The 72,089-nt window shown below is 46.8% G+C and overlaps 1 protein-coding gene across 2 annotated transcripts; it reads left to right on the top strand.

Annotated features, from left to right (window-relative positions):
- Positions 1 to 12,947: 12,947 nt before the first annotated feature.
- Positions 12,948 to 69,084, top strand: LOC138641581 (zinc finger protein 665-like). Of its 2 annotated transcripts, none has more exons than XM_069729064.1 (2): positions 12,948 to 13,676; positions 66,329 to 69,084. In XM_069729064.1, exon 2 carries the CDS (start codon positions 66,337 to 66,339, stop codon positions 68,485 to 68,487), a length of 2,151 nt encoding a protein of 716 aa, XP_069585165.1. In that variant the 5' UTR covers positions 12,948 to 13,676; positions 66,329 to 66,336; the 3' UTR covers positions 68,488 to 69,084. The 2 variants fall into 2 exon arrangements, with proteins under 2 accessions (XP_069585165.1, XP_069585164.1); XM_069729063.1 differs by having other exon boundaries at positions 12,954 to 12,974.
- The last annotated feature ends 3,005 nt before the right edge of the window (positions 69,085 to 72,089 follow it).

Raw genomic sequence — 72,089 nt, 5'->3', positions numbered from 1 at the left:
CTAATTGGTTGCTGGAAGCTCTGGGACGCAAAGGGTGTACCTCCGTGCCGTTAATTCGGTACGGAGGGTCTTTTTGCCCCCTTTGTGTGGTTTTCTTTAGGGTTTTGTGTAGACCGCAAAGTTACCTTTTCTATCCTCGATCTGTTAAGAAAGTCGGGCCTCACTTTGCTGAATCTATTTCATCTCTACGTTTGTCTTTTCATCTTAACTCACAGTCATTATATGTGGGGGGCTGCCTTTTCCTTTGGGGTATTTCTCTGAGGCAAGGTAGGCTTATTTTCTATCTTCAGGCTAGTTAGTTTCTCAGGCTGTGCCGAGTTGCATAGGCAGAGTTAGGCGCAATCCACGGCTGCCTCTAGTGTTGTTTGGAGAGGATTAGGGATTGCGGTCTGCAGAGTTCCCACGTCTCAGAGCTCGTCCTATGATTTAGGGTTATTGTCAGATCACTGTATGTGCTCTGACCGCTATGTCCATTGTAGTACTGAATTGCCTTTCATAACACATGTCTCTCTATCTCCTGCATGTCTCTCTGTCTCCTGCTCTCTCCTGCATGTCTCTCTATCTCCTGCTCTCTCCTGCATGTCTGTCTCCTGCTCTCTCCTGCATGTCTCTCTATCTCCTGCATGTCTCTCTGTCTCCTGCTCTCTCCTGCATGTCTCTCTATCTCCTGCTCTCTGCTGCATGTCTCTCTGTCTCCTGCTCTCTCCTGCATGTCTCTCTATCTCCTGCTCTCTCCTGCATGTCTCTCTATCTCCAGCTCTCTCCTGAATGTCTCTATCTCCTGGTCTCTCCTGCATGTCTCTCTGTCTCTTGCTCTCTCCCGAGTGTCTCTCTGTCTCCTGCTCTCTCCTGCATGTCTCTCTGTCTCCTGCTCTCTCCTGCATGTCTCTGTCTTCTGCTCTCTCCTGCATGTCTCTCTGTCTCCTGCTCTCTCCTGCATCTCTCTATCTCCTGCTCTCTCCTGAATGTCTCTATCTCCTGCTCTCTCCTCCATGTCTCTCTATATCCTACTCTCTCCTGCATGTTGTCAGGGTTCACACCATGCTGCCAACAATATGTCACGGATCCTAACAATTTGTCAGGGATCCAGGGGAGGATATCTGTATTGTCCCCACTACTCACTCCAATTTGTCACGAACCGAGGTTGCTTTAGTTGCCCCTGGTTCCTTTTGAAGGGGATTTATCTATAGCCCACTTCCGGTTTGGAACTTGCCGCTCTCTGGCACCCTTTTTACTCTCAGGTCAGATTAGGTACTGCACCTAGGAAAAATTAGTCGCCAGAAAGTCTGCCTGCTATGCACTGGCTATTGGGCACACTGCAGCGAGGGCGATATAACTACTCCCACACAGGTGGGAACAATAATTATCAACGCCGCCGTCGCTACAAAGACTCCCAATCGCACAGAACAAAGTATGCTGTCACCAGCTCCGATTCCACCAAAGGTTACTGGGTCCGGAGCCAACCCAAATCAGTAGCGTAATTCACTTCAGAGGACGCACAGTTCGCTCATAGAGCAGGAAGAGACAGCTAGTAAATTATATAGTTTACTCCATAAAAAGTTAGGCAGTGTTTACAAAGTATAAAAGATATTATAAAGAAAACAAAATCATGTGTACATTGCAATTACAAATAAAAAGAGAGTAACAGAAGAAAAAAACACTTACAGTTCCTTATATCATTTCAGCTCATGGCAGACCATGTGGCTCGGGGGATGGGCAGACATCAGAATGCATTACAGAGCATCTCTCAGCTAGCTTCCTGGTCAAAGGCTGGTGATAACTGATCTCCCAGGGTCTTATACCCCTTGGTCGTGACATTGCTAAATGGGCGGTGCTATGGAATGCACTCCTACTTCTTCAGAGGGACTCAGAGGTATGGAACATTCATATCCACCGTGCTCCAGGATGCAACCTCATGTAGCGATGACGGAATTATATTTGATCTTATTTTGTGACTAGCATTCTATTGAGACCAAACATGATCTCCCTAGGCACAGCAAGTAAGCAGTAATTCATTTCTCCATATCCGCTAGGGGCTGCGCCTAGAAAACGCACTATGTGATGGCCCGGTCGAAGCACATACCAAATATAAAACTGCCATATCTCTGTCACTAATTGTGGTCAAGATATGCCTTACTATTAAAGTTGTACATGAACAAGACAGCACATGGTATTTCAGACAAAAGGATTTGGACACACTCCTATCTTTGAGAAGGAGGAGGGGGACAGAGTCCCACACTGGAGTTTCAAGTTACACAGTGTATCTGCCATAGGGCTTTGTTTTAATCAGGGGGAGGGAGATGCCTGCAGGGTGTCTGTGCTCAGCTTTAAGGGACATAGCAGAACTCAGTGTGCGTGATCATAGACAGACAAATACTTTATGTTCCTGACACCAACAATATGTCAGGGATCCCAGGGAGGATATCTTTATCGTCCCCACTGCTCACACCAATTTGTCACGAGCTGTAGTTGTTTGGTTGCCCCTGGTTCCTTCTGAAGGGAATTTATCTATATCCCACTTTCCAGTTCCGGGTTGGAACTTACAGCTCTCTGACACCCCCTTTACCCTTAGGTCAGATTAGGTACTGCACTAGGGTAATTAGTCACCAGAAAGGCTGCCTGCTGTGTACTGGCTATTGGGCACACTGCATTGAGGGCAATACAACTACTCCCACACAGGCGGGAACAATAATTATCAACGATGCCATCATTACAAAGATTCCCAATTGCACAGAACAAAGGATGCTGCCACCAGCCCTATTCCACCAAAGGTTAACGTGTCCGGAGCCAACCCAAATCAGTAGCGTGATTCACTTCATAGGAAGCGACAGTTCGTTCATAGAGCAGGAAGAGACAGCTAGTAAATTATATATTTTACTCCACAAAAAGTTAGGGAGTGTTTACAAAGTAGAAAAGATATTACAAAGATAATAAAATCATGTGTACATTGCAGATCATAAAATAAAATAGGATGAAGATTCAAAAGCGAACACTTACATACTGCTCAGATCATTTCATAATCATCATGTGCTCAGGAGATACATCCAGATGCAAGAGCACAGCTTTGCAGAGCTGGTGTTAGCTCGCTTCCTGGACCAACTCTAACTCCCAACTAGGCAGGGGTGAAGTTATGCCCTCTGTCGTGACATCACTGAGTGGGCTGAGTAATGATATGCACTCTTTTCCCAATTATTTACGTTTTTGGAAGCCCCCAGACAAAGACATTCCTTGGTCAAGAGGAGTGGGGAACTAGTGGCTTTACAGGATTGGTCACTGCAGTTTAAAAGCCACACCCTGCTCACACATTAGTATCAAGTTGCACAGTGTCTCTGCCATAGGCTTTGTTTGTGGTATGAGCAAAGGCAGGGGGGAGAAAGGGCTGGGGGTCGAAGCTTCAGTGTGTGTGTGGAAAGCCATGTAACCTCCTGAAACTAAACTCACAATATGACATTTTTGGCATTATCATGGCACATGTCTCTCTATGTCCTGCTCTCTCCTGCATGTCTCTCTATATCCTGCTCTCTCCTGCATGTCTCTCTATATCCTGCTCTCTCCTGCATGTCTCTCTGTCTGCTGCTCTCTCCTGCATGTCTCTGCTGCTCTCTTCTGCATGTCTATCTCCTGCTTTCTCCTGAATGTCTCTCTATCTCCTGTATGTCTCTCTATATCATGCTCTCCTGCATGTCACTCTATATCCTTTTCTCTCCTGCATGTCTCTCTATATCCTGCTGTCTCCTGCGTGCTTCTCCATCTCCTGTATGTCTCTATCTCCTGCTCTCTCCTGCATGTCTCTCTATATCCTGCTGTCTGCTGCATGTCTCTCTATCTCCTGCTCTCTACATGTCTCTCTATATCCTGCTGTCTCTTGCATGTCTCTCTACCTCCTGCATGTCTCTCTATATCCTGCTCTCTTGCATGTCTCTCTATCTCCTGCTGTCTCCTGCATGTCTATCTCCTGCTCTCATCAGCATGTCTCTCTATATCCTGCTCTCTCCTGAATGTCTCTATATCCTGCTGTCTGGTGCATGTCTCTCTATTTCCTGCATGTCTCTCTATATCCTGCATGTCTATCTCCTGCATGTCTCTCTTTCAACTGCTCTCTCCTGCATGTCTCTCCATCTCCTGCATGTCTCTCTCTCTCCTGCTCTCTCCTGCATGTCTCTGCCTTCTGCTGTCTCCTGCATGTCTCTCCGTCTCCTGCACTCTCCTGCATGTCTCTCCGTCTCCTGCACGCTCCTGCATGTCTCTCCGTCTCCTGCTATCTCCTGCATGTCTCTCTCTCCTGCTCTCTCCTGCATGTCTCTCTATCTCCTGCATGTCTCTCTGTCTCCTGCTCTGTCCTGCATGTCTCTGCCTTCTGCTGTCTCCTGCATGTCTCTCCGTCTCCTGAACTCTCCTGCATGTCTCTCCGTCTCCTGCACTCTCCTGCATGTCTCTCCGTCTCCTGCACTCTCCTGCATGTCTCTCCGTCTCCTGCTCTCTCCTGCATGTCTCTCTGCCTCCTGCTCTCTCCTGCATGTCTCTCTCTCTCCTGCTCTCTCCTGCATGTCTCTCTCTCTCCTGCTCTCTCCTGCATGTCTCTCCGTCTCCTGCTCTCTCCTGCATGTCTCTCCATCTCCTGCTCTCTCCTGCATGTCTCTCTATCTCCTGCTCTCTCCTGCATGTCTCTCTATCTCCTGCATGTCTCTCTATCTCCTGCTCTCTCCTGCATGTCTCTCTGTCTCCTGCTCTCTCCTGCATGTCTGTCTCCTGCTCTCTCCTGCATGTCTCTCTCTCCTGCATGTCTCTCTGTCTCCTGCTCTCTCCTGCATGTCTCTCTATCTCCTGCTCTCTCCTGCATGTCTCTCTATCTCCTGCATGTCTCTCTATCTCCTGCTCTCTCCTGCATGCCTCTCTATCTCCTGCATGTCTCTCTATCTCCTGCTCTCTCCTGCATGTCTCTCCGTCTCCTGCTCTCTCTTGCATGTCTCTCTATCTCCTGCATGTCTCTATCTCCTGCTCTCTCTTGCATGTCTCTCTATCTCCTGCATGTCTCTCCGTCTCCTGCTCTCTCCTGCATGTCTCTCTATCTCCTGCATGTCTCTGTCTCCTGCTCTCTCCTCCATGTCTCTCTATCTCCTGCTCTCTCCTGCATGTCTCTTTATCTCCTGCTCTCTCCTGCATGTCTCTCCGTCTCCTGCTCTCTCTTGCATGTCTCTCTATCTCCTGCTCTCTCTTGCATGTCTCTCTATCTCCTGCTCTCTCCTGCATGTCTCTATCTCCTGCATGTCTCTCTATCTCCTGCTCTCTCCTCCATGTCTCTCTATCTCCTGCTCTCTCCTGCATGTCTCTCTATCTCCTGCTCTCTCCTGCATGTCTCCTGCTCTCTCCTGCATGTCTGTCTCCTGCTCTCTCCTGCATGTCTCTCTCTCCTGCATGTCTCTCTGTCTCCTGCTCTCTCCTGCATGTCTCTCCGTCTCCTGCTCTCTCTTGCATGCCTCTCTATCTCCTGCATGTCTCTATCTCCTGCTCTCTCTTGCATGTCTCTCTATCTCCTGCATGTCTCTCCGTCTCCTGCTCTCTCCTGCATGTCTCTCTATCTCCTGCATGTCTCTGTCTCCTGCTCTCTCCTCCATGTCTCTCTATCTCCTGCTCTCTCCTGCATGTCTCTCTATCTCCTGCTCTCTCCTGCATGTCTCTCTATCTCCTGCTCTCTCCTGCATGTCTCTCTATCTCCTGCATGTCTCTCTGTCTCCTGCTCTCTCCTGCATGTCTCTCTATCTCCTGCATGTCTCTCTCTCCTGCTCTCTCCTGCATGTCTCTCCGTCTCCTGCTCTCTCTTGCATGTCTCTCTATCTCCTGCTCTCTCTTGCATGTCTCTCTATCTCCTGCTCTCCTGCATGTCTCTCCGTCTCCTGCTCTCTCCTGCATGTCTCTCTATCTCCTGCATGTCTCTCTGTCTCCTGCTCTCTCCTGCATGTCTCTCTATCTCCTGCTCTCTCCTGCATGTCTCTCTATCTCCTGCATGTCTCTCTGTCTCCTGCTCTCTCCTGCATGTCTCTCTATCTCCTGCATGTCTCTCTCTCCTGCTCTCTCCTGCATGTCTCTCTATCTCCTGCTCTCTCCTACATGTCTCTATCTCCTGCTCTCTCCTGCATGTCTGTCTCCTGCTCTCTCCTGCATGTCTCTCTGTCTCCTGCTCCCTCCTGCGTGTCTCTCTGCCTCCTGCTCTCTCCTGCATGTCTCTCTGTCTCCTGCTCTCTCCTGCATGTCTCTCTCTCCTGCATGTCTCTCTGTCTCCTGCTCTCTCCTGCATGTCTCTCTATCTCCTGCTCTCTCCTGCATGTCTCTCTATCTCCTGCTCTCTCCTGCGTGTCTCTCTGCCTCCTGCTCTCTCCTGCATGTCTCTCTGTCTCCTGCTCTCTCCTGCATGTCTCTCTGTCTCCTGCTCTCTCCTGCATGTCTCTCTGTCTCCTGCTCTCTCCTGCATGTCTCTCTGTCTCCTGCTCTCTCCTGCATGTCTCTCTCTCCTGCATGTCTCTCTGTCTCCTGCTCTCTCCTGCATGTCTCTCTATCTCCTGCTCTCTCCTGCATGTCTCTCTATCTCCTGCATGTCTCTCTGTCTCCTGCTCTCTCCTGCATGTCTCTCTATCTCCTGCATGTCTCTCTCTCCTGCTCTCTCCTGCATGTCTCTCTATCTCCTGCTCTCTCCTACATGTCTCTATCTCCTGCTCTCTCCTGCATGTCTGTCTCCTGCTCTCTCCTGCGTGTCTCTCTGCCTCCTGCTCTCTCCTGCATGTCTCTCTGTCTCCTGCTCTCTCCTGCATGTCTCTCTCTCCTGCATGTCTCTCTGTCTCCTGCTCTCTCCTGCATGTCTCTCTATCTCCTGCTCTCTCCTGCATGTCTCTCTCTCCTGCATGTCTCTCTGTCTCCTGCTCTCTCCTGCATGCCTCTCTGCCTCCTGCTCTCTCCTGCATGTCTCTCTATCTCCTGCTCGCTCCTGCATGTCTCTCTATCTCCTGCTCTCTCCTGCATGTCTCTCTCTCCTGCATGTCTCTCTATCTCCTGCTCTCTCCTGCATGTCTCTCTCTCCTGCTCTCTCCTGCATGTCTCTTTGCCTCCTGCTCTCTCCTGCATGTCTCTCTGCCTCCTGCTCTCTCCTGCATGTCTCTCTGTCTCCTGCTCTCTCCTGCATGTCTCTCTCTCTCCTGCTCTCTCCTGCATGTCTCTCTGCCTCCTGCTCTCTCCTGCATGTCTCTCTCTCTCCTGCTCTCTCCTGCATGTCTCTCTATCTCCTGCTCTCTCCTGCATGTCTCTCTCTCCTGCTCTCTCCTGCATGTCTCTCTATCTCCTGCTCTCTCCTACATGTCTCTCTGCCTCCTGCTCTCTCCTGCATGTCTCTCTGTCTCCTGCTCTCTCCTGCATGTCTCTCTCTCTCCTGCTCTCTCCTGCATGTCTCTCTGCCTCCTGCTCTCTCCTGCATGTCTCTCTCTCTCCTGCTCTCTCCTGCATGTCTCTCTATCTCCTGCTCTCTCCTGCATGTCTCTCTATCTCCTGCTCTCTCCTGCATGTCTCTCTCTCCTGCATGTCTCTCTGTCTCCTGCTCTCTCCTGCATGTCTCTCTGCCTCCTGCTCTCTCCTGCATGTCTCGATCTCCTGCTCTCTCCTGCATGTCTCTCTGTCTCCTGCTCTCTCCTGCATGTCTCTCTATCTCCTGCTCTCTCCTGCATGTCTCTCTCTCCTGCATGTCTCTCTGTCTCCTGCTCTCTCCTGCATGTCTCTCTCTCCTGCTCTCTCCTGCATGTCTCTCTCTCCTGCTCTCTCCTGCATGTCTCTCTATCTCCTGCTCTCTCCTACATGTCTCTCTATCTCCTGCTCTCTCCTACATGTCTCTCGATCTCCTGCTCTCTCCTGCATGTCTCTCTCTCCTGCTCTCTCCTGCATGTCTCTCTGTCTCCTGCTCTCTCCTGCATGTCTCTCTCTCCTGCTCTCTCCTGCATGTCTCTCTCTCCTGCTCTCTCCTGCATGTCTCTCTATCTCCTGCTCTCTCCTACATGTCTCTCTATCTCCTGCTCTCTCCTACATGTCTCTCGATCTCCTGCTCTCTCCTGCATGTCTCTCTATCTCCTGCTCTCTCCTACATGTCTCTCTGCCTCCTGCTCTCTCCTGCATGTCTCTCTATCTCCTGCTCTCTCCTGCATGTCTCTCTATCTCCTGCTCTCTCCTGCATGTCTCTCTCTCCTGCTCTCTCCTGCATGTCTCTCTATCTCCTGCTCTCTCCTGCATGTCTCTCTATCTCCTGCTCTCTCCTGCATGTCTCTCTATCTCCTGCTCTCTCCTGCATGTCTCTCTGCCTCCTGCTCTCTCCTGCATGTCTCTCTATCTCCTGCTCTCTCCTACATGTCTCTCTATCTCCTGCATGTCTCTCTATCTCCTGCTCTCTCCTGCATGTCTCTCTATCTCCTGCTCTCTCCTGCATGTCTCTCTATCTCCTGCATGTCTCTCTATCTCCTGCTCTCTCCTGCATGTCTCTCTATCTCCTGCTCTCTCCTGCATGTCTCTCTATCTCCTGCATGTCTCTCTGCCTCCTGCTCTCTCCTGCATGTCTCTCTCTCCTGCATGTCTCTCTATCTCCTGCACTCTCCTGCATGTCTCTCTATCTCCTGCTCTCTCCTGCATGTCTCTCTATCTCCTGCATGTCTCTCTATCTCCTGCTCTCTCCTGCATGTCTCTCTGTCTCCTGCATGTCTCTCTGTGCTGTCTCTTTCCTGCATGTCTCTCTGTGCTCTCTTTCCTGCATGTCTCTCTGCCTCCTGCTCTCTCCTGCATGTCTCTCTATCTCCTGCTCTCTCCTACATGTCTCTCTGCCTCCTGCTCTCTCCTGCATGTCTCTCTATCTCCTGCTCTCTCCTGCATGTCTCTCTGCCTCCTGCTCTCTCCTGCATGTCTCTCTATCTCCTGCATGTCTCTCTATCTCCTGCTCTCTCCTGCATGTCTCTCTGTCTCCTGCTCTCTCCTGCATGTCTCTCTCTCCTGCATGTCTCTCTGTCTCCTGCTCTCTCCTGCATGTCTCTCTATCTCCTGCTCTCTCCTGCATGTCTCTCTATCTCCTGCTCTCTCCTGCATGTCTCTCTCTCCTGCATGTCTCTCTGTCTCCTGCTCTCTCCTGCATGTCTCTCTCTCCTGCATGTCTCTCTCTCCTGCTCTCTCCTGCATGTCTCTCTATCTCCTGCTCTCTCCTACATGTCTCTCTATCTCCTGCTCTCTCCTACATGTCTCTCGATCTCCTGCTCTCTCCTGCATGTCTCTCTATCTCCTGCTCTCTCCTGCATGTCTCTCTGCCTCCTGCTCTCTCCTGCATGTCTCTCTCTCCTGCTCTCTCCTGCATGTCTCTCTATCTCCTGCTCTCTCCTACATGTCTCTCTATCTCCTGCTCTCTCCTACATGTCTCTCTATCTCCTGCTCTCTCCTGCATGTCTCTCTATCTCCTGCTCTCTCCTGCATGTCTCTCTCTCCTGCTCTCTCCTGCATGTCTCTCTATCTCCTGCTCTCTCCTGCATGTCTCTCTATCTCCTGCTCTCTCCTGCATGTCTCTCTGCCTCCTGCTCTCTCCTGCATGTCTCTCTATCTCCTGCTCTCTCCTACATGTCTCTCTATCTCCTGCATGTCTCTCTATCTCCTGCTCTCTCCTGCATGTCTCTCTATCTCCTGCTCTTTCCTGCATGTCTCTCTATCTCCTGCATGTCTCTCTATCTCCTGCTCTCTCCTGCATGTCTCTCTATCTCCTGCTCTCTCCTGCATGTCTCTCTATCTCCTGCATGTCTCTCTGCCTCCTGCTCTCTCCTGCATGTCTCTCTCTCCTGCATGTCTCTCTATCTCCTGCTCTCTCCTGCATGTCTCTCTATCTCCTGCTCTCTCCTGCATGTCTCTCTATCTCCTGCATGTCTCTCTATCTCCTGCTCTCTCCTGCATGTCTCTCTGTCTCCTGCATGTCTCTCTGTGCTGTCTCTTTCCTGCATGTCTCTCTGTGCTGTCTCTTTCCTGCATGTCTCTCTGCCTCCTGCTCTCTCCTGCATGTCTCTCTATCTCCTGCTCTCTCCTACATGTCTCTCTATCTCCTGCTCTCTCCTGCATGTCTCTCTCTCCTGCTCTCTCCTGCATGTCTCTCTCTCCTGCTCTCTCCTGCATGTCTCTCTATCTCCTGCTCTCTCCTGCATGTCTCTCTCTCCTGCTCTCTCCTGCATGTCTCTCTATCTCCTGCTCTCTCCTACATGTCTCTCTATCTCCTGCTCTCTCCTACATGTCTCTCTGCCTCCTGCTCTCTCCTGCATGTCTCTCTATCTCCTGCTCTCTCCTGCATGTCTCTCTCTCCTGCTCTCTCCTGCATGTCTCTCTATCTCCTGCTCTCTCCTACATGTCTCTCTGCCTCCTGCTCTCTCCTGCATGTCTCTCTATCTCCTGCTCTCTCCTGCATGTCTCTCTATCTCCTGCTCTCTCCTGCATGTCTCTCTATCTCCTGCATGTCTCTCTATCTCCTGCTCTCTCCTGCATGTCTCTCTGCCTCCTGCTCTCTCCTGCATGTCTCTCTGTCTCCTGCATGTCTCTCTATCTCCTGCTCTCTCCTGCATGTCTCTCTATCTCCTGCTCTCTCCTGCATGTCTCTCTGTCTCCTGCTCTCTCCTGCATGTCTCTCTATCTCCTGCTCTCTCCTGCATGTCTCTCTCTCCTGCTCTCTCCTGCATGTCTCTCTATCTCCTGCTCTCTCCTACATGTCTCTCTGCCTCCTGCTCTCTCCTGCATGTCTCTCTATCTCCTGCTCTCTCCTGCATGTCTCTCTATCTCCTGCTCTCTCCTGCATGTCTCTCTATCTCCTGCATGTCTCTCTATCTCCTGCTCTCTCCTGCATGTCTCTCTGTCTCCTGCTCTCTCCTGCATGTCTCTCTATCTCCTGCTCTCTCCTGCATGTCTCTCTCTCCTGCTCTCTCCTGCATGTCTCTCTGCCTCCTGCTCTCTCCTGCATGTCTCTCTATCTCCTGCTCTCTCCTGCATGTCTCTCTGCCTCCTGCTCTCTCCTGCATGTCTCTCTATCTCCTGCATGTCTCTCTATCTCCTGCTCTCTCCTGCATGTCTCTCTATCTCCTGCATGTCTCTCTATCTCCTGCTCTCTCCTGCATGTCTCTCTGTCTCCTGCTCTCTCCTGCATGTCTCTCTATCTCCTGCTCTCTCCTGCATGTCTCTCTCTCCTGCTCTCTCCTACATGTCTCTCTGCCTCCTGCTCTCTCCTGCATGTCTCTCTATCTCCTGCTCTCTCCTGCATGTCTCTCTGCCTCCTGCTCTCTCCTGCATGTCTCTCTATCTCCTGCATGTCTCTCTATCTCCTGCTCTCTCCTGCATGTCTCTCTATCTCCTGCTCTCTCCTGCATGTCTCTCTGCCTCCTGCTCTCTCCTGCATGTCTCTCTATCTCCTGCATGTCTCTCTGTCTCCTGCTCTCTCCTGCATGTCTCTCTCTCCTGCATGTCTCTCTGTCTCCTGCTCTCTCCTGCATGTCTCTCTATCTCCTGCTCTCTCCTGCATGTCTCTCTGTCTCCTGCTCTCTCCTGCATGTCTCTCTGTCTCCTGCTCTCTCCTGCATGTCTCTCTATCTCTTGCTCTCTCCTGCATGTCTCTCTCTCCTGCATGTCTCTCTATCTCCTGCATGTCTCTCTCTCCTGCATGTCTCTCTGTCTCCTGCTCTCTCCTGCATGCCTCTCTGCCTCCTGCTCTCTCCTGCATGTCTCTCTATCTCCTGCTCTCTCCTGCATGTCTCTCTCTCTCCTGCTCTCTCCTGCATGTCTCTCTCTCCTGCATGTCTCTCTGTCTCCTGCTCTCTCCTGCATGTCTCTCTATCTCCTGCTCTCTCCTGCATGTCTCTCTGTCTCCTGCTCTCTCCTGCATGTCTCTCTGTCTCCTGCTCTCTCCTGCATGTCTCTCTATCTCTTGCTCTCTCCTGCATGTCTCTCTCTCCTGCATGTCTCTCTATCTCCTGCATGTCTCTCTCTCCTGCATGTCTCTCTATCTCCTGCTCTCTCCTGCATGTCTCTCTCTCTCCTGCTCTCTCCTGCATGTCTCTCTCTCCTGCTCTCTCCTGCATGTCTCTCTATCTCCTGCTCTCTCCTGCATGTCTCTCTCTCCTGCATGTCTCTCTGTCTCCTGCTCTCTCCTGCATGTCTCTCTGCCTCCTGCTCTCTCCTGCATGTCTCTCTATCTCCTGCATGTCTCTCTCTCCTGCATGTCTCTCTCTCCTGCTCTCTCCTGCATGTCTCTCGATCTCCTGCTCTCTCCTACATGTCTCTCTGCCTCCTGCTCTCTCCTGCATGTCTCTCTATCTCCTGCATGTCTCTCTATCTCCTGCTCTCTCCTGCATGTCTCTCTATCTCCTGCATGTCTCTCTGCCTCCTGCTCTCTCCTGCATGTCTCTCTATCTCCTGCATGTCTCTCTCTCCTGCATGTCTCTCTCTCCTGCTCTCTCCTGCATGTCTCTCTATCTCCTGCTCTCTCCTGCATGTCTCTCTGCCTCCTGCTCTCTCCTGCATGTCTCTCTATCTCCTGCATGTCTCTCTATCTCCTGCTCTCTCCTGCATGTCTCTCTGCCTCCTGCTCTCTCCTGCATGTCTCTCTGCCTCCTGCTCTCTCCTGCATGTCTCTCTATCTCCTGCTCTCTCCTGCATGTCTCTCTATCTCCTGCTCTCTCCTGCATGTCTCTCTCTCCTGCTCTCTCCTGCATGTCTCTCTGTCTCCTGCATGTCTCTCTGTGCTGTCTCTTTCCTGCATGTCTCTCTGTGCTGTCTCTTTCCTGCATGTCTCTCTGTGCTGTCTCTTTCCTGCATGTCTCTCTGTGCTGTCTCTTTCCTGCATGTCTCTCTGTGCTGTCTCTTTCCTGCATGTCTCTGTCTCCTCCTCCTCTCCCTGCAGATTCTTCCCATCATGCAGTGCAGGGAGGCTGCTGAGCTGCAGGGTGAGTGTTGTCCTACCCAGAGTGCACAGAGACTGCAGACAATGCAGGGAGAGACCGACAGTGAGCAGAGACTGCAGAGAGAGACAGACAGTGAGCAGAGACTGCAGAGAGAGACAGTGAGCAGAGACTGCAGAGAGAGACAGACAGTGAGCAGAGACTGCAGAGACAGACAGTGAGCAGAGACTGCAGGGAGAAACAGCAGAAAGAGACTTGCAGTCTGTAGGGATAGACAGCCAATGAGAAGAGACTGCAGGGAGAGACAGTGAACTGAAATTGCAGTGAGAGACAGCAGGGAGCATCAGCCAGGAACCAGAGATTGCAAGAAGAGAAAGTCAATGATGAGACCCTGCAGGGAGTGACAGCTACTCACCAGATAATTCTGAGAGACAGCTAGTCACCAGAGACTGAAAAGAAAGAAAGGTTGACAACAATTGACAAAGAGACTGCAGGGAAAGACTGCAAGGAGAGAGAGGCAGCCAGTGATAAAAGCCTGCAGGAAGAGACAGTCAGAGACCACACACACAGGGAGTGACAGGCATCAAGTGATTAGAGAGTACGGGGTAAGTCGCCACTTCTCAGAGACTGTAGAAAGAGAACAGTCAGTGACCAGAAAGTGTAGGGAGAGTCAGGCATCAAGCGAGACAGAGTGCACTGCAAAGAGACAGAGTGCACTGCAAAGAGACAGCAGCGGGAAATAAAGCGGTGAGTCTGTAACCTCCCTCATCATCCTCCAGGCATTTAACTCTCTTCCCTTCACTTTTCCATCAATCTCTTATCACTATTGTCTCTCTTTTTTATCACTTTTGCCCTATTACTCTCCTCCATCACTACTTCTGTCATTCTCCTATTACTCTCCTCCATCACTCTCCTCCCATCATTTTCCTTTCATCACTCTCCTCCCATCACTCTCCACATTTTATTTTCCTCAAATCACTCTCCTACCACAAGTCTTCTCCCATCACTGTCCAAATAGAATTCTCCTCCCATCACTCTCCACATACCATTCTTATCTCATCACTCTCCTCCCATCACTGTCCACATAGAATTCTCCTCCCATCACTCTCCTCCCGTCACTCTCCTCCCATCACTGTCCACATATCAATCTTCTCCCATCACTCTCCAAATAGCATTCTCATCCAATCACTCTCCTTCCGTCACTTTCCTCCCGTCACTCTTCTCTCATCGATCTCCAGATAGTATTCTCATCCCATTACTCTCCACATAACATTCTCATCCCATCACTCTCCTCCCATCAATATCGAAATAGCACTCTTCTCCCTTCTCTCCTCCCGTCACTCTCCTCCCGTCACTCTCCTCCTGTCACTCTCCTCCCATCACTGTCCACATATCAATCTTCTCCCATCTCTCTCCAAATAGCATTCTCATCCAATCACTCTCCTTCCGTCACGTTCCTCCCGTCACTCTTCTCTCATCGATCTCCAGATAGTATTCTCATCCCATTACTCTCCACATAACATTCTCATCCCATCACTCTCCTCCCATCAATATCGAAATAGCACTCTTCTCCCTTCTCTCCTTCCTTCACTCTCCACATATCAATTTCTTACCACCACTCCTGTCAATACTCTCCACATATTATTCTCTTCCCATCACTCTCCTCCCGTCACTCTCCTCCCGTCACTCTCCTCCCGTCACTCCTCTCCCGTCACTCCCCTCCCGTCACTCTCCTCCCGTCACTCTCCTCCCGTCACTCTCCTCCCGTCACTGTCCTCCCGTCACTCTCCTCCCGTCACTCTCCTCCCGTCACTCCTCTCCCGTCACTCCCCTCCCGTCACTCTCCTCCCGTCACTCTCCTCCCGTCACTCTCCTCCCGTCACTGTCCTCCCGTCACTCTCCTCCCGTCACTGTCCTCCCGTCACTCTCCTCCCGTCACTCTCTTCCCGTCACTGTCCTCCCGTCAGTCTCCTCCCATCACTCTCCTCCCGTCACTGTCCTCCCGTCACTGTCCTCCCGTCACTCTCCTCCCGTCACTCTCCTCCCGTCACTGTCCTCCCGTCACTCTCCTCCCGTCACTCTCCTCCCGTCACTGTCCTCCCGTCACTGTCCTCCCGTCACTGTCCTCCCGTCACTCTCCTCCCGTCACTCTCCTCCCGTCACTAGTTAAGTAAATAAGGCAGCACACTGCAGCGCTAAAACATGCAAACTTGAAAACACGAAATTTGAACTGCATTACTGCACTAGAAATATGAAAAATGAGAGCGTTTAGCGCATAAAAATGGCCAATTTTATGTGTACCTGGTAGCCACTTTACGGCATCTCTCTTATACCAGGTCCTACGCTTGCCTTACCTCGCTGAGAATAAACGTCTCCATCTGAATGGGTACATATGAAACCTCTTCTTAGACTAAAATTCTCTCTCTCTGTGGAGGGGTATTGGAGCTGCTGTAATTAAAACACCTGAAGCTAGGAGGCGGAGTGCATTATCAAAAGCTCTCATTTTTCATATTTCTAGTGCAGTAATGCAGTTCAAATTTCGTGTTTTCAAGTTTGCATGTTTTGGCGCTGCAGTGTGCTGCCCTTTTTACTTAACTATATACGAGTTGGCTACTCTGGGTTCAGCACCTGTTCACACTTAGTCTATGTTTGGATGTGCAGGTCAGGTTTTTGAAATGTATTCTCTAGCCTTCTGATCGTGCACTCCGCCTCCTAGCTTCAGGTGTGTTAATTACAGCAGGTCCAATACCCCTCCATAGAGAGAGAGAATTTTAGTCTAAGAAGAGGTTTCATATGTACCCATTCAGATGGAGACATTTATTCTCAGCGAGGTAAGGCAAGTTTAGGACCTGGTATAAGAGAGATGCCGTAAAGGGGCTACCAGGTACACATAAAATTGGCCATTTTTATGCGCTAAACGCTCTCATTTTTCATATTTCTAGTGCAGTAATGCAGTTCAAATTTCGTGTTTTCAAGTTTGCATGTTTTAGCGCTGCAGTGTGCTGACTCATTTACTTAAAGGGACACTGTCACCTGAATTTGGAGGGAACAATCTTTAGCCATGGAGGCGGGGTTTTGGGGTTTTTGATTCACCCTTTCCTTACCCGCTGGCTGCATGCTGGCTGCAATATTGGATTGAAGTTCATTCTCTGTCCTCCGTAGTACACGCCTGCACAAGGTGCAATCTTGCCTTACTCAGGCGTGTACTATGAAGGACAGAGAATGAACTTCAATCCAATATTGCAGCCAGCATGCAGCCAGCGGGTAAGGAAAGGGTGAATCAAAAACCCCAAAACCCCGCCTCCATGGCTAAAGATTGTTCCCTCCAAATTCAGGTGACAGTGTCCCTTTAAGTATCTACGAGTTGGCGACTCTAGGTTCAGCACCTGTTCACACTGAGTCTATGTTTGGATGTGCAGGTCAGGTTTTTGAAATGTATCCTCCTGTCACTGTCCTCCCGTCACTCTCCTCCCGTCACTCTCCTCCCGTCACTCTCCTCCCGTCACTGTCCTCCTGTCACTGTCCTCCCGTCACTGTCCTCCCGTCACTCTCCTCCCGTCACTCTCCTCCCGTCACTCTCATCCCGTCACTCTCATCCCGTCACTCTCCTCCCGTCACTGTCCTCCCGTCACTGTCCTCCCGTCACTGTCCTCCCGTCACTATCCACATATCAATCTTCTCCCATCACTCTCCAAATAGCATTCTCATCCAATCACTCTCCTTCCGTCACTGTCCTCCCGTCACTATCCACATATCAATCTTCTCCCATCACTCTCCAAATAGCATTCTCATCCAATCACTCTCCTTCCGTCACTTTCCTCCCGTCACTCTTCTCTCATCGATCTCCAGATAGTATTCTCATCCCATTACTCTCCACATAACATTCTCATCCCATCACTCTCCTCCCATCAATATCGAAATAGCACTCTTCTCCCTTCTCTCCTTCCTTCACTCTCCACATATCAATTTCTTACCACCACTCCTGTCAATACTCTCCACATATTATTCTCTTCCCATCACTCTCCTCCCGTCACTCTCCTCCCGTTACTGTCCTCCCGTCACTCTCCTCCCGTCACTGTCCTCCCGTCACTCTCCTCCCGTCACTCTCCTCCCGTCACTCTCCTCCCGTCACTCTCCTCCCGTCACTCTCCTCCCGTCACTCTCCTCCCGTCACTATCCACATATCAATCTTCTCCCATCACTCTCCAAATAGCATTCTCATCCAATCACTCTCCTTCCGTCACTTTCCTCTCATCACTCTTCTCTCATCGATCTCCAGATAGTATTCTCATCCCATTACTCTCCACATAACATTCTCATCCCATCACTCTCCTCCCATCAATATCGAAATAGCACTCTTCTCCCTTCTCTCCTTCCTTCACTCTCCACATATCAATTTCTTACCACAACTCCTGTCAATACTCTCCACATATTATTCTCCTCCCATCATTCTCCTCACGTCACTCTCCTCCCGTCACTCTCCTCCCGTCACTCTCCTCCCGTCACTCTCCTCCCGTCACTCTCCTCCCGTCACTGTCCTCCCGTCACTGTCCTCCCGTCACTCTCCTCCCGTCACTCTCCTCCCATCACTCTCCTCCCGTCACTCTCTTCCCAGCACTCTCTACATACCATTTTCATCCCATCACTCTCCACATATCTTTCTCCTCCCATCACTTTCCATATTTCATTTTCCTCAAATCACTCTCCTACCACAAGTCTTCTCCCATCACTCTCCACATAGAATTCTCCTCCCATCACTGTCCAAATAGCATTCTCATCCCATCACTCTCCTCCTGTCACTTTCCTCCCATCACTCCTCCCATCACTATCCACATATAATTCTCCTCCCATCACTCTTTACATATCACTCTTCAAATAGCATTCTCTTCCCATCACTCTCCTTCTATCACTCTCCAGATAGTATTCTCTTCCCATTACTCTCCTTCTGTCATTCTCCTCCCATCATTCTCCAAATAACATTCTCATCTCATCACTCTCCTTCTATCACTCTCCTCCCATCACTCTCCAGATAGTATTCTCCTCCCCTCACTCTCCACATAACATTCTCATCCCATCACTCACCTCCCATCACGCTCGAAATAGCACTCTTCTCCCATCACCCCTTCCATCACTCTCCACATATCAATTTCCTACCACCACTCCTGCCGATACTCTCCACATATTATTCTCCTCACATCACTCTCTTCCCATCACTTTTCTCCCGTCACTCTCCTCCCATCACTCTCCAAATAGCATTCTCATCCCATCACTCTCCACATAACATTCTCCTCTCATCACTCTCATTCCATCACTGTCTTCATATCATTCTTGTCATGTATAGGACATGGTTCATGTCCTGTTCTCTCAGGTTTAATGTTGCTGGCCTCTGTTTGGATCTGGGAGGGGTATTTATACTCACTACAGGCTAGGATTCCCTGTCAGCGATACTTTTGTTTAGTCTGTGTGTCTGCCCCCTTGAGTGTGTGCTCGGTTTGCATTTGCTTGTTTGTTCTGCTGGCTTTCTGACCTTTGGATTCCTTTTCTGACTCTCCCTTCTTCTCAGCCATTGGTTACCTTGTTATCTCCTGGTTTGATCTTTCCAGTGTATGCCGTCTCCTCTGCACCCCGGCATCTGGCGGCGTCACATGGTTCAGGTTCTGTTTGCTACCCGGTGAGTTCCCTGATGCTCTGCTCTCCGCTCTCCCCGCAGCAATAAGGCTATGTGCACACGTCAGGATTTGTTGCAGAAATTTTCCTGACAAAAACCGGACATTTCTGCCAGAAATCCGCATGCGTTTTTTTCGCATTTTTTTCATGCGATTTTGATGCTTTTTTGGTGCGTTTTTTGTGCGTTTTTTCCCAAATGCATAGAATAGCAGGAAAAACGCAGAAAATCCGCAAAATTAATGAACATGCTGCTTTTTTTACCGCAATGCGTTTTTTTCACGGAAAAAAGCACATCATGTGCACAAAACATGCAGAATGCATTCTAAATGATAGGATGCATAATGTATTCATTTTTAATGAGTTTTTATAGTGTTTTTTTCGCGAAAAAACGCGATAAAATCCCATCACTCTCCTTATATCATTCTGCTCCCATTACTCTCCACATATCATTTTCCTCCCGTCACTCGCATCCTATCACTCTCCACAAATCATTTGCCTTCTATCACTCTCCACAATTCATTCTCCTCCCATCACTCTCCACATATCATTTTTCTCCCATCACTCTCCTGTCACTCTTCTCCCATGACTCCTTTCATCACTCTCCACATATCAATCGCCTCCCACCACACATTCTTCTCCCATACCTTCTCCCATCACTCTCCTCCCATCAGAGTCGCTCCCCTCCCGTCGCTCCCCTCCCGTCGCTCTCCTCCCTTCACTCTCCTCCCATCACTCTCCACATATCATTCTCCTCCCATCACTCTCCTCCCATCATTCTCCTCCCATCATTCTCCTCCCATCATTCTCCTCCCATCATTCTCCTCCCATCATTCTCCTCCCATCATTCTCCTCCCTTCACTCTCCACATATCATTTTCCTCCCATCACTCTCCTCCCATCATTCTCCCCCATCACTCACATACCATCAGTCTCCTCATATTATTCTCCCGTCGCTCCCCTCCCGTCGCTCTCCTCCCGTCGCTCTCCTCCCGTCGCTCTCCTCCCGTCGCTCTCCTCCCGTCGCTCCCCTCCCGTCGCTCCCCTCCCGTCGCTCTCCTCCCATCACTCTCCACATATCATTCTCCTCCCATCACTCTCCTCCCATCATTCTCCTCCCGTCGCTCCCCTCCCGTCGCTCTCCTCCCTTCACTCTCCTCCCATCACTCTCCACATATCATTCTCCTCCCATCACTCTCCTCCCATCATTCTCCTCCCATCATTCTCCTCCCATCATTCTCCTCCCATCATTCTCCTCCCATCATTCTCCTCCCATCATTCTCCTCCCTTCACTCTCCACATATCATTTTCCTCCCATCACTCTCCTCCCATCATTCTCCCCCATCACTCACATACCATCAGTCTCCTCATATCATTCTCCCGTCGCTCCCCTCCCGTCGCTCTCCTCCCGTCGCTCTCCTCCCGTCGCTCTCCTCCCGTCGCTCTCCTCCCGTCGCTCCCCTCCCGTCGCTCCCCTCCCGTCGCTCTCCTCCCTTCACTCTCCTCCCGTCGCTCTCCTCCCTTCACTCTCCACAATTCATTCTTCTCCCATCACGCTCCTCTCATTTTTTCTTTTTCTGGGTTCATGAATCCTGTGTCTTTGCTGGCAGAGGTTGCCACTGGAGGTGACCAGCCTTCGTTCTGAGGTTCAGTGGCAGCGGCTGCGGGCTCCTATTGTGGGGGACTCTGCGGGCTCCTATTGTGGGGGACTCTGCGGGCTCCTATTGTGGGGGACTCTGCGGGCTCCTATTGTCGGGGACTCTGTGGGCTCCTATTGTCGGGGACTCTGCGGGCTCCTATTGTGGGGGACTCTGCGGGCTCCTATTGTGGGGGACTCTGCGGGCTCCTATTGTGGGGGACTCTGCGGGCTCCTATTGTGGGGGACTCTGCGGGCTCCTATTGTGGGGGACTCTGCGGGCTCCTATTGTGGGGGACTCTGCGGGCTCCTATTGTGGGGGACTCTGCGGGCTCCTATTGTGGGGGACTCTGCGGACTCCTATTGTGGGGGACTCTGCGGACTCCTATTGTGGGGGACTCTGCGGACTCCTATTGTGGGGGACTCTGCGGGCTGGCCGGTCCAGTTTGAACCCAAAGTGCCCTCCTAGACAGGTTTTCTGGGTATAGGGACAAGATTGTTGTATTTAAAGAAGCTTGTAAATTGTACTTTAACCTTTGCCTTACTGCTCTGGAGATGAGGAGCAGCGAGTGGGACTTGTGATTTCACTGTGGCTCGGGGATCCGCAGTCCGGGGCTTTTCCTGTGATTCCAGGTGTCTCCAGTCTGTAGAAGGGTTTGTCAGCAGGACTGTGCACAGTAACCTGCAGACAGTGTCATGTTGGCGCCGTAATACTGATTAAAGTGATACCTTGGTTGATGAAATCCATCTTCTGGTTGATTAATCTTTATTTTCAGTTTTGAGTTAATGATAGGCTCGTGCCCCGGGGCGGCCTGGAGAGGGGTCTTCATAATGCAGACTGCTGAAGACCCTTGCCCCTTAGATTGCAGAATGAATACCTGTACATACTGAAGAAAAAACCCTTCTGCCGGCCGTTGCCCCTGCGCTGTGTAGTTACTACATGTGGTTGAGCATTTCCTGAGGAGTATAAAAATAATAATAAAATGGCGCCTCCGCGTTTGCGCAGTAGCATCTATCGGTGTACATAGCTGTGATCTGATAGGTGCTATTGCGCCAGTGGCAGCATCTTGCTAGAGAAGAAAAAAAATGTCCTCTTCCAAGATGGCACCGCGCGCGCCTGCGCAGTAGCAGCTCATAGTAATTGTATATATTATTAACATATGATAAACTCCAAACTGAAAATATAGATTAAAAAACAACCACAAGACGGATTTCATCACCAGGTATCAGTATAATCAGTATAACGGCGCCGACCTGACACTGCCTGTAGTCACTGAGCACAATCCTGCTGACAGGTATCAGTGTAATCAGTATAACGGCGCCGACCTGACACTGTCTGAAGTCACTGAGCACAATCCTGATCACAGGTATCAGTGTAATCAGTATAACGGCACCGACCTGACACTGTCTGTAGTCGCTGAGCACAATCCTGATCACAGGTATCAGTGTAATCAGCATAACGGCACCGACCTGACACTGTCTGTAGTCACTGAGCACAATCCTGATCACAGGTATCAGTGTAATCAGTATAACGGCGCGGACCTGACACTGTCTGTAGTCACTGAGCACAATCCTGATCACAGATATCAGTGTAATCAGTATAACGGCACCGACCTGACACTGTCTGTAGTCACTGAGCACAATCCTGATCACAGGTATCAGTGTAATCAGCATAACGGCACCGACCTGACACTGTAGTCACTGAGCACAATCCTGATCACAGGTATCAGTGTAATCAGTATAACGGCGCGGACCTGACACTGTCTGTAGTCACTGAGCATAATCCTGATCACAGGTATCAGTGTAATCAGTATAACGGCACCAATCTGATACTGTCTGTAGTCACTGAGCACAATCCTGATCACAGGTATCAGTGTAATCAGTATAACGGCACTGACCTGACACTGTCTGTAGTCACTGAGCACAATCCTGATCACAGGTATCAGTGTAATCAGTATAACGGCACCGACCTGACACTGTAGTCACTGAGCACAATCCTGATCACATGTATCAGTATAACGGCACCGACCTGACACTGTCTGTAGTCACTGAGCACAATCCTGATCACAGGTATCAGTGTAATCAGTATAACGGCACCGATCTGATACTGTCTGTAGTCACTGAGCACAATCCTGATCACAGGTATCTGTGTAATCAATATAACGGCACCGACCTGACACTGTCTGTAGTCAGTGAGCACAATCTTGATCACAGGTATCAGTGTAATCAGTATAACAGCACCGACCTGACACTGTCTGTAGTCACTAAGCACAATCCTGATCACAGGTATCAGTGTAATCAGTATAACGGCAGCGACCTGACACTGTCTGTAGTCACTGAGCACAATCCTGATCACAGGTATCAGTGTAATCAGTATAACGGCACCGACCTGACACTGTCTGTAGTCACTGAGCACAATCCTGATCACAGGTATCAGTGTAATCAGTATAAAGGCACCGACCTGACACTGTCTGTAGTCACTGAGCACAATCTTGATCACAGGTATCGGTGTAATCAGTATAACGGCACCGACCTGACACTGTCTGTAGTTACTGAGCACAATCCTGATCACAGATATCAGTGTAATCAGTATAACGGCACCGACCTGACACTGTAGTCACTGAGCACAATCCTCATCACAGGTATCAGTGTAATCAGTATAATGACACCGACCTGACACTGTAGTCACTGAGTACAATCCTGATCACAGGTATCAGTGTAATCAGTATAACGGCACCGATCTGACACTGTCTGTAGTCACTGAGCACAATCCTGATCACAGGTATCAGTGTAATCAGTATAACGGCACTGACCTGACACTGTCTGTAGATCACTGAGCACAATCCTGATCACAGGTATCAGTGTAATCAGTATAATGGCACCGACCTGACACTGCCTGTAGTCACTGAGCACAATCCTGATCACAGGTATCAGTGTAATCAGTATAACGGCACCGACCTGACACTGTCTGTAGTCACTGAGCACAATCCTGCTGACAGGTTCCCTTTAATGATCCTGACTGTAATTCCTTGCCTGAATCTCCTTCAGCAGCGGAATCGTTTAGTGGAGACCTATAGTTCTGAATTCCGTAGGTGGGCAACCGAAACCAAATTGAACGACCCGGCTCTTAGGAGCCAATTTTGTCAAGGTCTTAACTGAAACGTTAAAAGATGCTTTTGCAGTGTAGGAAACTCCGGAGTCATTGGAGGCTGCCATGTCATTAGCTATTCGGGTGGATAGACGCCCGCAGGATTGATAGGTAAGACCACCTTCTTCTGAGCCCTCTTTCTGGAACAATACCCCTGTGTCGGGGGGACGGTCTGGGGATGAACCTCTACTTGTGGAGTTAGAGGAACCCATGCAGTTGAGGGATACGTCCGCATCGTATGTCTCCCGACATTCGCAAGAAAAAGGCGTCTTTTTTTGTCGGAGGAAGGGGCATTTTTTTGGGGCCTGTCCTTTGATTACCAAACAAAAAGAGAGTCTATTACCCCTTGGGAGCCTGGATAAATAAGGGGTATGTTCTTCTTCAACCTGTAATTCTCAGTTTGTCCTGACAGCAGATGTGGTGCTAGAGAGAAGGATTGAGAGAATTTCTGTGTTTGTAGACAGTGGAGCTGGAGTCAGTATGGTGGATGCTGAGGTTGCTAGACCTCTTGGGGTTGCTTGCTCTACCTTAGCTAAGCACATTCCTCTTTACGCCATCGACTCAGCACCACTTTCCATTATGAGGTAATTTCTTGTTACCCTGGAGGGTCTCCACGCTCCTATTGCTCTTGGGCTACCCTGGTTGGTGAAACATAATCCGATAGTGGATTGGCAATTCAGAGAGATTATGGAGTGGGGAGATTACTGCCATGATAACTGCTTAAACATTTCCCTGTCTGCAGTATCTACGCGGACCTCACCAGCCTATTTGTCTGACATTGAGAAGGTATTTTACTAGAAGAGGTTTCAAAAACCTGACCTGCACATCCAAACATAGACTGAGTGTGAACAGGTGCTGAACCCAGAGTCGCCAACTCGTATATAGTAAAGTAAATAGGGCAGCACACTGCAGCGCCAAAACATGCAAACTTGAAAACACGAAATTTGAACTGCATTACTGCACTAGAAATATGAAAAATGAGAGCTTTTAGCGCATAAAAATGGCCATATTTATGTGTACCTCGTAGCCACTTTACGGCATCTCTCTTATACGAGGTCCTACGCTTGACCTACCTCTCTGAGAATAAACGTCTCCATCTGAATGGGTACATGTGAAACCTCTTCTTGGACTCAAATTCTCTCTTTCTGTGGAGGGGTATTAGACCTGCTATAATTAAAACACCTGTGGCTAGGAGGCGGGGAGTGCACGATCAGAAGGCTAGAGAATACATTTCAAAACCTGACCTGCACATGCAAACATAGACTGAGTGTGAACAGGTGCTGAACCCAGAGTCGCCAACTCGTATATAGTAAAGTAAATAGGGCAGCACACTGCAGCGCCAAAACATGCAAACTTGAAAAAACGAAATTTGAACTGCATTACTGCACTAGAAATATGAACAATGAGAGCTTTTAGCGCATAAAAATGGCCATATTTATGTGTACCTCGTAGCCACTTTACGGCATCTCTCTTTACGGCATCTCTCTTTACTTTACTTTACTAGAAGAGGTGTCAGGATTTGCCCCCTCATCGGTCACATGACTGCGCTATTAACCTGACCCCCGTAACTAAACTACCCAAGTCCAGACTGTACAATCTGTCCAGTGCTGAGAGACAAGCCATGAAGATTTTATTGCTGAGAGTCTTGAGAATGGACATATCAGATCTTAATCTTCGTCCGTGGTGGCATGGTTCTTTTTCGTGAAGAAGAAAGATGGTGGTCTCCGTCTCTGTTTAGATTTCTGGGAATTGAATCAAATTACTATCCGATATCCATATCCTCTTCCTCTGATTCCAGATTTATTCAACCAGGTGGTGGGAGGTGAGGTGTTCTCCAAGTTGGATTTAAGAGGGGCCTACAACCCGGTTAGAATCAGGCAAAGGGATGAATGGAAGACGGCGTTCAGTACCCCTGAGGGACATTTCGAGAGTCTGATTATGCCTTTCGGTCTGACCAATGCATCGGAGGTGTTCCAGCATTTCATTAATTATACTTTCCATCATTTGGTGGGCAGGTTTGTGGTGGTCTGTCTGGATTACAATTTGGTGCTGCAGATATTAAGGGATAACAAGCTTTATGCGAAACTAGAGAAATGTGTCTTTGCCGTCCAGGAGGTGCAGTTTTTGTGATACCTGTTGTCATTTTTGGGTTTTCGGATCGATCCGGAGAAGTGTCGAGCTGTATGCGACTGGGACCGTCCCAAGAATCTGAAGGCATTATACCATTTTCTGGGTTTCACTCATTTGTACCGGAAGTTTATTCAAAATTATTCGGTAATGGTGAAACCCCTTACTGACAGGACAAGGAAGGTGTCTGATTTTTATAAATAATCGGATGCGGCTCAGCAGGCTTTTTCCTCCTTAAATAGTTCTTTTGCCACGGCCTCTATACTCAGTCAACCCGTGCTGTCCTTGATTGGGACTGTCCCGAGAACCTGAAGGTCCTACGTTTCCTGGGCTTTACTAATTTTTACCGGAAATTCATCAGGAATATTTCAGTAATTGTGAAACCCTTTACTGACATGACAAAGAGGTCTGATTTTTCTAAATGGTCAGATGCTGCTCAGCAGGCTTTTTCCTCTAAAGAATTGTTTCACCACGTCTCCTTTACTTAGTCAAACTGAAATTTTGCAGGCCTTTATTGTGTAGGTTGATGCGTTGGAAGGGGGGATTGGGGCTGTGTTGTCTCAGGGTCCGTCCCCTGGTAAATAGCATCTGTGAGGAAACGAGATGTCGACGGGCGCCCAAGTCTGCTAGCTGAAACCACATGGACCAGGGATCTTCCTGCATAACGCCCGCTCTCCCGTTAAACGTGGGCATAACGATACTCAGACAACACAGGGTTAGGGTATAACAGTGTGGCAATACTTTATTGAACCACAACACACAATAGCAAACAGAACAATCTCAGCAATTACCCCAAGATGGTGCACATTACAGGGTCCCACCCTTACGCTGACTCGCTGGGATAATGTTAGATGTTATGTCAGAGTTCCCAGAGTCGCTATTCCACCTGTGATACACACAGAGAAAACATATCGACAAGCGTAGGGAGATGACCGAGAACATTCCATAGAGTCTGTACAAGGTCCAAAGCCAGTTGACACAACGTCAGAGCTCTCAGGGTCGCTATTCCACCTGTGATACAGACACAGAGAAGAGGTAACGACAAGCATAGAGAGATGACCGAGAACAGTCCATAGAGTCCATACAAGGTCCAAAGTCCAAAGCCACACAGAGAAGACATATCGACAAGCATAGGAAGATAACTGAGAACAGTCCATAGAGTCCATACAAGGTCCAAAGCCACACAGAGAAGACATATCGACAAGCATAGGAAGATGACCGAGAACATTCCATAGAGTCCGTACAAGGTCCAAAGCCAGTTGACAACGTCAGAGCTCCAAGGGTCGCTATTCCACCTGTGATACACACACAGAGAAGAGGTAACGACAAGCGTAGGGAGATGACCAAGAACTGTCCATAGAGTCCATACAAGGTCCAAAGCCAGTTGACACGAGAGTCACCACTTGGCTTATCTGACCATGTCCATTGAACCAAGCAACCAGCGGGTCCCAAACCTGGCTTTCTCCAAACATATCCATGGTTCAGAGATGGTCACTGGATCAGATCTGTGTCCTTCCAACCGGAGCCGAAAGCCCCTAGGTTGTTTCCTATAGAATCATAGATCAGTGTCCTGTTGTGAATTCTGTGGCAGAGCTCCCTCCTGTGGTCACAAGTGGTACTTCGGCTGGTTCTCTCTGTGAGCTTCCGTTGGTGGAGGAAAGTGGTACTGCGGCTTCTGAGTTTCCTTCTTCAGGTGCTGTGGTGAAGTCGTTAGGTGCTGCTCTATTTAACTCCACCTAGTGCTTTGATCCTGGCCTCCAGTCAATGTTCTAGTATTGGACCTGTTTCCTCCTGGATCGTTCCTGTGGCCTGCTGCTCAGTATAGCTAAGTTCCTCTTTGCTATTTGTTTGCTGTTTTTTTTCTGTCCAGCTTGTCAATTTGTTTTTTACTGCTTGCTGGAAGCTCTGGGACGCAGAGGGTGTACCTCCGTGCCGTTAGTTCGGTACGGAGGGTCTTTTTGCCCCCTTTGCGTGGTTTTTGTAGGGTTTTGTGTTGACCGCAAAGTTACCTTTCCTATCCTCGCTCTGTTCAGAAAGTTGGGCCTCACTTTGCTAAATCTATTTCATCTCTACGTTTGTCTTTTCATCTTAACTCACAGTCATTATATGTGGGGGCTGCCTTTTCCTTTGGGGTATTTCTCTGAGGCAAGGTAGGCTTATTTTCTATCTTCAGGCTAGCTAGTTTCTCAGGCCATGCCGAGTTGCATAGGGAGCGTTAGGCGCAATCCACGGCTGCCTTTAGTGTGGTTGGAGAGGATTAGGGATTGCGGTCAACAGAGTTCCCACGTCTCAGAGCTCGTTCTTGTTTTTTGGGTTATTGCCAGGTCACTGTATGTGCGCTGACCTCTATGTCCATTGTGGTACTGAATTACCTTTCATAACAGTACTGGAGGTCAAAAGTACTAATGATTCTCAATAGAGGGAAAAAAGAAGTTCTGAGACCATTTTTTTTTCTCTGCACAGTGTTTTGCCTTTTTTTTCCCCTAGACATTTGGGTGGTTCAGTACACAGGTGTAGCAATGGACATTAGAAGTCTGTCTTCATGTGTGGATCAGCTCACGGCAAGAGTACAAAGTATTCAAGACTTTGTGGTTCAGAATTCTATGTTAGAACCGAGAATTCCTATTCCTGATTTGTTTTTTGGAGATAGAACTAAATTTCTGAGTTTCAAAAATAATTGTAAACTTTTTCTGGCTTTGAAACCTCGCTCCTCTGGTGACCCAGTTCAATAAGTTAGGATCGTTATTTCTTTTTTGCGTGGCGACCCTCAGGACTGGGCATTTTCTCTTGCGTCAGGAGATCCTGCATTAAGTAATATCGATGCATTTTTCCTGGCGCTCGGATTGCTGTACGATGAACCTAATTCAGTGGATCAGGCAGAGAAGAATTTGCTGGCTCTGTGTCAGGGTCAGGATGAAATAGAGGTATATTGTCAGAAATTTAGAAAGTGGTCCGTACTCACTCAGTGGAATGAAGGTGCGCTCGCAGCTATTTTCAGAAAAGGTCTCTCTGAAGCCCTTAAGGATGTCATGGTGGGATTTCCTATGCCTGCTGGTCTGAATGAGTCTATGTCTTTGGCCATTCAGATCGGTCGACGCTTGCGCGAGCGTAAATCTGTGCACCATTTGGCGGTATTACCTGAGCTTAAACCTGAGCTTATGCAGTGCGATAGGACTTTGACCAGAGTTGAACGGCAAGAACACAGACGTCTGAATGGTCTGTGTTTCTACTGTGGTGATTCCACTCATGCTATCTCTGATTGTCCTAAGCGCACTAAGCGGTTCGCTAGGTCTGCCACCATTGGTATGGTACAGTCAAAATTTCTTCTGTCTGTTACCTTGATCTGCTCTTTGTCATCGTATTCTGTCATGGCATTTGTGGACTCAGGCGCTGCTCTGAATTTGATGGACTTGGAGTATGCTAGGCGCTGTGGGTTTTTCTTGGAGCCCTTGCAGTGTCCTATTCCATTGAGAGGAATTGATGCTACGCCTTTGGCCAAAAATAAGCCTCAGTACTGGACCCAGCTGACCATGTGCATGGCTCCTGCACATCAGGAGGTTATTCGCTTTCTGGTGTTGCATAATCTGCATGATGTGGTCGTGTTGGGGTTGCCATGGCTACAAGTCCATAATCCAGTATTAGATTGGAAATCCATGTCTGTGTCCAGCTGGGGTTGTCAGGGGGTACATGGTGATGTCCCATTTCTGACTATTTCGTCATCCACCCCTTCTGAGGTTCCTGAGTTCTTGTCTGATTACCGGGATTTATTTGATGAGCCCAAGTCCGATACCCTACCTCCGCATAGGGATTGTGATTGTGCTATCAATTTGATTCCTGGTAGTAAATTCCCAAAAGGTCGACTGTTTAATTTATCTGTGCCTGAGCACGCCGCTATGCGGAGTTATGTGAAGGAGTCTTTGGAGAAGGGGCATATTCGCCCGTCATCGTCGCCATTAGGAGCAGGGTTCTTTTTTGTAGCCAAGAAGGATGGTTCACTGAGACCTTGTATAGATTACCGCCTTCTAAATAAGATCACGGTTAAATTTCAGTACCCCTTGCCATTGTTATCTGATTTGTTTGCTCGGATTAAGGGGGCTAGTTGGTTCACCAAGATAGATCTTCGTGGTGCGTATAATCTTGTGCGTATTAAGCGAGGCGGTGAGTGGAAAACTGCATTTAATACGCCCGAGGGCCATTTTGAGTATCTAGTAATGCCATTCGGACTTGCCAATGCTCCATCAGTGTTTCAGTCCTTTATGCATGACATCTTTCGAGAGTACCTGGATAAATTCCTGATTGTGTACTTAGATGACATTTTGATCTTCTCGGATGATTGGGAGTCTCATGTGAAGCAGGTCAGAACGGTGTTTCAGGTCCTGCGTGCTAATTCTTTGTTTGTGAAGGGATCAAAGTGTCTCTTTGGTGTTCAGAAGGTTTCATTTTTGGGGTTCATCTTTTCCCCTTCTACTATCGAGATGGACCCTGTTAAGGTCCAAGCCATCCATAATTGGACTCAGCCGACATCTCTGAAAAGTCTGCAAAAGTTCCTGGGCTTTGCTAATTTTTATCGTCGCTTCATCTGCAATTTTTCTAGTATTGCTAAACCATTGACCGATTTGACCAAGAAAGGTGCTGATTTGGTCAATTGGTCTTCTGCTGCGGTGGAAGCTTTTCAAGAGTTGAAGCGTCGTTTTTCTTCTGCCCCTGTGTTGTGTCAACCAGATGTTTCGCTTCCGTTCCAGGTCGAGGTTGATGCTTCTGAGATTGGAGCAGGGGCTGTTTTGTCGCAGAGAATTTCTGATTGCTCGGTGATGAAACCATGCGCCTTCTTTTCCAGGAAGTTTTCGCCTGCTGAGCGAAATTATGATGTGGGCAATCGAGAGTTGCTGGCCATGAAGTGGGCATTCGAGGAGTGGCGTCATTGGCGTTAAGGAGCTAAGCATCGCGTGGTGGTATTGACTGATCATAAGAACTTGACTTATCTCGAGTCCGCCAAGCGGTTGAATCCTAGACAAGCTCGTTGGTCGTTGTTTTTTGCCCGTTTTGACTTTGTGATTTCATACCTTCCGGGCTCTAAAAATGTGAAGGCGGATGCTCTGTCTAGGAGTTTTGTGCCCGACTCTCCGGGTGTATCTGAGCCGGCAGGTATCCTCAAAGAGGGAGTAATTGTGTCTGCCATCTCCCCTGATTTGCGGCGGGTGCTGCAAAAATTTCAGGCTAATAAACCTGATCGTTGCCCAGCGGAGAAACTGTTTGTCCCTGATAGGTGGACCAGTAAAGTTATCTCTGAGGTTCATTGTTCGGTGTTGGCTGGTCATCCTGGAATCTTTGGTACCAGAGAGTTAGTGGCTAGATCCTTTTGGTGGCCATCTCTGTCGCGGGATGTGCGTACGTTTGTGCAGTCCTGTGGGATTTGTGCTCGGGCTAAGCCCTGCTGTTTTCGTGCCAGTGGGTTGCTTTTGCCCTTGCCGGTCCCGAAGAGGCCTTGGACACATATCTCTATGGATTTTATTTCAGATCTTCCCGTCTCTCAAAAGATGTCAGTCATTTGGGTGGTCTGTGATCGCTTCTCTAAGATGGTCCATTTGGTACCCTTGTCTAAATTGCCCTCCTCCTTTGATTTGGTGCCATTGTTCTTCCAGCATGTGGTTCGTTTACATGGCATTCCAGAGAATATAGTTTCTGACAGAGGTTCCCAGTTTGTTTCGAGGTTTTGGCGAGCCTTTTGTGGTAGGATGGGCATTGACTTGTCTTTTTCCTCGGCTTTCCATCCTCAGACTAATGGCCAGACCGAACGAACCAATCAGACCATGGAAACATATCTGAGATGCTTTGTTTCTGCTGATCAGGATGACTGGGTGTCCTTTTTGCCTTTTGCTGAGTTCGCCCTTAATAATCGGGCCAGCTCGGCTACCTTGGTTTCACCGTTTTTCTGCAACTCTGGGTTCCATCCTCGTTTCTCTTCAGGGCAGGTTGAGTCTTCGGACTGTCCTGGTGTGGATACTGTGGTGGACAGGTTGCAACAGATTTGGACTCATGTAGTGGACAATTTGACTTTGTCCCAGAAGAAGGCTCAACGTTTCGCTAATCGCAGACGCTGTGTGGGTCCCCGACTTCGGGTTGGGGACTTGGTTTGGTTATCTTCTCGTCATATTCCTATGAAGGTTTCCTCTCCTAAGTTTAAACCTCGTTTTATTGGTCCGTATAGGATTTCTGAGGTTCTTAATCCTGTGTCTTTTTGTCTGACCCTTCCAGATTCTTTTTCCTTACATAACGTATTCCATAGGTCATTGTTGCGGAGATACGTGGCACCTATGGTTCCATCTGTTGATCCTCCTGCCCCGGTTTTGGTGGAGGGGGAGTTGGAGTATATTGTGGAGAAGATTTTGGATTCTCGTGTTTCAAGGCGGAAACTCCAGTATCTGGTTAAGTGGAAGGGTTATGCTCAGGAAGATAATTCCTGGGTCTTTGCCTCTGATGTCCATGCTCCCGATCTTGTTCGTGCCTTTCATATGGCTCATCCTGGTCGCCCTGGGAGCTCTGGTGAGGGTTCAGTGACCCCTCCTCAAGGGGGGGTACTGTTGTGAATTCTGTGGCAGAGCTCCCTCCTGTGGTCACAAGTGGTACTTCGGCTGGTTCTCTCTGTGAGCTTCCGTTGGTGGAGGAAAGTGGTACTGCGGCTTCTGAGTTTCCTTCCTCAGGTGATGTGGTGAAGTCGTTAGGTGCTGCTCTATTTAACTCCACCTAGTGCTTTGATCCTGGCCTCCAGTCAGTGTTCTAGTATTGGACCTGTTTCCTCCTGGATCGTTCCTGTGGCCTGCTGCTCTGTATAGCTAAGTTCCTCTTTGCTATTTGTTTGCTGTTTTTTTTCTGTCCAGCTTGTCAATTTGTTTTTTACTGCTTGCTGGAAGCTCTGGGACGCAGAGGGTGTACCTCTGTGCCGTTAGTTCGGTACGGAGGGTCTTTTTGCCCCCTTTGCGTGGTTTTTGTAGGGTTTTGTGTTGACCGCAAAGTTACCTTTCCTATCCTCGCTCTGTTCAGAAAGTTGGGCCTCACTTTGCTAAATCTATTTCATCTCTACGTTTGTCTTTTAATCTTAACTCACAGTCATTATATGTGGGGGCTGCCTTTTCCTTTGGGGTATTTCTCTGAGGCAAGGTAGGCTTATTTTCTATCTTCAGGCTAGCTAGTTTCTCAGGCCGTGCCGAGTTGCATAGGGAGCGTTAGGCGCAATCCACGGCTGCCTTTAGTGTGGTTGGAGAGGATTAGGGATTGCGGTCAACAGAGTTCCCACGTCTCAGAGCTCGTTCTTGTTTTTTGGGTTATTGCCAGGTCACTGTATGTGCTCTGACCGCTATGTCCATTGTGGTACTGAATTACCTTTCATAACAGTGTCCCTTGTGATGGTGCCATGATGAATTGGCTGCAGTCCTGTATCTTGTCCATTGAGTGGCTTGCAGAATGTCCAGCTGGTAGCTCTGTGTGATGAGATCTGCTCTCTGAGTCTTTTTATACCCGAGGCATGTAAGCTATTTTTAGAATTACCCAGTGTCCAGGGCAGCACGGTGGCACAGTGGTAAGCAAAGATAAACACACCCTATGTACAGTCACTATTACAGATTTACACAGTATGTAAAATAGTATATCAGTTTGCAAGTCTGTCTTCGTGACCCACCAGACATAAGCACTTAAATCCACAAGCCAATATACAGATAAAAAGTCAATTCTTCTTGGTTTGCAAAAACATACCGTATATACTCGAATATAAGCCGACCCCCATAATTTTGCCACAAAAAAATGGGAAAACCTAATGACTCGAGTATAAGCCTAGGGTGGAAAAAGCAGCAGCTACCGGTAAATGTCAAAAATAAAAATAGATACCAATAAAAAATAAAAATAGATACCAATAAAAGTAAAATTAATTGAGACATCAGTAGGTTATCCTACATATTGAATCAGGAGCCTCATATAATGCTCCATACAGTTCATGATGGGCCCCATAAGATGCTCCATACAAAATACGTCCCATATAATGCTCCATAAATGCTGATTATGGCCCCATAAGATACTCCATACAGACATTTGCCCCATGTAATGCTGCACAAATGCTGATTATGGCTCCATAAGATGCTCCATACAGACATTTGCCCCATGTAATGCTGCACAAATGCTGATTATGGCTCCATAAGATGCTCCATACAGACATTTGCCCCATGTAATGCTCCATAAATGCTGATTACGGCCCCATAAGATGCTCCATACAAAATACGTCCCATATAATGCTCCATAAATGCTGATTATGGCCCCATAAGATACTCCATACAGACATTTGCCCCATGTAATGCTGCACAAATGCTGATTATGGCTCCATAAGATGCTCTATACAGTCATTTGCCCCATGTAATGCTCCATAAATGCTGATTATGGCCCCATAAGATACTCCATACAGACATTTGCCCCATGTAATGCTGCACAAATGCTGATTATGGCTCCATAAGATGCTCCATACAGACATTTGCCCCATGTAATGCTGCACAAATGCTGATTATGGCTCCATAAGATGCTCCATACAGACATTTGCCCCATGTAATGCTCCATAAATGCTGATTACGGCCCCATAAGATGCTCTATACAGTCATTTGCCCCATGTAATGCTCCATAAATGCTGATTATGGCCCCATAAGATGCTCCATACAGTCATTTGCCCCATGTAATGCTCCATAAATGCTGATTATGCCCCATAAGATGCTCCATAGAGACATTTGCCCCATGTAATGCTCCATAAATGCTGATTATGGCCCCATAAGATACTCCATACAGTCATTTGCCCCATGTAATGCTCCATAAATGCTGATTATGCCCCATAAGATGCTCCATAGAGACATTTGCCCCATGTAATGCTCCATAAATGCTGATTATGGCCCCATAAGATGCTCCATACAGACACTTGCCCCATATGCTGTTGCTGCGAAAAAAAAAAATCACATACCTCTTGTCGCTCAGGCCCCCGGCACTCTCTATATTCACCTGCTCCGCGTTCCACTGCCGCGAGCTGCCTCTACGTTCCCCGTCCACTGCACTGACTGCTCAGGCAGAGGGCGGCGCGCATTAATCGCATCACCGCGCCCTCTGACCTGATTGTCAGTGCAGAGGATGCAGAAGATGCAGCGGCGGCTGGCAATGGTGGAACGGGGAGCAGGTGAATATCGCACACTGTTTATACTCACCTGCTCTTGGCACGGTCCCTGCTTCCCCGGCGTCGGCAGCTTCCTGTAGTGATCAGTCACATGGTACCGCTCATTACAGTAATGAATATGCGGCTCCACCACTATGGGAGTGGAGTCGGGTCCATATTCATTACTGTAATGAGCGGTACCATGTGACCGCTCACTACAGGAAGAAGCTGCCGGGGAAGCAGGGACCGCGCCAGGAGCAGGTGAGTATGCTTAGACCGCTGCCACTCCACCTCCCCTGCCGACCCCTGAGTATGACTCGAGTATAAGCCGAGAGGGGCAATTTCAGCCTAAAAAAAATGGGCTGAAATTCTCGGCTTATACTCGAGTATATACGGTAGTAGTCTGAATAATTAAGAAACAATCTGATTTCTTCACAGCATCTGTGCACCTTCTTTTCCAAAACATTATCCTCGGCAGAGAGAAATTATGACGTGGGTAATAGGGAACTTTTGGCGATTAAATTGGTGTTTGAGGAATGGCGACATTGGTTGGAGGGGGCTGCCCATCCTATTACTGTTATCACGACCACAAGAACCTGTCATATCTTCAATCGGCTAAATGTCTCAACCCTAGACAAGCTAGGTGTTCCCTGTTCTTTACTAGATTCAATTTTGTGGTCACTTTGCTTCCAGGAGTTAAAAGCACCAAGGTGGATGCTTTGTCCTGGAGCTTCCCAGGTGGTGGTGACCATGAGGACCCTGCCCCAATTTTGCAGAAGGTGGTGGTTGTCTCGTCCTTATACTCTGACCTGGAGGGTGAGGTGTTAGATGCTAAGGGGGACGCCCCTGCCTCCTACCCTTCGGGAATGTTATTTGTACCATTTGATTTTCACCGTAAAGTAATTAGGGAACATAATAACTCTGTGCTAGCTGGTCATCCAGGGGGTGAGACAACCGCAGACCTCCTTTCTCGTTTTTGGTGGCCGGGGTTACATTGGGATGGGGTTGAACAGATGTCTGCTTACAGTGTTTGCGTGCATTCCTAAGTATTGTCCGTCTGGAACTCTTCTTCCGCTACCTATTCATAGTAGGCCATGGACACACTTGTCCATGGATTTTTATTACTGACTTACTGGTGTCTACAGGCAAGACTTTGGTTCTGGTGGCTGTGGATAGGTTCAGTAAAATGGTGCATTTCATCGCTTTATCGGGACTCCCAAATGCCTAGACTCTTGCTCCGGTGTTTATAAATGAGATTGTGATGCTTCATGAGATTCCCTCCGATTTGGTGTCAGATGAGGGGACCCAATTTGTGTCTAAGTTCTGGAAAGCGTTCTGTACTCGACTGGGGATGCAGCTGTCCTTTTCCTCTTCTTTCTATCCTCAGTCAACCAGGAATATTAAGTTGAAGCTTTTCATCTCGAGTTACCTCAAACTCTTAAAATTCTCAATGTGTTCCACAGGTCTCTGCTCAAGAAGAATGTTGAATCTCTTGAGTCCTCTCCCCTGCCGTCCTGCCCAATCATTGTTGATGGTGATTTGGAGTTCCAGATTTCAAGGATTGTTGATTCTTGTCTTCAGCGTCGTTCCCTGCAGTACTTGGTGCACTGGAGGGATTATGTTACCAAAGAGTGGATGTGGGTTTCAGCATTAGAGGTGAATGCCCCTAGACTGGTTCATTCATTCCATGCCTGTCATCCTGAGAAAACGGGTCCTGAGTGTCCAGAGGACACTGATAGAAGGAGGGGTACTGTCACGGGTATGTCAGGTGTAACAGACAGCCATCCTGGATTTGGCTGGAGAAGGTCTTTGTGATTAGCTCAAGCACCTTCTTGATTTTTGTATCTCTGTTGTGGAGCGATATCCTTCTCCCTTTAGGATCCAACGGTTACCTCCACCTCCTGCTGCTAATTAGACACCTGTACTGAAGGTTTATATTCATTCCGTGTCTACAGCATGGTGCAGGTGTTAGCTCTTGTGTGTCTCTGTCTAGCTGGATGTACTAACAGTCAGTTCCCTTTCAGAGGACTCTTGGAGGATTGCTGGCATGACATCTCAGTTGTCTTCTCAAGCTAAGTGTTCCCCTCGTTCGTTTATCCTCTCTATCTTTAGTTGTAGTGGGGACTGACCAGTGCTAACTGCATCCCCTCCCTAACCATGGCCTATCGCTAGGGTCAGGCAGGGATTAGGTTCCTGCTCCTCGATAGCTGAAAAACCTATATAGGGACGTTTAGGGCAGTCAGCATAATTTTAGATCTGCCCAGGGGTCTACGCTCCCTACTTCCATAGAGTTTGGGCTTCCCTCTCCATTTCTCCTTTGTTGTGCACCCAGCTTGACACCACCACTCTCCTGCCATCACTCTCCTCCTGTCAATTTCCTCATATCATTCTCCTCCTATCACTCTCCAAATAACATTCTCTGCCTATTACTCTGCTACCATCATTCCTCCCATCATTCTCCTCACATCATTCTCCTCCCATCACTTTCCACATATCATTCTCCCCCAATCATTCTGCATATATCATTTTCCTACCATCACTCTCCACATATCATTCGCCTCCTGTTATGGACTGACCTGAGTTGGAGTAGTGATATTGCAACCCCTAGGGGCGGCACCAGCGGGTAGCGTTGTCAGGAAATAGCCAGAGGTCGGTACATGGAGCAGCTGTATAATTGGGAGGATAAGCAGGAATCATAGTCAGGATAAAGCCAGAAGTCGGTACACGGAGCAGCAGTAGAATCTTGAAGCTAAGCAGCAGGTGGAAAGAAGGTAAACTAAAGGCTGGGAGCTCAATAATCTCGCAATGAAGGAAGTGCAGTGCGAGATTAAAGTAGGGTGTTCAATCAGGAAATCACAAGGTTGAGCCAATCAGGAACTCGGGGTGGAGACAAACAGGAACTTAGGGTGCAATCAGGAATAACAATAACACAGTTACTAGTATCTGGTTTAGCAAGGAACTGTCCATCAAACTGAATAGCTCAAAGGGAAGAGTTACCGACTGGTGCACAAGAGCTGCTGGGTTCGAGTCCTGACACCTCTCATCACTGTTCACATATCAATCTTCTCCCATCATTCTCTACATATCAATCTCCTCCCGTCACTCTCTTCTCCAATCACTGTCTTCCGATTATTTTCTTCCCATCACTCTCCCCATGTCTCTCCACCCATCATTCTTCTCCCATCAGTCTTCGCCTATCACTCTCCTCAAATTACTCCCCAAAATCTCTCCATCCTTCACTTTCCTACCATTCTTTATACTACGAGCAGAGATTATGGATCTCTCACCCCATGATATTAAAGTGGTTGATTCACTAATAAAATATGAGGAGGCCTGGACACACTCCTCCGATCACTATACTCAGGTATCTCTCCTTCACTTTCCTCTAGTCACTCTCCTCCTGCCACTCTCTTCCCTTCACTCTCCTCCAGTCACTTTCCTCTTGTTGCACTCCTCCCATCAATATTCTCCTCTAACTTGCCTCCCTTCACTCTCCTCCCATCACTCTCCTCTCCTTCTGTCACTTTTCTCCACTAACTCTTCTCCTATTACTTTCTTCTCTTCACTTTTTTCCTCTCTTCCCCGCTCAGTCTTATATTACTCTACTCTTGTCACTGTTCAATCACTCTCCTCCTCTCGCTCTTCTCCTATCACTCTTCTCATTTCACTTTCCACTTGTCACCATTCTTCACTCACTCTTCTCATTTCACTTTCCACTTGTCACCATTCTTCACTCACTCTTCTCCTATCACTTTGCTCTCATTCCTTTTCTCCTCTCACTCTTCTATCATTATCCTGTCTTCACTGTTCATGTCTCACTCTTCTCCTCTCCTGTAACTCTTCTCCTCTCACTCTCCACCCATCACTATCCTCTCAATATTCTTCTTCCATCACCCTCCTCCCATTATTTTCCTCCCCTCACTCCTCCCATTATTCTCCTCCCATCGGTCTTCACTCTCATCTAATTACTTCCAAAAACATTACTCTCCTTCCTTCACTTTCCTCCCATTCTTTATAATATGAGCAGTTGATTATGGACCTCTCAACCCCATGTTGTTAAAGAGGTTGATTCACTAATAAAGTAGAAGGACACAGAACTCCGATCACTATACTCCAATATCTCTCCTCCCATTCTCCTCCCTTCACCTTCCTCCATGACTCTTTTCCAATCTGTCACGGGGATACCGTAACAGAGAGGGACTAGAAGATTGCAGCATTCGGTTTCATGAATTCGTGCACTGGTTAGAACTGCTTCAACATCTTATTAAACAGTGTAGGTTTTTTCCTTGCTGGCAGTGCAAGAATCTAAGCTTCAGTTAAAGCTCCTGGAGCTTTCCTACCTGGAGTATCTCAGCTGTTCTGTGTTGGACACTCCCTTCTCCTATATATGCTATATATGCTCTCCTCTGGCACTTAGAAATTGCCAGTGTTTTTACTGCCTGGTTCTGGAGTTGGAGGTGTGATTCATGATGGGAGCTGATGTTTGGAGATTTGTTCAGGAGATTATTACTTAGTTTTGTTTGTGTGCTCATCCTCTCTAATTTGGTTTCTCCTTCTTTTACTCCACTGTGTTCCACTCTGTGGTTTGGTGTGTGTATTTTGTATGATTTATATTTTCATTTATCCCGGTCTGTCTTCCCTTGTTCGTCTGGTTAATGTTATCCTATATATTACGGCTTCTCATCTCCCTGCGTTGATATAAGAGCATAGCAAGGCACGTTAACATGGTGTCTCTGCCTTCAGGAGTAATCCAAGGGACAGGGATAGACTAGGCATTGCATACAATGGGTATGGAAAGTATTCAGACCCCTTTAAATTTTTCACCCTTTGTTTCATTGCGGCCATTTGGTAAATTCACTAAAGTTCATTTTTTCTCATTAATGTACACTCTGCACCCCATGTTGACTAAAAAAAACAGAAATTAAGACATTTTTGCAAATTAATTAAAAAGGTAAAACTGAGCTTTCACATGGCCATAAGTCTTCAGCCCCTTTGCTCATTATTGAGGAGAAGCAGGTGATGAGCAGTGCCTGTTTTTTTCTCCACACATACCGCTGAGAATTATCACCACAAAGGTCTATCTTCATCTCATCAGATGAGAGAATCTTGTTTCCTATCCTTCATGTGTTTTTTAGCAAACTCTATGAGGGCTTTCATATGTCTTGCACTGAGGAGAGGCTTCTGTTCGGCCACTCTGTCATAAAGGCCCGACTGGTGGAGGCTGCAGTGATCGTTGACTTTGTGGAACTTTCTCCCATCTCCCTCCTGCATCTCTGGAGCTCAGCCACAGTGATCTTGGGGTTCTTCTTTACCTCTCTCACCAAGGCTCTTCTCCCACGATTGCTCAGTTTGGCTGGATGGCCAGGTCTAGGAAGACTTCTGGTGGTCCCAAACTTCTTCCAGTTAAGGATTATGGAGGCTGTTGTGAATTCTGTGGCTGAATTCACTCCTGTGGTCACAAGTGGTATTGCAGCCTCTGGGCTTCCTCCCTCAGGTGTTTTGGTGAGCTCGTTGGCTGCCTTGCTATTTAACTCCACCTGAGTCTGTCTTCCTTGCTCCTTGTCAATGTTCCAGTGTTGGATCTGAGCTACTGCATCTTCCCTGTGGCCTGCTGCTCTGCTAGATAAGTGTTACTTTGTTTTTGTTTCCGTTTTTTCTGTCCAGCTGTGCTATTCTCTTTTGCTGGAAGCTCTGAGACGCAAAGGGTGCACCGCCGTGCCGTTAGTTCGGCACGGTGGGTCTTTTTGCCCCCCTTTGCGTGGTTCTGCTTTAGGGTTTTTTGTAGACTGCATAGTTCTCTTTGCTATCCTCGCTCTGTCTAGAATATCGAGCCTCACTTTGCTGAATCTATTTCATCCCTACGTTTTGTCTTTTCATCTTGCTAACAGTCATTATATGTGGGGGCTGCCTATTCCTTTGGGGTATTTCTCTGAGGTAAGTCAGGCTTGTATTTCTATCTTCAGGCTAGCTAGTTTCTCAGGCAGTGCCGAGTTGCATAGGTAGTGTTAGGCGCAATCCACTCATGCTATTTCTAATTGTCCTAAGCGCACTAGGCAGTTCGATAGCTCTGCCGTCATTGGTACTGTACAGTCCAAATTCCTTCTGACATCCCAGAGTTCTTGTCTGATTATCAGGATGTATTTGAAGAGCCCAAGTCCGATGCTCTACCTCCGCATAGGAATTGTGATTGTGCTATCAATTTGATTCCTGGTAGTAAATTCCCTAAGGGTCGTTTATTTAATTTGTCCGTGCCTGAACACACCGCTATGCGCAGTTATGTGAAGGAGTCCCTGGAGAAGGGACATATTCGCCCATCGTCGTCACCACTGGGAGCAGGGTTCTTCTTTGTAGCCAAGAAGGATGGTTCGCTGAGACCGTGTATTGATTACCGCCTTCTTAATAAGATCACTGTTAAATTTCAGTATCCCTTGCCATTGTTATCTGACTTGTTTGCTCGGATTAAGGGGGCTAGTTGGTTTACTAAGATTGATCTTCGTGGTGCGTATAATCTGGTGAGAATCAGGCAGGGAGATGAATGGAAAACGGCATTTAATACGCCCGAGGGTCATTTTGAGTATCTAGTGATGCCGTTCGGACTTGCCAATGCTCCATCTGTGTTTCAGTCTTTTATGCATGACATTTTCCGTGAGTATCTGGATAAATTCTTGATTGTTTACTTGGATGACATTTTGATCTTCTCTGATGATTGGGAGTCTCATGTGAAGCAAGTCAGAATGGTTTTCCAGGTACTGCGTGCTAATTCCTTGTTCGTGAAGGGATCAAAGTGTCTCTTCGGTGTGCAGAAAGTTTCATTTTTGGGGTTCATCTTTTCCCCTTCTACTATCGAGATGGATCCGGTTAAGGTCCAGGCCATCCAGGATTGGACTCAGCCGACATCTCTGAAAAGTCTGCAGAAATTCCTGGGCTTTGCTAATTTTTATCGTCGCTTCATCTGTAATTTTTCTAGCATTGCCAGACCATTGACCGATTTGACCAAGAAGGGTGCTGATTTGGTTAATTGGTCTTCTGCTGCCGTGGAAGCATTTCAGGAGTTGAAGCGTCGTTTTTGCTGTGCCCCTGTGTTGTGTCAGCCAGATGTTTCTCTTCCGTTCCAGGTCGAGGTTGATGCTTCTGAGATTGGAGCAGGGGCGGTTTTGTCACAGAGAGGTTCTGGTTGCTCAGTGTTGAAACCATGTGCTTTCTTTTCCAGGAAATTTTCTGCTGCTGAGCGTAATTATGATGTGGGCAACCGAGAGTTGCTGGCCATGAAGTGGGCATTCGAGGAGTGGCGTCATTGGCTTGAGGGAGCTAAGCATCGCGTGGTGGTATTGACTGATCATAAGAATCTTACTTATCTCGAGTCTGCCAAGCGCTTGAATCCTAGACAGGCCCGTTGGTCGTTATTTTTTGCTCGTTTTGATTTTGTGATTTCGTACCTTCCGGGCTCTAAAAATGTGAAGGCGGATGCTCTGTCTAGGAGTTTTGTGCCCGACTCTCCGGGGTTATCTGAGCCGGCGAGTATCCTCAAGGAAGGAGTCATTGTGTCTGCCATCTCTCCTGATTTGCGGAGAGTGTTGCAGAAATTTCAGGCTAATAAACCTGATCGTTGTCCGGCCGAGAAACTGTTCGTCCCTGATAGGTGGACTAGTAAAGTTATCTCTGAACTTCATTGTTCGGTGCTGGCTGGTCATCCAGGAATCTTTGGTACCAGAGAGTTAGTGGCTAGATCCTTCTGGTGGCCATCTCTGTCACGGGATGTGCGTGCTTTTGTGCAGTCCTGTGGGATTTGTGCTAGGGCTAAGCCCTGCTGTTCACGTGCCAGTGGGTTGCTTTTGCCCTTGCCGGTCCCGAAGAGGCCTTGGACACATATTTCGATGGATTTCATTTCTGACCTTCCCGATTCTCAAAAGATGTCGGTCATTTGGGTGGTCTGTGATCGCTTTTCTAAAATGGTCCATCTGGTGCCCTTGGTTAAATTGCCTTCCTCCTCTGATTTGGTGCCTTTGTTCTTCCAGCATGTGGTTCGTTTGCATGGCATTCCTGAGAATATTGTTTCTGACAGAGGTTCCCAGTTTGTCTCGAGGTTCTGGCGAGCCTTTTGTGGTAGGATGGGCATTGACCTATCTTTTTCCTCGGCCTTCCATCCTCAGACTAATGGCCAGACCGAACGAACCAATCAGACCTTGGAAACATATCTGAGATGTTTTGTTTCTGCTGACCAGGATGATTGGGTGTCATTTTTGCCGTTGGCTGAGTTCGCCCTTAATAATCGGGCCAGCTCGGCTACCTTGGTCTCTCCATTTTTCTGCAATTCTGGGTTCCATCCTCGTTTCTCTTCAGGACAGGTTGAGTCTTCGGACTGTCCTGGTGTGGATTCTGTGGTGGACAGGTTGCAGCAGATCTGGACTCAGGTAGTGGACAATTTGATCTTGTCCCAGGAGAAAGCTCAACTTTTCGCTAATCGCAGACGCCGTGTGGGTCCCCGACTTCGTGTTGGGGATCTGGTTTGGTTATCTTCTCGTCATATTCCTATGAAGGTTTCCTCTCCTAAGTTTAAACCTCGTTTTATTGGTCCGTATAGGATTTCTGAGATTCTCAATCCGGTGTCTTTTCGTCTGACCCTCCCAGACTCCTTTTCTATACATAATGTATTCCATAGGTCGTTGTTGAGAAGATACGTGGCACCTATGGTTCCATCTGTGGAGCCTCCTGCCCCTGTTTTGGTGGAGGGGGAATTGGAGTATATTGTGGAGAAAATTTTGGATTCTCGTGTCTCTAGACGGAAACTCCAGTATCTGGTCAAATGGAAGGGTTATGCTCAGGAGGATAATTCCTGGGTTTTTGCCTCTGATGTCCATGCCCCAGATCTTGTTCGTGCCTTTCATGTGGCTCATCCTGGTCGGCCTGGGGGTTCTGGTGAGGGTTCAGTGACCCCTCCTCAAGGGGGGGGGTACTGTTGTGAATTCTGTGGCTAAATTCACTCCTGTGGTCACAAGTGGTATTGCAGCCTCTGGGCTTCCTCCCTCAGGTGTTTTGGTGAGCTAGTTGGCTGCCTTGCTATTTAACTCCACCTGAGTCTGTCTTCCTTGCTCCTTGTCAATGTTCCAGTGTTGGATCTGAGCTACTGCATCTTTCCTGTGGCCTGCTGCTCTGCTAGATAAGTGTTACTTTGTTTTTGTTTCCGTTTTTTCTGTCCAGCTGTGCTATTCTCTTTTGCTGGAAGCTCTGAGACGCAAAGGGTGCACCGCCGTGCCGTTAGTTCGGCACGGTGGGTCTTTTTGCCCCCCTTTGCATGGTTCTGCTTTAGGGTTTTTTGTAGACTGCATAGTTCTCTTTGCTATCCTCGCTCTGTCTAGAATATCGGGCCTCACTTTGCTGAATCTATTTCATTCCTACGTTTTGTCTTTTCATCTTGCTAACAGTCATTATATGTGGGGGGCTGCCTATTCCTTTGGGGTATTTCTCTGAGGTAAGTCAGGCTTGTATTTCTATCTTCAGGCTAGTCAGCTCCTCAGGCAGTGCCGAGTTGCATAGGTAGTGTTAGGCGCAATCCACTGCTGCTTTTAGTTGTGTGAGGATAGGTTCAGGTATTGCAGTCTGCAGAGATTCCACGTCTCAGAGCTTGTTCTATTGTTTTTGGGTTATTGCCATATCACTGTATGTGCGCTGATTACTGCACACTGTGTTGCCTGATAGCACAGCATAACAGGAGGCCACTGTGATCTTAGGAACCTTGAGTCCTGCAGAAATTCTGTTGTAACCTTGGCCAGATCTGTGCCTTACCACAATTCTGTCTCTGAGCTCCTTGGCCAGTTCCTTTGACCTCATGATTCTCATTTGGTCTGACATGCACTGTGAGCTGTGAGGTCTTATATAGACAGGTGTGCGCCGCTCCAAATCAAGTCCTATCAGTGTAATTACACACAGCTGGACTCCAATGAAGGAGGAGAACCATCTCAAGGAGGATCACAAGGAAATGGACAGCAGGTGACTTAAATATCAGTGTCTGAGCAAAGGGGCTGAAGACTTATGGTCATGTGATATTTCAGTTTGTCTTTTTTATTAAATTTGCAAAAATTTCTACATTTCTGTTTTTTCAATCAAGATGGGGTGCAGAGTGTATGTTAATGAGAAAAAAATGAACTTTTTTGAATTTACCAAACGGCTGCAATGAAACAGAGTGAAAAATTTAAAGGGGTCTGAATACTTTCTGTATCCACTGTACCATTGTCACGCTCCTCCAGTTAATTTCTTCTTGCCACTCTCCTCCTGTCACTCTTCTCTCACTCTCCTTTCACCACCCTTCTCTTAACCCTCCTCTGTCTCTCTCCTCCTGTTACTCTTCACCCCCTCGCTCTTCCTCCATCACTCTCCTCTCGTAACTCCTCTCCTGTGACTCTCCTGACATCACTCTTCTCTGTCTCTCTCCTGACGTCACTCTTCACCCCTCACTCCACTCTCATCACTATTCTCCTCTCTCTTCGGCCATGGTCACACGTTCAGTATCTGGTCAGTATTTCCCATCAGTATTTTTTAGCCAAAACCAGAACTGGGTGAAAAATGCAGAAGTGTTGCACGTGTTTCTATTATACTTTTCTAATGATTGTTCCATTCCTGATTTTGGCTTTCAAATACTGATGTAGAATACTGACCAAATACTGTATAAGTGAACATAGCCGTCTCCTATCACTCTACTCTCATCACTCTTCTCCTCTCACTCTCCTCCCAACTCTCTTCTTCTACCCTCACTCAACTCCTTACTCTCCTCCCGTTACTCTTCTATCACTCTCCTCCCGTCACTCTTCTCCTATCACTCTCCTCCCAACACTCTTCTTCTACCCTCACTCATCTTCTTATTCTCCTCCCGTTACTCTTCTCCTATCACTCTCCTCCCGTTACTCTTCTCCTATCACTCTCCTCCCATCAGTATCACTATCCCATCAGTTTCCTTCCGTTACTCTCTTACCATCACTCTCCTCTCATTCTGTCACTCTTCTCTAGCTTGTTTCCACTACTCTTCTCCTCACTCTAGTCTGTCTCTCTCCTCCGATCACTTTCCTCTCATTGTGTCACTCTTCTTCTCCCACTCTCCTCTTGTAACTCTTCTCCTGTGACTCTCCTTCAGTCACTCTTCTCTGTCTCTCTCCTCCCATCACTTTCCTCTCGTTGTGTCACTCTTCTTCTCCCACTCTCCTCTCGTAACTCTTCTCCTGTGACTCTCCTTCAGTCACTCTACTCTGTCTCTCTCCTCCCATCACTTTCCTCTCGTTGTGTCAGTCTTCTTCTCCCACTCTCCTCTTGTAACTCTTCTCCTGTGACTCTCCTTCAGTCACTCTTCTCTGTCTCTCTCCTCCCTTCACTTTTCTCCTTTCACTGTTATCCTCGCGCACTCTTCTCTCACTCTCCTTCCCAGGGCCGGCTCTTGGTTTTTGAGGGCCCCGGGTGAAAAAGTGTCAGTGGCCCCTTTAACACCTACCACGATTCATGATGCACAGATACAGCAGAGAAATCTAGGTATAGTCCAATGCCAGATTTCACTTCTCACATGAGTGATAGCTATGGTAAATTCTACAATACCGTACAGCAGAGGGGCTTTATAGAAGTCAACCCCTTATATGCCAATTATGCGAGAGCGATGCGCGAACCTTGCATTGCATCACCTGAAACGTCCTGTCCAAAGAACGGGCGGCTGTGCAGGGTGAAGTGCTGCGAGGCTCTCGCAAGTGGAACTCCGAGTCCGACCTAATATATAGTAATGATTGGCCACTTAGTCACTTACTGGTCCACGTGTGTGTTCTGGAAAATAAGTCCTGATAGTGGCATTTCTGCACTGCGTCACTCTTGGAGTAGGTGACATGTAGATCCTGTGCTTAGCAGATGGCCAACTCTGGTGGTCTAAGGTCCACAGGTCTCAGGGTATCAGTACCTGTAATATTAGAGGCAATCAACAATCAAGCCATAAGCATCTACATTAACAGAAATAAACACGTGAAATAGATCACTCTGTTTATAATGCCTATATAATATGGAGTTTCATTTTTTGTATCGAGGAACTGAAATAAATTAACTTTGATGATATTCTAATTTTGTGAGCAGCACCTGTATGCATACAACGTGATAAAGAGGCAGCATTTTGTTTAGTATAATACACCCCATAGTCCTCCATATATTATAATGTTCACCACAGTCCTCCATATACTGTAGTATAATACACACCTCAGTCCTCCATATAGTATAATACACACCTCAGTCCTCCATATAGTATAATACACTCCTCAGTCCTCCATATAGTATAATACACACCTCAGTCCTCCATATAGTATAATACACTCCTCAGTCCTCCATATAGTATAATGCACCGCCATAGTCAGCCATGTAGTACAATTCACTTCCCATTATATAATGCACCCCATAGTTCTTCATATAGTATAATGTATTCCTCATAGTCCTCAATACAGTATAATGCAGCCCACATATAGTATAATGATGCCACCTCACAGAGTATAATGCAGCTATCCCACAGAATATAATGTAGCCCCCGAGTATAATGTAGCCCCCCAGAGAATATAATGCAGCCCCTGCATATATACTATGTGGTAGCCCCCTCATAGCGTATAATGCAGCCTCCCATAGAATATAATACAGCACCCCATAGAATATAATACAAAACCCCATAGAATGTAATACAGCCCCCCATAGAATGTAATACAGCCCCCTATAGAATATAATACAGCCCCCCCAAAGAATGTAATACTGTCCCCCATGGAATATAATACAGCACAGCACCCCATAGAATGTAATACAGCTCCCCATAAAATGTAATGTCATACAGCCCCCCATAGAATGTAATGTAACACAGCTCCACATAAAATATAATATACCCCCCTACAGAATGTAATACAGTCCCCGATAGAATATAAAACAGCACAGCCCCCCCATAGAATGTAATACAGACCCCCATAGAATATAATACAGCCCCCCATAGAATGTAATACAGCCCCCCATAGAATCTTATACAACCCCCATAGAATATAATTCAGCCCCCCACAGAATGTAATACAGCCCCCCATAGAATATAATACAGCCCCCCACAGAATATAATACAGCCCCCCACAGAATGTAATACAGACCCCCATAGAATATAATACAGCCCCCCATAGAATGTAATACAGCCCCCCCATAGAATCTTATACAACCCCCATAGAATATAATACAGCCCCCATAGAATATAATACAGCCCCCCCAAAGAATGTAATACTGTCCCCCATGGAATATAATACAGCACAGCACCCCATAGAATGTAATACAGCTCCCCATAAAATGTAATGTCATACAGCCCCCCATAGAATGTAATGTAACACAGCTCCCCATAAAATATAATATACCCCCCTACAGAATGTAATACAGTCCCCGATAGAATATAAAACAGCACAGCCCCCCCATAGAATGTAATACAGACCCCCATAGAATATAATACAGCCCCCCATAGAATATAATACAGCCCCCCCAAAGAATGTAATACTGTCCCCCATGGAATATAATACAGCACAGCACCCCATAGAATGTAATACAGCTCCCCATAAAATGTAATGTCATACAGCCCCCCATAGAATGTAATGTAACACAGCTCCCCATAAAATATAATATACCCCCCTACAGAATGTAATACAGTCCCCGATAGAATATAAAACAGCACAGCCCCCCCATAGAATGTAATACAGACCCCCATAGAATATAATACAGCCCCCCATAGAATGTAATACAGCCCCCCATAGAATCTTATACAACCCCCATAGAATATAATTCAGCCCCCCACAGAATGTAATACAGCCCCCCATAGAATATAATACAGCCCCCCACAGAATATAATACAGCCCCCCACAGAATGTAATACAGACCCCCATAGAATATAATACAGCCCCCCATAGAATGTAATACAGCCCCCCCATAGAATCTTATACAACCCCCATAGAATATAATACAGCCCCCATAGAATATAATACAGCCCCCATAGAATGTAATACAGCCCCCCACAGAATGTAATACAGCACCCCATAGAATGTAATACAGCCCCTCATATAATGTAATGTAATGCAGCCCCCCATAGAATATACGGTAATACAACCCCCCATAGAATATAATGGATCTCCCCCCCACCCCCGAGAATGGCCCCACAACCCAGTTATAACTCATTGATAGAGTTGAAAAAACCCCCACAATCCTCACGTCTCCTCGTGCCCCGCGCTGCTCCCGGTGCTCCAGGCTTGGCTCTGGTCTCAGCAGCCGCAGTCTGCCCGGTACACAGCGGGTACGCGATGATATGACGTCATCACGCACCCGCAGGGTCAGAGGCAGAGGGGAATGATGGGAGAGGGAGCGACAGCGGACGCGCTCTCCTCCATCATTGCATTCAACTGTACCGGCATCTGACGGCTGGCCGGGGGGTTGTGAGTCGGCGCTGGCAGATGGGGTGAGTCGGTGCTGGCGGGGGGTGAGTCGGTGCTGGTGGGGGGGTGAGTCGGTGCTGGCGGGGGGGTGAGTTGGTGCTGGTGGGGGGTGAGTCGGTGCTGGCGGGGGTGAGTCGGTGCTGGTGGGGGGTGTCGGTGCTGGTGGGGGGGGTGAGTCGGTGCTGGCGGGGGGGGGGTGAGTCGGTGCTGGTGGGGGGTGTCGGTGCTGGCGGGGGGGTGAGTCGGTGCTGGTGGGGGGTGTCGGTGCTGGTGGGGGGGTGAGTCGGTGCTGGTGGGGGGTGAGTCGGTGCTGGTGGGGGGTGAGTCGGTGCTGGTGGGGGGGTGAGTCGGTGCTGGTGGGGGGTGAGTCGGTGCTGGTGGGGGGTGAGTCGGTGCTGGTGGGGGGGTGAGTCGGTGCTGGTGGGGGGGTGAGTCGGTGCTAGTGGGGGGGGTGAGTCGGTGCTGGTGGGGGGTGAGTCGTGCTGGCAGGGGTGAGTCACCTGTATCACAGGCAGAGTGAGTGAGCCCCCCGTCTCACCAGGGCCCTGGCACTTGCCTGGGTGCGCCGGGTGCTGACGCTGGCCCTGCTCCTACCACTCCTCCTATCACTCCCTTCCCATCACTCTCCACCCAGCATTCTCCTCCCATCAGTCTTCACCTATCACTCTCCTCCAATTACTCCCAAAAACATCACTCTCCACACTTCACTTCTTCCTGTCAATTTCCTTTTATTCTTCATAGTGCGAGCAGTGAGATGATGGAACTCTCGGCCACAAGATGTTGTATTGGTTGATTCACTAATAAAGTAGAAGGACACAGTCCTCCGATCACTATGCTCCAATATCTCTCTGTCATAGAAAATATTACAGATCCTCCATGCCCCTCATGTCTCATGTCCCCCCACTTCCTTTTTCCTGTACCAGTTGACAGGATGGGAGCTGTGAGCTGTGTCACATTTGTCTTTATGCAAAATGGCAGTGACACAGCTATGTGAAGCAGATGGATTGAAATGCAAGGACTTCTCTTTATGTCCAGGAAACTTCGAAGAAAGACTATTATGCCGAGAGAGAGAGACAGAGAGAGAGAGAGAGAGACAGAGAGAGACAGAGAGAGAGAGAGACAGAGAGAGAGAGAGACAGGAAAAGGTAATTAGGATCCAAGTGGATCAAAAGAAGATCTCACACCATTTACAATAGACCACAGACAGCACGTTTCCGAGAGAAAATATGGAATATCGGAATTTCCATCCATCCGATATTAATGTGAAGTATATTGTCGGCACCAGAATAACTAGGCAATCATACACATATTTTCTCACAATCATAACCCCCACCAAAAGGCCATAAAGGCATAGGGGCCATATAATCACCAGGAGCTCGGCCATGTTTGGTCTCTAAGCGTAGCTAAAACCTCGATAGAAGAGACGACATCAGTCTCGGCCTTCTGTGATCGCGCTATGAGGCGTTACTACACAAATTGGGATCATAAACAGCAGTAGCACAAAAACAGGACTTTAAAATCCTCCAAACATAAGTCCTCTCTTTGTGCTGTTTAGAGATAGGACTCGCGAGCGTGAGGACCCGTGACGGGGTTATGAGCTTACGTATTTTGGCCAAAATATTAACTAATACCTCTCATTTTTAGATGCGTTTTTGCACTTTTTTCAGGGTGCAGTTGGGCCCATTTTGTCTTGTAAACTGTGATGCCTGTTCACATGGGTGCAGCCCGCCTGATCTAATAGAAGGTCTACAACGTCTGAAAATGATGGAAACACTGCTGAAATCACGCAGGGACCTCATGGGGATCGCCCCGGGAAGCATTCCGGACTCCTAGGTCACAGCCTTAATCATTGTTTTCCGAGATTCTGCCATTTTTCCCGGTGCCACAAAAAGCACATGACAACGAAACCAAACCAGGTTTTGCTGGGAAATATGTCACGGTCCATCCTCTGCAGGTTAGTGGCTTGCCTGTAAGGCCAAATATTTCACCCCACACCGAAAATTTCCTCCCCCACTTGGGCTTAGTTCAGACGCAGCGTTTTTGAAGCGTTTCTCAACTTCAACATTGCTTTCAACCACTACAAATGCATCACTGGGAAATATTTAGAATTGAGAGTCCTCAGTGGTTGATACCTTTTAATGGCGAACTGAAAAGATGGTAACAAATTGCAGCTTTCGAGACTACACAGGTCTCTTCATCAGGCAAAGACTAAAACAAATTCTGAAGAATCACATATTTATGCACAACATAGTATAGGGAAAAAAGGGAAAAACCATGGATAAGACAGGTGACCTGAAGCAGAATTACCATGGGTGATAAACAGTTACATCCATAAATATTGGACCAGTTCTTAGATAAGGAATGTTTTATTGTCCTCTGATTAGGGTCTGGTTCTGTTGTGATGACCCCTCATAGTCTTATGGGCAAGTTCCTTCATTCCTTAGTTGATGTAAAAAGACATAAATCCATGCGACACATTCATTCCTGCACTGAGAGTGTCAGAGGTCGTCATCAGTTTATATTCCCAGACTCTTCTGTCTCTCTGAGATTTGAAGCTACCTTTTATCACAAGTAATTTCATGTCCATAATGTTATGATTTGGGAGACAGAAATGTATTGCCACAGGTAGATCCATTCTTTTTTTTCACTGGGAAATGTCATTGTAATATGTAACAACCGTAGCTGGCCATGTGGTGTGTGACACATACGCAGACCCATCTTGTTTCATTTAGGAAGGAGGGACTCTTAAAGTCACAGAGCCTATTTTTACTGGTGCATCAGGCGGCATTAATCGTCTTAAAGGGCCATTATTACACAATGGTCTCCTAAGCTGTTGTAGCCTATGCTGTGAGTGGATGGGCTGCCAAGAATTACAACGCACCACAATACCCCTGTCATAAGATGTCCAGGGGGGACTCCTGTAAAAGTGGTGCATTGAATGCAAGGCCTGCCCTGCTGCATAGTCATATGCCCCCCATTAGGCCTTGGAACCCACATACTGGATGGCCCAGGATAATCCACTTCACATTCTTCAGTTGGTCCTGCCATACTGTTTCCTTATGCATTGAATGCGAGGGCCACCTTGACCCAAATTTGCACGCACCCCAATCCCCCTTGGAAGAAACATGGAGGAGGGGCTCATAAAAAACTGTCCCATTACAAACAAGCGGGTCTCCTAGACTCGTAATGCCCATACATTCCCCCGGAAGAAGGCTTTTCTACTGCCGAAACGTGCGTAGGGACAGGTTGGCTCCACAGCATACTCATGGTATTTACTTTAACTCACATAAATTTTGATCATTTTATTTTCACATTTCTATGTTTTATAGTTACCTATCACATATTTGTCGTTGTTCCAATCACTTTCTTGAGGGATTTGCTGATTTGTTACCCTGTGGCGCCACCTTCTGGCCAACATTGGTATTTGACGTATTTTATATTATATAAATCTTTTGTCATTCAATACAATTCTGCATTTTTATGATGAGTTTTTATTATTTGTGTTCATAGTACACCTTTTAGTTTATATGATTTAAGTGTATGGGCTGACAAGCATTTCCCCATGGGGGTTATATTTCTTTTTTAATTCAGCCCTAAATAGTGTTTCCTGTTTAGAGCTAGGGTAACACACAGCAAAAAAGGTGAATGGAAGCCAGAAAAGCGCACGTTGTAGATACATGAGGCGTGTCACGGGGATACCACACTGTAAAATATGTGGCCTGTGTTTTTATTTTGGCCCCAAAAATAGTGTATAGGAATCAGGTCATAGACAGCAAATGCAGTGGAATGTGGCCCTGAAATTCCACAGTTTGTAGGTCACGGATACATCTGGCGTTTGCCTGAGATACCAGACTCTTCAATATGTGGCCTGTATATTTATTATTTACTGCTAAATAGTGTTTAGAGCTAGGGTAACACACTGCAAAAAAAGGAGAATGGAAGCCTGAAAAGCACACTTTGTAGCCCACAGATAGACGAGGAACTACCACACTATAATATATGGTTTTTTGTTTTTTTTTACCAAGATAGTGTATAGACCTAGGGTATTAGACAGACCAAAAATAGGAATGTATGCATGAAAACCAACTATTTTTAGACCACACATAGAATGGGCATCAGACGGAGATAACAGACTGTTTCAGTATGTCTGATGTATTTTTTTAAATTTAAAAAACAACAAAATGCTGTATACACCAATGGTATCAGACCAAAAACTGGAATGTATGGCTGAAAAGCCAAGATTTGCTGACCACAGATAGACCAGGCATCTGACTGAGATAACAGACTTTCAATCTGTATTTTGTAAAAAAAAATTCAAACAAAAAATTCTGTATACAGCAAGGGTAGCAGACCAAAAAATGCAATGCATGCAAAGCAAGGATTTGGACACCACAGATACACCGTGCGTCTGACGGAGATAACAGACTGATCAAAATGTGGCCTTGATTCTTTTTGGGACCACCAAAATTGTGTCAATAAGTAGGCTATGACACTAAAATAAAACATTTGGAGTAATAAAATTGTACAATATTTAGCGCAATGATATGCGATGCGTGTGGCATCCAAATCACAGTGCTAAATGTAAGGACTGTAGCTAAAGATTTTTTTGGTCACCAAAATGTTATCCAAAAATGTTGTAAGACACTTAAAAAAAAAACTGTAGTACCCCCCCAAAAAGGCCAGAATTTTCTGCCCACTCACATCTGATGCCTGGGACAAAAACAACCATTTTAAAGTGTTCGATTTTAATGCTCTTGTATTAACGTTACCTGGCTGTAGTCTGCAGGGTGACCAAGCAAATAAATGTTGGAAAAAATGGGGCTCTGGATTGCTTTGTACTAAAATTTGCAGGTATAAGGTGCCCCCCCAAAAAAATATCATGGTCATGGATACCTGCAGCTAGGTATATATAAAATACGCAGCAGCAGACAGTAAAGGAGCCTTTTGATGTATGCAGGGAGATCTATAGATGCACATACAGTGTCTGCAGGCCTAGCACTGATGTGGATATGTGCACATAGACCCCCTGCCTACCTAGCACAATGATCTATATACCCCCGAAATAGCCCTAGAAAGGACTGTCGGTTTATCAGGATTTGTGGATTGAGCAGTAGTAGACCGACACTAATAACAGAACTAATCGGACCCTCTCAGCAGCAGCTCTCCCTGCACTAGCTGAGTCTGGAGCAGAATGCGGCGAGCAGGGCGGCGTCAGATCTCTTATAGACCTGATGACGCTGAGCAGCCAGCCAAACACTGTAATGCCACAACAAAGATGGCTGCGGTATAAGGGTAAGTTCACACAGGACTTTTTTGCTGCGTTTTTTTATGCTAATTTAGGTGCTTTTTTTTTCTCTTTTTTCAAAGTTAATGTCCTTGGATTTTCTGCAGCAAAAACACAGCAAATAATGATACCTGCGTTTTTGCTGCGTTTTTTTCAACACCCATTCAAGTCAATGGGTGAAAAAAACGCAGCAAAAACGCTGAAAGAAGTGACATGCTCTATGTCAAAAAAATGCAGCAAAGCACAAAATACTGATCAAACAAAAAACCAATGTGTGCATGAGATTTCTGAAATTTCATAGGCTTTGCTGGTACTGTAAAAAGCAGCTAAAAATTACCATTAAAAATGCAGCAAAAATACGCAGCAAAAAAGTCCTGTGTGAACTTACCCTTACAGTGCATGGCAGACAATCCCTGCATGTTCATTGGCGCTGTAAAGAATGCCAAATTTGCAGGGCAGAGACAAAACCTCCTGCCTAATAATTCCGAAAATGCTCGGTGCTCGCCGAGTATACCGAGCACAGTGATACTCAGGCAAATACAGAGTAGTGGTGAGCACTTTCGCTCATCAGTGATCACTAGCGGTGGATGATGAGACGTTGAGGAAGGCCTCATTAAAAACTAGGCCCAATGTAAAGGAGCATGTCTCCTAGATTTGTAATGCCCATACACGAAGTGCATGGGCTGACAAACATTTCCCCATGGGGGTGTGTCACGATAATGTATAAAATGTAGTAGGATTTTTCATTTTCCCTGTTATCACGCGCGCTGTGGGCTCTGACCCCCCTTCTCTCTTTGTTTCTGCTGTGTGTGTGTGAATTCTAAACCTCTGATTCCCTCTCCCCACAAGAATTTTTACGACCTCTGTAGCTGCAATAGACAATTCTCCCATCTTGTACCAGCTGAAACTTGTCTAGTCTTTCTCAAAAGATATGAGGTTCTTTGTTCTATTATAGTAAGAAATTGGGCCACCGATTTGGGCTAGAAAAATACGGGTACTTATTGCGAATTCCCATCAGTAGATCTGTCAGTCACTGTAAGCCCTAGCAGCTAAACACAGCGAGCACAGAGTGCAGATTTCTCCTGAACTGTGTGTACCAACTAGTCCAAGTGCAATATCATTAGAAAGCAAATTTTAATATAAGAAGAATGATGGGGGTGCTGTGACTCTGCCATGTTCTGAAGCCAAGATATGAGAATTATAAGTATTGCTGGTACAATCTGTAACTTTGAGGAGAGGGGAGGGTGAAGGTAAACCAGCCCCTTTAGTGATGTCACAAGCCTGCAGGTATAAGTGACTGCACTTAACCCAGCCTTCATTCTTGCCTGGGATTTCACTACAGAAAGACCTCCTGATGCACTGGGATATTTGGGCTCCGCCTGCTAGCCTGGTAAGCCTGAAATGTAAGCAAAATGTGAGTTTTATCTTTCTTTAATCCCGGTTTATTTTATAATTGCTGTACATACTTTGTCTCATATTGTAACATCTTTATATGCCTTTTATAAACACTGCCTAATCTTTTATGCAGTAAAATATATAAATTACTAGCTTTGTTCTCTTGCTCTAAAACGTACTCTAAGTCTTCTGAAGTTAATTACGCTACTAAATTGAGTTGGCTCTGAACCCCTCTCTGGTAGAAATCTGAGCTGGGGCAGCGAAGTGTCTCCTGGGCTAGGTAGGTGAGCTGGCAGCGACGGAACGGGGTTATATAAGCTATTGTCTGGCTGCGGCCTGAGCATTTATAATTGCCTCGCTGCAGCGTGCCTGCTAGCCAGTTCACAGTGAAATGGCCCGTCCGGCGACTAATTATCCCAGGTGTAGTTCCCTGACTGACCTGAGGGTAAGGGGGGCGCCGGAGAGCTGCAAGTTCCGAAGCGGAACTGCAAAGCAGGATATACATAAATCCCTGCAGTTTGTGATATTGTAGCAGCAGTGGGATAACTAAAAAAAGCCCCTGCGGTAAATTAATAGGTCAAAAGCCTTGTTTGTGTTTTCATCACATTGTAGCAGTGGAGGGATAACTAAGATAAGCCCCCCTGCACATGTGATAGCTGTGTGCTGGCCAAAGGTCCCCCACGATCCGTGACCCATTGGTGTCGGCACGGTGGGAATCATGACAGGGTGTATTTTTAAAAATATTTTATGGGCATCATAGACACCATTGCCAAAAATTGGACTGGCTGTAGCAGCACAGAACACTGGTGATATAGTGGCAGAGAATGAGAAAACATTGATGAAGGCCTCATTAAAAACTAGGCCCAATGTAAAGAAGCGTGTCTCCTAGGCTTGTAATGCCCATACGCGAAGTGCATGGGCTGACAAACATTTCCCCATGGAGGTTACATTTAAAAAAAATACTTTATGGGCATCATAGACACCCTTGCCAAAAATTGGACTGGCTGTAGCAGCACAGAACACGTTAACCCTGGTGATCTAGTGGTGGAGAATGAGGAAACATTGAGGAAGGCCTCATTAAAAATTAGGCCCAATGTAAAGGAGCGTGTCTCCTAGACTTGTAATGCTCATACACAAAGTGCATGGGCTGACAAACATTTCCCCATTGGGGATACATTTTTTAAAACTATTTTATGGGCATCATAGATACCCTTGTGCAAAAAATGAGTGACTTTTGCATCACGGAATATGTTCACCCTGGTGTTCGTATATTTATGGAGGATGAGGATAAGGAGGAGGCTAACACCAAACAGACCAAATCTGGAAGCATATACCCATGTGTGGTTGTGAAGAGGTGCATGAGAATACAGTACACCTCCCCAAAACAGAGAATGTATATGAGGTTATGTTTCGCTGTTTTCACTTGGTGGCGTACAGAAGTCTTGCCCAATCCAGGCCTTGTTCATTTTTATAAGTCAGCCTGTCAGCATTTTCAGTTGACAGACAGATGCGCTTATCTGTTATAATTCCACCAGCGGCACTAAAAACCCGCTCTTACAGAACGCTAGCAGCAGGGCAGGCCAGGACCTCCAGGGCGTAAAAAGCCAGTTCACGTGTCCAGCTTGGATACCCAATAATTAAAAGGCACAGAGGAATCCTGGAGGACGTTTGTACGATCTGCAAGGTACTCCCTCAGTATCTTCCCAAACATTGCACTTCTTGTGACAGCACCCCTTGCCTCTGTGCTGGCACGATGGGAGGGTCTGAGAAAACTGTCCCAGAACTTTGCCATCGTTCCCCTGCCTGAGCTGGATTGTACTTCTGTCTCTCTCGCCTGTACTCCTTGGTTGTACAACAAGCTCTGACGTCTGCGGCCAGCGTTCTCACATGGGAATTTTTTAAGTATTTCTGCTACAAGGGCCCTCTGGTACTGCAATAATTTAGTACACCTGTCTGCCTCTGGAAGAAGAGATTGAACGTTCTCCTTGCAGCGTGGGTCTAGAAGTGTCACCAACCAGTAATGAGTGTCACCAAAAATATTAATAATGCGAGGGTCACGGGAAACGCAACGCAATATAAAGTCAGCCATGCGTGCCAGACTGCTAACAGGCAAGACTTCCGTGTCCTCACCAACAGGACGACTGACAATGCTGTCCTCCTCATCCTCCTCCCTGTCCTCAGGCCATCGCCGCTGAATAGACGGTACGACAGCTGTGCTTGTAGTACCGTCTATAGCGCATGAAAGTAGCTCCTGTTCCTCCTCCTCATCCTCGTCTACCAGTCCACGTTGGAACGACATGAGGCTGGGCTGAGTGTAATTCAAAATAGAAACCAAGAGGAATGAGGACCCTGCTCGCAAGCTTACCAAAGATACCAAATGTAAATTATTTTTTTTTCAGTAAATATATTTAATGAAATTTTAATGAAATTTTAAACAGGAAAAACAATAAAAAGAATCATTACAATGTCCAGAGCTATACATTACGCCTCTGAGAACACAGCACAAGTGTAGTTGAACAAGGACTCTGGTACATAAAGGGTACATGCTTCTCATCTTGAGAATCACCTCGGGATTTAATACAAGAGAAGATAGTAATTCTGCTACAGATGGATCTGGATAAGTTGGAAACTTGGGCTGAAAGGTGGCAGATGAGGTTTAACAATGATAAATGTAAGGTTATACACATGGGAAGAAGGAATCAATATCACCATTACACACTGAATGGGAAACCACTGGGTAAATCTGACAGGGAGAAGGACTTGGGGATCCTAGTTAATGATAAACTTACCTGGAGCAGCCAGTGCCAGGCAGCAGCTGCCAAGGCAAACAGGATCATGGGGTGCATTAAAAGAGGTCTGGATACACATGATGAGAGCATTATACTGCCTCTGTACAAATCCCTAGTTAGACCGCACATGGAGTACTGTGTCCAGTTTTGGGCACCGGTGCTCAGGAAGGATATAATGGAACTAGAGAGAGTACAAAGGAGGGCAACAAAATTAATAAAAGGGATGGGAGAACTACAATACCCAGATAGATTAGCGAAATTAGGATTATTTAGTCTAGAAAAAAGACGACTGAGGGGCGATCTAATAACCATGTATAAGTATATAAGGGGACAATACAAATATCTCGCTGAGGATCTGTTTATACCAAGGAAGGTGACGGGCACAAGGGGGCATTCTTTGCGTCTGGAGGAGAGAAGGTTTTTCCACCAACATAGAAGAGGATTCTTTACTGTTAGGGCAGTGAGAATCTGGAATTGCTTGCCTGAGGAGGTGGTGATGTCGAACTCAGTCGAGGGGTTCAAGAGAGGCCTGGATGTCTTCCTGGAGCAGAACAATATTGTATCATACAATTAGGTTCTGTAGAAGGACGAAGATCTGGGGATTTATTATGATGGAATATAGGCTGAACTGGATGGACAAATGTCTTTTTTAGGCCTTACTAACTATGTTACTATGTTACTATGACATGGACCTTATATACAGAATACAGCACCTGTAAGAAAAGCAATTGTAGAGATAGGAGAAAAGGAAAGAAAGAGAAGAAGAGAAAAAAAGGGGGGGGGAATGGGGGAGTAAGGAGGGGGAGGGGAGGGGGGGTTAAGGGAGACCCAGCAATGTACACGCAAATGTAAATTTTTGGTGAAGAATCAACAAGTGGAACACAATTGTGAAGTTGAACGAAATTTATTGGTTATTTTACATTTTTGTGGAAATTAAAAAACTGAGTGGGGCGTGCAATATTACTCGGCCCCTGTAACTTAATACTTTGTTGCGCCCCTTTTGCTGCGATTACAAGCCTCTTGGGGTTTGTGTCTATCAGTTTTGTACATGGAGAGACTGAAATTCTCGCCCGTTCTTCCTTGGCAAACAGCTCGAGCTCAATGAGGTTGATGGAGATCGTTTGTGAACAGCAGTTTTCAGCTCTTTCCACAGATTCTCCATTGGATTGAGGTCTGGACTCTGACTTGGCCATTCTAACACCTGGATACGTTTATTTGTGAACCATTCCAGTGTAGATTTTGCTTTATCTTTGGGATCATTGTCTTGTTGAAAGACAAATCTCCATCCCAGTCACCAGGTCTTTTGCAGACTCCAACAGATTTTCTTCAAGAATGGTCCTGTATTTGGCTCCATCCATCTTCCCATCAATTTTAACCATCTTCCCTGTCCCTGCTGAAGAAAAGCAGGCCCAAACCATGATGCTGCCACCACCATGTTTGACAGTGGGGATGGTGTGTTCAGGGTGATGAGCTGTGTTGAATTTACGTCAAACATATCGTTTGGCATTGTTGCCAAAAAGTTCGATTTTGGTTTCATCTGACCAGAGCACCTTCTTCCACATGTTTGGTGTCTCCCAGGTGGCTTGTTGCAAACTTTTTAAATGACACTTTTTATGGATATCTTTAAGAAATGGCTTTCTTCTTGCCACTCTTCCATAAAGGCCAGATTTGTGCAGTGTACGCCTGATTGTTGTCATATGCGTTATAATAAATGAAATGTGGATTACATCTGCGCTGCTGCGACAAATAATAGATCCAGATATACTGTTAGGGTGTTCGGGTGGTTTATTCAACGCGTTTCGAAGCTCAAAGGCTTCTTCTTCAGGAAGTTTCCACACAAATGTTATCTTTGTGTGGAAACTTCCTGAAGAAGAAGCCTTTGAGCTTCGAAACGCGTTGAATAAACCACCCGAACACCCTAACAGTATATCTGGATCTATTATTTGTCGCAGCAGCGCAGATGTAATCCACATTTCATTTATTATAACGGTTCTGAGAGGTCGCAACGCCGACCTGTGGATCTGCAGCAGCTGACAACTACACGCTTGTACTGTGTACTACCAGGTGAGCAGTTCTCTCACAATTGATTAAGAACAATCCTGGGGATAAGACCCTATTTGCGCTTTTTTTGTCTCCTATCTTTCAATACTAGTGATTGTTGTCATATGGACAGACTGTCCCACCTCAGCTGTAGATCTCTGCAGTTCATCCAGTGATCATGGGCCTCTTGGCTGCATCTCTGATCAGTCTTCTCCTTGTTTGAGATGAAAGTTTAGAGGGACGGCCGGGTCTTGGTAGATTTGCAGTTGTATGATACTCCTTCCATTTCAATATGATCACTTGCACAGTGCTCCTTGGGATGTTTAAAGTTTTGGAAATCATTTTGTATCCAAATCCGGCTTTAAACTTCTCCACCACAGTATCACGGACCTGCCTGTTGTGTTCCTTGGTCTTCATGATGCCCTCTGTGCTTCACACAGAACCCTGAGACTATCACAGAGCAGGTGCATTTATACGGAGACTTGATTACACACAGGTGGATTATATTTATCATCATTAGGCATTTAGGACAACATTGGATCATTCAGAGATCCACGCTGAACCTTCTGGAGTGAGTTTGCTGCACTGATAGGGGCCGAATAATATTGCACGACCCACTTTTCAGTTTTTGAATTTCCACAAAAAATTAAAATAAACAATATATTTTGTTCAGCTTCACAATTGTGTTCCACTTGTTGTTGATTCTTCACCAAAAATTTACATTTGGTAACTTTATGTTTGAAGCATGATATGTGGGAAAAGGTTGAAAAGTTCCAGGGGGCCAAATACTTTCGCAAGGCTCTGTAACTATTCCTACTGAAGCAGGAACAATAATTATCAATGCCGCCGGTAGCTACAAAGCCTCCCAAATGCACAGGTCTGGAGCCAACCCAGATTAGTAGCATTATTCACTTCAGAGGACGTGACCGTTCGTTATAGAGCAAGGAGAGTCAAAGCTAGTAATTTCATATATTTTACTCCAAAAAAAGTAGGCAGTGTTTACAGAAGTATAGAAAGGTATCATAAAGAAGACAAGTAGCGTATGTACAGTACAATTACAAATAAAAGGGGATTAAAGTTGAAAAAACACTTAAATTTTGTTCAGATCATTTCATCTCCTGGCTGCCCATGTGCTCAGGAGAGACATCAAGATGCATCACACATCTGTATAGCAGCTAGACCCCGGACAAAAGACCGTGAAGACGCTGCTTCACTCACTTATTTCCCAGCCTAAAACCAAGGCACTCCCCCTGTGGTGACCTCACTCAGGGGCTGAATCCTCCCCTTCCTTAGAGTTATGACAAATCATTTTTAGATATAGCTCGCTGTATGAACTTCGTATCGGGATGACACAATGATCAGGAGGTGCACCGTGTCGGGGGGATTCGTTAAATTACCCACTTGCAGAGAAACCCGCTCCTTGCACTCGTTGGGTTTAGCTCCTAGAGATTTCAGGGTGTGAGAGATCTCTCGATGGACATCTGGAATATATAATCCTTATATCTCTAGCCCTGATCGGTGCCAATATATATAACCTTAAACGAACAATAGAATCTGATGCTTTCTGTACCAGTTTGAGCCAGTATCACGTGGAAGGGGGAATGAGGAGTGTAGGGAGACATGTCTGTCGCAGCACAGAGCCATATAAATTCTTGAGGGAGAGCGGAAGAAGTATAGGATTGCATACACAGGCAGAGGGAGAAAGAGTGGCTTAGAATTCCAGCCTTGTGATGGCAGGCAGAGGAAACTGCAGCTGGTAGCTCTGTATGTGTAAGTGAAATAATAATAACTTTCCTATTTCCCGACAGTGTCCATTCATCCGAAGCAGATTAGTGGTGGCAGCGAGTAGTCTGGGGTTGTCAGAGTTAGCCGTGATCGTATCGGAGTGTGTACACATATTCCATGTGTTGGAATCCGGAGATGTATATGCCGTACGCTCACGGGTAATTTTCTGGCAGCTGGTATAGTGGTGTGGACAGGCTGCGGCCTTCTCCGTTGATTGTTGGCCAATCGTGTAATTGTCCAGATGATAGGGAGCAGCAGAGAGCTGTTCGCTTCAAAGGTCACAAGGGTTGGTTCTCGTGACCTTCCCGGCCTGTGATATCAGGGATTTATGGGATAAAGAAAGTTCTGACAAATATCCGTATCCTGATACTCTCATTCATTCTCCTTCCTTCACTCTCCTCCCATCACTCTCCTATCACTCCTCCCTTCCCTCTTCACCCCTCACTCTTCTCTTATCATTCTCCTCTCCTCACAGTTCTCACTCTCCTATCACTGTCCTTTTTTTCCCTCTCTTACTCTCCTCCCGTCACTCTACACCTTTCACTCTCCTCCCATCACTCTTGTCCTGTCACTCTTCTCCAGATAATATCCTATCGTCACTCTTCTTCTCTGACTCCTCTATCACTTTCCTCTCTTCTCTGTCTTCTCCTATCTTCTCTTCAAACTCTCCTCCTGCCTCTCTTCTCACTCTCTTCTTGTCACTCTTCTCCTCATACTCTTCTCTTATTACTTTCCTCTTGTGACTCTTCTCCTCTCACTCACCTCTCTTTTCCCCCTGTCACTTTTCTCCTCTCACTGTTCTCTCTTCTGTTCTCCTATCACTCTTCTTTCACTTTCCTCCCCTCACTCGTCTCCCATCACTCTTCTCCTATCATTCTCCTTTTGTCACTTTTATCTTCTCACTCTCCTCCTGTCACTATCCTCTCGTTACTCTCATCACTCTCTGTCACGAATCCACACCGCTGCCACCAATATGTCACGATTCACACCGTGACCGTCACCCCCACATCACGGATCGGGGTGACTTTAGGCCAACAGACGGCTATCACATGTGCAGGAGGGCTTATCTTAGTTATCCCTCCACTGCTACAATGTGATTAAAAAAACACACACACAAGGCTATTGACCTTTTAGTTTACAGCAGGGGCTTATTTTAGGTATCCCACTGCTCTTCAATATACCACGAACTGCAGGGATTTATGTATATCCCGCTTTACAGTTCTGCTTGAACTTGCAGATCTCTGGCGCCCCCCTTACCCTCAGGTCAGATTAGGTACTGCACCTAGGGTAATTAGTCGCCAGAAAGGCTGCCTGCTATGTACTGACCTTTGGGCACGCTGCAATGAGGCAATATAACTACTCCCGCTCAGGCAGGAACAATAATTATCAACGCCGCAGTCGCTACAACGAATCCCAAAGGCACAGAACAAAGGTATGCTGCCACCAGCTTCGATTAAAGGGGTCCGAAGCGAACCCAAAACAGTAGCGTAATTCCCTTCAGAAGACTTTGGGTACGTTTTAGAGCAGAAGAACGAATCTAGTATTTTAAATATTATACTCCATAAAAGATTTAAGGCAGTGTTTATAAAAAGTCATTTAAAGATGTTACAATTTGAGACAATTGAAAATATGTACAAGGTAAATTATAAAATAAACAGGGATTAAATAAGAAAAGGTACAACTCACATCTTCTCAGTTCATTTCAGGCAAAACCATGCTGGTGGGCAGAGCTCCCCAAATGTCCCAGTGCATCAGGAGGTCTGGATAGAAACAGCTCCTTAAGTAAATCTCTGCTGACTCTCCAGGCTGGGTAACGTGGAGTCACTTAAATAACCACAGCCTTGTGACATCACTAACAGGGCTGGTCTCCTCAGACCCTCCTATCTCTTCAATCTTAGTAAATTTCACACAAGTTTGTCTAATGCCTGTATCTCTGCTACAGAACATGTCATAATCATAAGACACCCAGCATTCATCTTGTATTAAGATTTTCTCTCTATAGATACTAAATTCGGGCTAGTAGGGACACTCCGTTCCAAAGAAATATGTATTTTGTTACCTGGTAGAATTAGAGGCTAGTGCTTATAGGGGCCGATAGATCCGCCGAAGGAGGTAAGCAATATATACTTATTATTTTTCTATCCCAAATCGGTGGCCCAATATCTTACTATAACCGAACAAAGAACCGCATGTCTTATCAGACCAGTTTCAGCTGGAGGGAGAATTGTGCCGCCACAAGCGCAATAGACCTTTCTGGCTTGGGGGGAGGGCAGAGCATTGAGAAGAAAAGCTCCACTCACACATTCCATCAACACACAAAGAAGAGAAGGGGGGGGTCAATGCCCACCCTATATGTGCTGGCAAGAGAAATTAAAACTTATACATTTTCCCCACACTCTCCTTCTTTCATTCTTCTCCTGTGACTCTCCTTCCATCACTTTTCTCTGTCTCCTCCTGGTACTCTCTTCCCTTCACCCCTCACTATCCTCTTGTCACTTTTCTCATCCTTTCACTCTTTTCTTATCACACTCCTTTCATCATAGTTCTCTCACTCTCCTTCTATCACTATCCTCTCATCTTTTTTTCTTCTCACTCTCCTCCCATCACTCTCTTCCTGTCACTCTTATCTCACTCTTCTCCTGTCACTCTACTCTAGTCGCTCTTCTCTAACACTTCTATCATTTTCCTGTTTTCTTTTCTCAGTCTTCTCCTATCACTCTTCTCTTCAAACTATCTTCCTGCCACTCTTCTCTTCTCACTCTACTCTCTTCATTCTTTTCCTCCCATCTTTCCTCTCTCACTGTTCTCATCTCTCTTCTTCTATCACTTGTCACTCTTCTCCTCTCACTATTTCCCTCTCACTCTCCTTTTGACACTATTCTCTTCTCACTCTCCTCCCATCACTCTTCTCCTCCTACTATTCTCTTATTACTTTCCTTTTGTGACTCTTCTCCTCTCACTCTACTCTCTTCTCTTTTCCTCTCATCACTTTTCTCCTCTCACTGTTCTTTCGCTCATCTGTTCTCCTCTCACTCTTCTCCTTTCACTTTCCTCCCCTCACTCTTCTCCTCTCACTCTTCTCCTATCACTCTCCTTTCGACACTTTTTTCTCACTCTTCTCTTAATACTTTCCTTCCCTCACTCACCTCTCGTCACTCTTCTCCTTTCACTCTCCTCCTTACTAGTCTCTCGTCACTCTTCTACTCTCACTCTTCTCTTATTACTTTCCTTTCATCACACTGCTATCATTCTGTCACTCTTTTCCTCCCACTCTTTTCTCATCACTTTTCTCCTGTGGCTCTTCTACTGTAACTTTTCTCTGTATCTATCGTCTTGTCACTCTTCTCCCGTCACTCCTAACTCTCCTTTTGTCACTTTTCTCTTCCCCTTTCACTCTTCTCTTATCTCTCTCCTCCCATCACTGTTCTCCTTTCACTCTCCCCTTGTCACACTTCTCCTTTCACTCTCCTCCTTACTCTTCTCTCGTCACTCTTCTAACCGCTGCTGTGCAGTATTATACCCCAGAGCTGCACTCTGTGCACATGCTCAGTAGTGACCAGTGCTGTGCAGTATTATACCCCAGAGCTGCACTTTATGCACATGCTCAGTAGTGACCGGTGCTGTGGAGTCGGAGGGAAATTGAGCAGTCAGATTCAGAGGTTTGGCTTACCGCCTCCATAGCTCTGCCTATCACTCCTCCTATCAGTTTCCTTGTATCATTTTCTGTCTTTTGCTCTCTTCTTATCAGTTTCCTTTCATCACTCTCCTCCTATCACTCCTCATTGCTTTTCTGGTTGTTCTTGGGCACATTCATGAAGCGTGGTACTAACATTACCCTGATAATACAGCTGAGATACATGACATCAGTACTGTGATTTCAGCTCTTGCTTTCTCTCATCTCCTTCTTCAGAGTCCCACATGATGGAGATGGATGGAGACCCCAAATTTCTGAGTGGATTTGCATACAAAATGTTATCAAACAATGCTGATCACATGGAGGTGAAAGTAGAGCTTGACGTGAACTGTAAAGAAGAGGTTCCCTGGGATGATGACAAGCGGCAGAGCACAGCTCCTGTAGAACTGAATGCACCATTTTACTGTCTGGTGTGTGGGAAAGTTTTTGGACAGAGGCATAATCTCATCAAGCATCAGCGTATCCATACTGGAGAGCGGCCGTACTGTTGTGGCCAGTGCGGGAAGAGCTTCATCCAAAAACAGCACCTGACCAAACACCAGAGGCTGCACACTGGAGAGCGGCCATATGTCTGCCTGGTTTGTGGCCGCAGCTTTAGTCTAAAACATAACCTAACAACCCATGGGAGAATTCACACAGGAGAGAAACCGTATCCCTGTACCGAATGTGGCAGGAGCTTCAGCCGCCGGGAAAATCTACGGGCTCATCAGAGATGCCATGTAAACAAAGCAACTGGTGGCAAAATGATCCAATCAAAAGAGAAGGTGAATCCAGTCGGTCCATCCTGCCAGCTGTTGGCCATAGTCAGAATACCCAAAGCGCGAGCAAACCCTGAGAAGAATCCCCCTTTTAAGATCTCCAGCAGTGGGCGGACAGTGAATCCCAGACCCTTCATATGTCCTCAATGTGGAAAGCGATTCTTCAACAAGCAAACTTTCATCAATCACTACAGGATTCACACTGGTCAGAGGCCACACACCTGCCCTGAGTGTGGGCGCAGTTTCATCCAAAAACAGCACCTGACAAAGCACATCCGCACACACACTGGGGAGAAGCCCTACACCTGCAGCCAGTGTGGCAGGAGCTTCAGTATGAAGCACAATCTGTGCACACACATGAAGACTCACACTGGAGAGAAGCCATACAGCTGCTCTGGCTGTGGAAAGAAATTCACACGGAGGAGCACCTACCAAGCACATCTAAGAATTCACTGCAAAACCAAACCAGAAGAAAGTCGCTCAGGAGCGTTCCACTCTGTGGAGGATATGATATTTACACCTAAAGGAGTGTACATTGTGGAGGTGCCGGAGCAACATATCATGGAGCAGGTGATGCTGCACCCACCAGAGACACCCATTACCTGTGGCCAGTGTGGGAAGGACTGTAGTCATATTGGTGAGATACCTGTTTGCTGTACTGACTGTGGAACAAGCTTTAACCAAACTGGCATCCTAACCGTGCACTCAGATGATCCTGCAGGCAAGGTGACGACTACAACTTCAGAAGAGGCGAAACCACAGACATCAGGAGGCCTGCATAGCAATGACGAACCCCATGCTGGGGCTGCACACTTCTCCTGTCACTGGTGTGGGCAGATATTTGGCCAGAGAGAAGATCTTGAGCAACATGAGCCTCTTCACAGTGGTGAGAAAATACACACTTGTGACCAGTGTGGGAAAACATTTTTTCAGAGGAACCTGTTGATGAAGCATGAGACGACACATGCTGGAGACAGATTATCCTTGCGTAATTCTCCAAGTAAGAGCCTCAGACGTCTGCTGCCCACAGTCCAACAACTGTCAGCCACAGCCAACAAGCCTTTCCCGTGCACCAAGTGTGAGAAACGTTTCAGCCACCAGGAGACTCTGATCTTGCATCAAAGAAGCCACCAGAGACATTCCATCCCCATGACTGTAGCACCAGATCAGAAGTGCGTGGGAGGTAGCTTAAAATGCGAACACAGTGAAGGTCAGGGACGAGCATTCCCATGTTCTGTCTGTGGCAAGTCCTTCAACCAAAAACATACCCTCATTAACCATCTGAGGATCCACTCAGGTGAAAGGCCATACCCCTGCCCCACTTGTGGCAAGAGCTTCATTCAGAAGCAGCACCTCACAAAGCATGTACGTCTCCACACGGGCGAGAGACCGTACTCCTGCCAGGAGTGCGGGAGGAGCTTCAGTCTAAAACACAACCTGACCACCCACCAGCGGATTCACACCGGAGAGCGCCCTTACGCCTGCAACCAGTGCGGCAAGAGGTTCAATCGCAGGGGCATTTTACTCAGTCATGGAAGGATCCACCTCCAAGAGGCAGCACAGTCTTCACAAAATTCAGAGGACCTTACCCTGCCGCCAGACAAAAACACAATGTAATGGAACACTGCATATCATGTGGCAGGTAAGGCGTGGCAGGGCAGTCATGAATGGTGGGAAGACTCCTCACATCATGAGCAGATGTCAGATCTGCAATGGATGATGTCCAATGTTTTCAGAAACGTGTTGATAATTCACAGGTGAACTAGATACAAGGTCAAGGATTAAGGACTCAGAAGGACTTCATAGTTCCCAGAAACTGCTGCGGAACATCTTGGCATAGGCTATGTAGAGAATCACAGTCACATCAGACATCATTACAGCCTAGAGTGTGGACATCATCATGGATGTATGAACTGTTCCCTGAGTGTCCACAATGTTCTCAGACATCTCCTTGGCTGTGTAGTAAGTCATGGGGACTTTACGAAGTAGGTGGGCCATGAAAAGACCTCTGGGTTCCTGTATTGCAGCATATGCTCATTTCCACATTTCTCATATCTACAGCATCTCCAGACGTCTCCGGTATGAGTTCAATGTTGAGGTGGAGTTAACATTTGTGATGATAACATGGACATTATTAGACGACTGAGAGTCCTTGTTATGTGTCGTACTCGCCGGACTATTGTATTAATAAAAATCATATGAATCTGAAACTCACCTATAATCTTAATACTATCAACTACGCAGATCTCACCCTGAGCGGTGATAAAAAGGCAGGAATTATAATTGCTGATATTAAATCCTACGACAACCACTTCTGTTACTATTGACGTCTGGGTCATGGGATAAAAATGATCGGAGTCAGACCAAATTGCACCGAGACAGGCACAATCATTAAGAAGTCTGTAATAATGCAAGAGATCGAAAACATCCCGGCCGGACCGTAACGATGGCCGTCAGATAGGTGACAATGTGGAGAAACACGAGACTAGATGACAATTACCAGACAGGATCGACTCCAAATCCAATGGTCTAATTTACCTTTGCACAACATATCGTCCCCATTCACACAGAGACCGTAACGTACAGATACATTCCCAGTTGTATCAAGACAGACATTGGAGAGTGTAGCACTGACTTGTGGATAAAGTGTAGCACTGAGGCCCCCTCAGGGGCTTCGTCCGGTCCCCCAGTCTGTGTATTACTAAGGACCATGCAGGACAGACCACTTGGTTGTTAAACAAAGAGATTGTCCATATCAAAGTTTGTTCCCCATCTTTCATAAGATTCTGAATAGTAAAAGGCGTCTGTCCCTGTCATTGATTATGGTAGAAGTCTTCATAAGCACAGCTACCAGCTGTTCATTTCTTCTGTGTGGAGTCTGTAGAGAGTGAAGGTGACAGCTCCCCATGACTGCCCCCCACATGATTATATATGTCCCATAGAACACGTGTTCTCTCTATATGGTGTTAACTTTTACTCAGAGCTAAGTATACAGAAATAGCTAATGCAATGTCAGCCAAACCTTCCACGAGGCTCAGTACAGAATTGAGTATAATAATAATTTAATTAATAATTCATATTTAACATTCCTATATAAATTGCAGCAACATTCGTTATACACTCATAGCTGAAAGTGTTGACACCCTTGAAATTGTTCCAGAAAATGAACTGTTTCTCCCAGAAAATTATTGCAGTTACACATGTTTTGTTATACACATCGTTATTTCCTTTGTTTTAGAACAACGCAAAAAAAAAATGAGAGAAAAAGGTAAATTGTGCATAATTTCACACATACAGTAACTTCAAAAATGGTCTGGACAAAATTGTTGGCACCCACAACTTTGGAATAAATAAGTGCAATCAATTGCTTCCTGTAACCATCCACAAGCTTCTTACTTCTATACCAGAAAGGATCTGTGAACAAATTATTAAACCGCATGTGTGTATGTACTTGGATAAAAATATATATAGAGTGCTCTCAGTATGAGAGACAAAATAGGAATCTTGTGGGTGTGATACCTTTTAATGGCTAACAAAATATAGTGAATGATGTTACAAAGCAAGCTTTTGAGATGGCTTGCGTCTTCATCAGGCCGGTATAAAAAATATTTGAAGAAACTCCATTATATATAGTAATGAGCACAGGCAAGGTGTGTGTAACAATTATAGTGGTACACTTAGGAATCTCTTGGCTTGAGACAAGAAGGCAGCAGAACCAGAGTATAGTGTAGAGTCTGTATTATACAAATAAACACAAGTGCAAGGTGTGAGCAAGTACAACACACAGCAAACAAAGGTGAAACCAGAAGATTCTTTGCAGCCTGCTGCAGGCAGAGTCAGTGTTTATATGCATAAATGTGGGTGCAGCAAGTGCACATAAGTTCAAGAGAATGGCAAACAAGGTCCTTCTTAGGCTACGTTCACATTTGCGTTCTGTCGGGCGCAGCCGCGGCGACGCATGCACCATGCGCCCCTATATTTAACATGGGGGCGCAAGGACATGCGTTTGCATGCGTTTTGCGATGCATGCGTTTTTTTGCCGCAAGCGTTAGGGCGCAGAGGACGCAGCAAGATGCATTTTTTTTGCGTCCAAAATTCGGCAAAAAAGGACGCATGCGTCGCAAAACTATGCGTTTTAGCGTGCATTTTTGTTTGCGTTGTGCGTTGCGTCGCTGACGCAACATCGCACAACGCAAATGTGAACGTAGCCTTAGAAGTTCTTTTGCAGCTCAGCTGCGGGCAAAGTCTTATGGGCGTAGCACCCTCTGTGGTGAAGCAGATAATAAGGCACACTTCATACCAGGGCTGGCAGCACTAGAAAAGTGTCCAGAAGCAGTGCAGAGCTACGAGTCCAGAAACAGTCAAATAAGCAACGGATGCCAAACAAGATTAGCTGTAGCAGGATGAGCTTACATGTCCCAGCAGGCAGGAGATAGATGCAGAGTAATGCAGGAGAACCTCTGAGAGCTGAGGTTTGCTGAATAGGCGGAGCCGGAGTTTCTGAAGAGGGGAAGTCTCCTGCAGCACAAGCCAGGGATTCAGGCAGAATACACAAGCAAGGAGTAGGAGGCAAGCCAGGCTTATAAAGACAGGGAAGTCAGATCACATGAGCAGATTAGAGGCAGCAGACGCCATCTTGGAAAATGGCAATAAGCACCACAGATGAACAAGGAATCCAGAGTCCTTACAGTGTGATACATGGACATTTAAATAAACACTGAGCTTATAGACAGAATCCTTAATTCGTTAAGAACTGGCTAACACGGTACCAAGATATATATCTTTCCTGTAATTAGGTAAGGTTAGACAAGTGGTGTGAAAGATTCATGGACCCCATATGCATGTGAGATCAAAGGGCTGGTGGTGCCATCATTGTTTTTGGAGGCAATTGTTCAGATTTGGTAGTGGGCCATAAATCCTCCTGGCAAATTGAGTCCTGTGTGAACAGAATCAAGGATGTTAATGAATTTGTATTCCCAGATCATGCGATGTTTCTGTGATTTGAAGTTGCCTTTCAAAATGACAACTTTCAAATTGTCTATGTTGTGTCCTGCACCACAGAAATGTTTGGCCACAGGTAAATGTTTTTTTTTTTGTCTGTAATTGTATGGCAATGAGACCTCATCCTTGCTCTCAGCCTCTGTCCTGTTTCTCCAACATAGAGGCCCCCCACAGGACTTGGATAAGAATACAGTAATTTACCAGAGTCAGCATGGGTT

The sequence above is a fragment of the Ranitomeya imitator genome, chromosome 6 (assembly GCF_032444005.1).
Source record: "Ranitomeya imitator isolate aRanImi1 chromosome 6, aRanImi1.pri, whole genome shotgun sequence".
Taxonomy (NCBI): domain Eukaryota; kingdom Metazoa; phylum Chordata; class Amphibia; order Anura; family Dendrobatidae; genus Ranitomeya; species Ranitomeya imitator.
The sequence above is the reverse complement of the archived record's forward strand: the minus strand, read 5'-3'. Positions and strand labels throughout refer to the sequence as shown.

Bases quoted from the DNA above. Each gene is read 5' to 3' on its own strand.
- LOC138641581 (XM_069729064.1), top strand. From the start codon at position 66,337: ATGATGGAGATGGATGGAGACCCCAAATTTCTGAGTGGATTTGCATAC.